Source organism: Diabrotica virgifera, chromosome 7 (genome assembly GCF_917563875.1).
Source record: "Diabrotica virgifera virgifera chromosome 7, PGI_DIABVI_V3a".
NCBI lineage: Eukaryota > Metazoa > Arthropoda > Insecta > Coleoptera > Chrysomelidae > Diabrotica > Diabrotica virgifera.
Window position 1 is genome coordinate 79,889,642 of NC_065449.1, and position 72,089 is coordinate 79,961,730.

At 33.0% G+C, this 72,089-nt stretch overlaps 1 long non-coding RNA gene across 1 annotated transcript; it reads left to right on the forward strand.

The window, feature by feature from the left end:
- Positions 1 to 31,189: 31,189 nt before the first annotated feature.
- On the forward strand, positions 31,190 to 40,010 carry LOC126888027 (uncharacterized). Its single transcript, XR_007699357.1, has 2 exons — positions 31,190 to 31,502; positions 39,667 to 40,010. It is a non-coding gene; the product is annotated as an uncharacterized LOC126888027 (long non-coding RNA).
- Positions 40,011 to 72,089: the final 32,079 nt, after the last annotated feature.

Here is a 72,089-nt window from a genome sequence, read left to right on the forward strand (position 1 = left end):
ACGTCACTATTATGTCGTATATGTCAAAAAATCATAATTTAAAAATCGATTTGTCTCGTGATTTTTCTCCAAAGTGTCCTATTCTCGAAAAAATAAATTTATTCCATAATTTAGAGCCTCTCTGTATATCGAGTAATAGTCCCGTACAAACTGCATGACGAAATTAGGTAGCGGACGAACGCATTGTAAGATAATTTTAAATGGAATCTTATTGCAATAATTTATTTAAAATCTCCTTTTCTCTCCCTTTAATGACATTTTCCCAGAGTTCTCCTTTCCAGGGTATCTCTTATTTGATTTTTCGTATTATTCCATGTGGTGAGATCTCTCCCGTCTGAAAAAATTTCTGATTCGGTTTCTTTGCATATTTCTATTCAAAAATGTCCCCTTTAAACAAAGCTGAAGGGTGTCGGGCAGAATTTTTGGGCAGACATTTTTTAAACAATTTTTTTAAACAAATACAGCAGATCGTCTTTTTTTGCTCCCAAAAATATTTTTGTAGGTTTTTTGGGTCATTCTAAAAGAAAGAAAGGTATCTTGTAATTTTTCTCAAAAATTGATAGTTTTCGAGTTATAAGCGATTGAAAATATGAAAAATTCAAAAATACGCATTTTTGAGGCTTAAAAACTCATACTTTAGTTAGCATTTTTGAGGTTGCCAAGTACTTTAATTGAAGTTTTATCATTAATTTTCAAGATTCTGAAGAGTGATCGGAGCTAACTTCAACGTAGGCCGTTGTTTTTTAATTGTTAGTTATGCGTATCCATCAATTTTTTTGCCGGTGCGGCGCGCTCTATTCCAACTATCTCCCATTTTCCTCCCAAAAACATTTTTGTAGGTTTTCTGGGTTATTCTAAATAAAAAAGGTATCTTGTTATTTTTCTCAGAAGTTAACAGTTTTCGAGATATAAGCGATTATATAAGAATATAAGAAATCTGAAAAATGCGAAAATACTCATTTTCGATGGTTGAAATCTCATATGTAAATTATTATTCTTAAAGTTAGGTACTAAGTGCCTAAATTGAAGATTAAAAATTATATTTTAATATTTTGATGAGTAATCGATATCTTATTCCAATATAGACCGTTGTTTTTAATTGTTAATTATGGTTCAAAAATATTTTCTTTAAACAAAGGTACCTAAGGGGTACCGGGGAAAATTTTTGAGCAGAAAATTTTAACAATTTTTAAAACAAATTTCAACAATCATCTTTTTCAAATTTCAAAAATAAAACATTTTTTAGGTTTTTTGGATCATTTTAAACCAAACAGGTCTTTTCATTTTTTTCAAGAGTTGATAGATTTCCAATATAGGGCAGTCAATGAGGGTATGTGGCTCCGAATTCCATCCTACTATATCGATTTACGTGATATTTTCACAGTAAGTAGGGAATAGCCCAAGAAACAAAGTCTACCCTATGCCGATGTGTGCTTTTGTCTTGGGGGCGGTTCCCACCCCTTCTCGGGGGTGAAGCATTTTTTGCTTAAATAACTACGGAAGTTGATAGAGAACCTAATACTAAGCAATAACTGTTCTATCATTTTTTTTTCCAGAACTCAATACTTTTTGAGTTATTCCTGGTTGAAAATTGGCCATTTTCATTGAAACATAATACCTTTTCAAACGGTTTTTTGCGAATACCTCAATAACTATGCATCTAACTAAAAAAACCATATAAAACATTTTTGTAGCTTATAAAATAACAGATTCTTTCCTTTACGAATCTTCTAGCTATAACAGAAAAAGAGATATGGTAAGTGAAAAAACTTGTTTTCTTGGTGCATGCTCAAATCAGTGTATTTAACTTGAAATAACAGAGAAACGGTCGATTTTAGGTGTATAATGCTACAAATAACTTTTGTTGTGCATGAAAAGACCTTTAAAATTAGCAATATTAAATGTCCATTACATTCAAACTATGCGAGATAAACTGTAAAAAATTTGATGACTAACGTATTTTAAGAAAAAAATGAGAAGTATATTTAACCCCTCATCCACAAGAATTTAAATGCATCGTTTTTCTTCTACAATACATTTTACTATAGTGTTCTTTTTATGTTCAAAAAGTTGGGCGGGTCTAAAATGAATGATTTTTGAAAAAAATAAGATCAAATTATTGAGCGCATTTTTAAATTTTCTTAAAATTCTTCCTATTTCTCCATGTAACTCGAAAATAATAAGAGATGCCAAAAAAGAAGCCATACAAAAATGTAGGCTTCTTCTAGATAAACATATTGATTTTATTTTTTATAACAGTATCTCTTACCATCTTCAAGTTACATGGAGAAAAAGGAAGATTTTTAAGAAAATTTAAATATGCGCTCTATACTTTGATGTTATTTTTTTCAAAAACCATTCATTTTAAACCCGCTCAACTTTTAAACCTAAAAATAACACTATAGTAAAATTTATTGTAGAAGGAAAACGATGCATTTGAATTCTTGTGGATGAGGGGTTAAATATACTTACCAATTTTTTTCTTAAAATTCGTTAGTCATCAATTTTTTGCAGCATCTCGCTTAGTTTGAATGTAATCGGCATTTAATATTGCTTATTTGAAAGCACTTTTTAAGCACAATAAAAGGTATTGGTAACATTATACACCTAAAATCGACCGTTTCTCTGTTATTTCAAGTTGAATACACTGATTTAAGCATGCACCAAAAAAACAAACTCTTTTTACCTACCATATCTCTTTTTGTGTTATAACTAGAACATTGAAGAAGGAACGAATCTCTTTGTTTTTTTGTGAGCTACAAAAATGTTTTATATAATTTTTTTAGTTAGATGCATTGTTTTTAAGGTATTCGCAAAAAAGCGTTTGAAAGGTGTTATATTTCAATGAAAATGGCCAATTTTCAACCACGAATAACTCAAAAAGTATTGAGTTTTCGAAAAAAAATTAAGAACAGTTTTTGCTTAGAATTAGGTTCTCTAGCAACTTTCGTAGTTGTTTAACCAAAAAATTTTCCACTCTCGAGAAGGGGTGGGAACCGCCCCGAAGACAAAAGCACACATCGGCATAGGGTAGACTTTGAATAAGGAGATATTTTCAGGCTATTCCTAAAATTTCATTAAAATCCATGCAGTAGGATAGAATTCGGAGGTAATAACCTGTTCTTGCTCTCATTGACTGCCCTAATAATTATAACCGGTTTAAAACTCATATGAGTGCCTTAATTGAAGTATAAACAATATGTTTAAAGATTTTGTAGAGTAATCGGGGCTTATTTCAATTTAGACCATTGTTTTTTAATTATTAATTAAGCGCGTCCATTCGAATTATCGTCCACCCCCGTGTGGGATGCGGGCCACTAAGTAGAATACACCCACAGGATCTCCTCCTTGTCGTAAGAAGCGACTGCAGGAGCAACTGACCGTTGTCCCTACTTAAAATTCCATCTCGTCCTTTACCTACCTATTTACCTAAAACCTATCTCAACCACACCCCGAGTGTTGGATGAGTCCTTTTGACCGTGTTTGAGTGGATGGGGTCCATTTTGCGCGGGGGGGGGTGTGGCATATACATGTCGCGCACTCTACACACAAACTGCGTAACTTGCGCCTCTCCCCATTCACACACTCCTAAATTCCTCAAACTTTGACCGGAGGGCAGCAGCGACCGCCAGTACCAAGTTAAGGCGTATAGGAAATTATCCTGAACCGGCTTATCATTGGATTATCACAAGCGGAGCTGTACCAGCAGAAAGGTTGTGATACTGCGATGCAATAGGGCAGGGTAAACCATTGCATAATCATTCCCAAGAAAGTTATGCGTGATGTCGTCGAATGAAATGCCTCGGATGTTGTCACGCAGCCCGGTTGACGACCGGCGCTACCTTGATTCGGGGTCAAGTAGTGCAAAATTGGCCACCGGCCACGCAAATGTTAATGACCAGGCATCGTGTGGAAATTCAGCTACTGGTCTCCAAAAAGAAAAACTGAAACTCAGACAGATATTGAAGGTCGGTACATGGAACGTACAAGGGCTAAAGACTATCACAGGTAAGCTAGCAATTATTGAAAACGAGCTAGCAAGATACAATATAGAAATCTCTGGACTTGCTGAAACTCATTGGTTAGGAGAGGGCCATTTCAGAACACATAATGGCAATTATATTTACTTCTCTGGTGCTGAGACTCAGAACTATACAGGTGTTGCCATTCTGATCTCACCAAGATTACAAAAGTCTGTCGTCGAATTTAAAGCTGTGAGCGATAGGATAGTTCTCCTTAAACTGGAAGTCAAACCACATAAACTTAATATCATACAAGTTTATGCGCCTACCAGCACATCAGATGACATAAAGATCGAGGAATTCTACGAAAAACTGGAAACGACAATCGCCAACATACCAAATAAAGAGCTTACTTTAATATGTGGCGACTTCAATGCAAAAGTTGGCAACACTACACAGAATGACGACATAAACAGGGTACTGGGGAAGTTCGGTATAGGCCAGAGAAACGAAAGAGGTGACCGTTTAATCGAGTTTGCTATCACAAACAATTATTCTATCATGAATACTCTATTTAAACATCATGTATGTCGACTTTATACTTGGAAAAGTCCTGGAGATAGGTCTAAAAATCAAATAAATTACATCTTTACCAATATTCGCTGGAGATCGTCAATTCAAACAGTCAGATCATATCCAGGGGCGATATGCGGATCCGATCATACTTTACTCGTAGCTAAAGTAAAGATTAAACTTAAAGCGCCCAACAAACGAAAAGAGACAAACAGGATAGAACTAAGAAAGAAGGACGACCTTCTCCAGGAAGTACATAAAATAATGCCCTCTATTCGTAACGGAACATCACAAGAAATATGGGAGACTTTTAAACATTGTGTAACAACACCAATTGATCATCCAAAGATAAATAATCCTGTGAAACGGAAACACTGGATAACAGATGAAACCTTTCAAATCATTGAGAATAGAAGAAATCTTTGTCAAAGTGGCGTGCACAGTGAAAGGGAAAAAGCTAGTTTAAGAAACCTCAATAAAGAAATAAAACGAAGATGCAAGACAGATAAAAACCAGTATTACCAGGGTATATGCAAAGAAATTGAGAGACATGATCAGAATAATCAGCCGAGAGATCTATTTCGAAAAATACGCTACTTAACAAGAGACTTTAAAGCCAGAACTTGGGCCATTGAAGACAACACTGTAACTCTGAGAACAAACAGAGAAGATAAAGCAGATACATGGAGATCGTATTGCAGGGACCTATATAAAGATGATCAACGCCAAGAACCTGTTAACCAAATCTCTGACGAGATGGAAGAAGAACCTGATATACTTAAAAATGAAGTAAGACTCGCGATCAGTAAGCTCAAATATAATAAAGCACCAGGTCCAGATATGATAACTACAGAAATGCTCAAAGCCACAGAAGAAACTGGCGTAAAATTACTTCATCTACTCTGTAACCAAATATGGCATTCAAAACAATGGCCTGAAGACTGGACAAAATCTACAATAACCACAATTCATAAAAAAGGCAGCTTCCATAAATGCGACAATTATAGAACTATTTCTCTTATTATATCACATGCCAGTAACATAATGCTACGTATAATCAACGAGAGACTAAAAATATTCCTTCAAAGAGAAATTCCACAAGAGCAAACTGGATTTACCAAAGGTAGAGGTACTAGAGAACACCTGTTAAATATAAGACAGATAATTGAAAAATCTAGGGAATTCAATATTCCACTGTACATATGCTTTATAGATTATCGTAAGGCGTTCGACAGGGTCAAGTGGAGACACTTATGGCAAATACTAAAAGAAGTGGGCGTACCCCATCACCTTATTTCGCTTATAACTGAACTATACGAACACACTACTGGATCAGTTAAAGTGCTTGACACACTTTCAAATGAATTTCATCCAGAACGGGGTGTCAGACAGGGATGTATACTATCTCCACAATTATTCAATATATATGGAGAGCATATTATGAGAAGAGCACTTGAAGGATGGGAAAAAGGCATCTCAATAAATGGTCATAAAATAAACAACCTACGTTTCGCAGATGACACAGCCCTTCTTGCAAATAGTCAAGCAGAGCTGATTGATCTTATACGACTGGTTGAAAACGAAAGTCAAATATTTGGTCTGTAATTAAACATATCAAAGACAAAGATCATGATAGTGTATAGACTACATAACAATCATCCACATATAACCACAATTGATCGTTTGAGGTTGTGAGCTCATACTTATATCTGCGATCATTAATCACAAACACAGGGTCACTACAGGAAGAAATAAAACGTAGATGTGATCTAGCAAAAGTCGCCACAGCAAAAATGACCACAATATGGAAGGATTGTCAAATTTCAAGAGCGTTAAAGATGAGGTTGATCAACTGCTTAATATTCCCAATACTGACTTACGGATGTGAATCTTGGACCCTGAGAAATTCGGAAAGAAGAAAGATAGACGCCACTGAAATGTTCTGTTGGAGACGAATGCTACAAATTCCTTGGACCGACCATAGAACAAATAATTCGATTTTAAGAGAGCTAAAAGTTAGCCAACGGCTCTCCAGTAAAGTCCATCTCCAACAATTAAAATACTTTGGACATGTTATGAGAGCCAACACAGAAAACATGGAAAGACTCAATATACAAGCAAAGGTGGAAGGCCGAAGATCACGAGAAAGATCCCCAACAAGATGGATCGATCAGATAACAGGAATATGCAAAAGACCTATGCATGAGTTAAAAGAAATGACCAGAGATAGAGATCTTTGGAGACGGACCATACACGACATCACGTCGACCACTACACTCCCTCCAGGGGGTCAGGATTGAAGAGAGAGAGAGAGGGAGGGTCTTTAAATTTTTAAATTCAGTCCAATACTTTATTTTACTTATTTAGAAAAAAAAACTATTAACTTTTGGGAAAAATGACACGAGAACTTTTTTATTTAGAATATCCCAGAAAATATAAAAAACATCTCGAAGGAAAATAGGAGATTGTTAAAATAGAGAGCGCCGCACTGGCAATAAAATCGGATGGATACGCATAATTGACAACTAAAGAACAACGGCCTACATTAAAGTAAGACCCGATTACTCTTCAGAATATTGAAAACGAATGTTTATACTTCAATTTAAGTACTTAGCAACCTCAAAAATATTAATTTATATATGAGTTTTTAAGCCTCAAAAATGCGTATTTTCGTATTTTTTATTTTTTAAATCGCCTATAACTCAAAAACTAGATATCAATTTTTGAGAAAAATTAAAAGATACCTTTCTTGTTTAGATTGACCCAAGAAATCTAAAAAAAATTTTTGGGGGCAAAACAAGATTATATTCTGTATTTGTTTCAAAAAATTGTTTAAAAAATTTCTGCCCAAAAATTCCTACCGGCACCCTTCAGATTTGTTTAAAGGGGAAATTTTTGAATAGGAATCCGCAAAGAAACCGAGTCAGAAATTTTTTCAGATGGGAGCGGTCTCACCACATGGACTGGGTATTACTGAGTATTGTCTGGTTTTACAGGGTGTCCCGAAAAGATTGGTCATAAATTATATCACACATTCTGGAGTCAAAAATAGTTTGACTGAACCTAACTTACCTTAGTACAAATGTGCTCATAAAAAAAGTTACAGGCAGCCCTTTGAAGTTACAAAATGAAAATAGGTTTTTTTCAATATATCGAAAACTATTAAAGATTTTATGGGGGTAGTATAGAAAACAAACGTTTTCAGTGTTTTATTGTTAGATTAAAGATTTTTATTGGAAATGGACATGTATCATTCTTAGGACAGGATCATCTTAAAACAAAATTATAGTGAGATTTGTCCACCCCATAAAAATTTTACGGGGGTTTTGATCCCTTAAACCCGCCAAACTTTTGTGTAAGTTCCAATTAATTTATTATTGTGGTACCATTAGTTAAACACGTTTTTAAAACTTTTTGCCTCTTAGAGTTTTTTCGATAATCGAGTTTTTATCGAGCTGCGGCTTCTTTTTTAATATATTTACATAAAAATTTTATGGGAATTTTGTTCCTTTAAACTTCTCAAATGTTTGAGTACGTTCCAATTAAACTATTATTGTGGTACCATTAGTTAAACACAGTGTTTTTAAAACTTTTTTGCCTAGTCTTTTTTGATAAGTCACTTTTTATCGAGATGTGGCTTATTTTTCAAAATATACCTAAAAATGTAAATTATAAATACATTTTCAGATTATTAACAGGTCTCTATAATAGTACTTAACCATATACAAATATGTGGTGGATTCGATAAATATTCAAAATATCTCGATACACTGGCTTATCGAAAAAGTCCTAAGAGGCAAAAATGTTTTAAAAACAGTGTTTTTAACTAATGGTGCCACACTAATAATTAAATTGGAACGTACACAAAAGTTTTGGGGGGGGGGGGGGTTAAAGGAACAAAATCTCCATAAAATTTTTATGGGTCTACGAATTTCACTTTAATTTTTATTTAAGATGCTGCTGCCATAAGAATGCCACATGTCTATTTTCAATAAAAAATCTCTAAGAGTTTTCGATATATGAAAAAAAAATTGATTTTCATTTTGTAACTTCAAAGGGCTATAACTTTTTTGTGTTCACTATTGTATAAGTGAGGTTCAATCAACCTATTTTTGACTCCAGAATCTGTGGTATAATTTATGACCAATCTTTTCGAGACACCCTGTATAATATAATGTAAAAATGCATATTATGTCCCACAACGTTTTAAAAAAAGTATGTGTACTTCATGATAATAAAATAAATGTTTTAGGTGAATTTGTTATGGTTTATTTTGAAAAGGCTTTCAAATATCCCAGGCTAATTATGGATAACTACGAGTACCATATGCATCGCCAAGAACCGAATAGAAATAGAACAAGATGGAGGTGTCGTTGGGAAAAACAATTGCAGTGCAAAGCTACCTTGTATACCTCTGGAAGCACTATATATGTTTATTATAGTCATAATCATGACACTGCCCAGGTCAATTGTGAGAGTGCTACTACACAGATGTTTCATGTAATACGGCACTAAGAAAGGAAATCCAAATGAAATAAAACTCAGAACTTTACACATGATATTAACAATAAAGTGATTTTTTAATAGCAACAATGTATAATTTCGATAGGTAGAGACAGCTACCGATGAACAAGTGTTTTTGGTTATCGAGCTAGTTAAATAGTAATTACTGAAACATATTTAAAAGTAATTAAAATAAAAAGTACTATAATATAAAAGTACTAGTGAAAGTGATTTGTATACGGAATATTTTAATTGTAAGTAGATGAAATTTATTATTTGTGTCTATTTGGATTGAATGTTTCAATAAATCACGACAATTATCTCTACATTATCCAATTCCATGAACGGGTGTCACAGCGAAAGCTGTGAGACAGCACCGGAGTTGGATTTTAAATAAATTTAAAAGATGTCATCTTCCAGTCAACCACAACAAATTGCATCATATTCAAAAGCAGTTAGCCAACCACGCAATATATTAACTCCAGACAGAGATCAAGCCATTTTATTTAACACTCTAGAGAATTGTACAATCAATGACTATCTTGAAGGATTGAGTCAGCATATAAAACCAAGAAATATAATTTTCGCATCCCGTATATCAAACAGTAGAATATGCATATATCTATCATCTAAAAACTTAGTAGACAAATTCCTAACAGAAACAAAGAAGATAAAAGTAAATGGAAATATACTAGAAGCAAGAAGATTAATAACTCCATCAGTCCGCTTAATTCTGTCCGGTGTATGTCCAAGTATACCTTCGAATTTAATTAAAGACGAATTAATAAAACTAGGTCTAAATCCTCTATCAGACATATCATACCTAAGAATAGGAGCAACCAATCCTGCTTTCAGTCACATTCTAAGCTTCCGACGACAAATTTTCATTTCACCTCTGCCAGACAACTTTGTATTACCTGAATCTTTTTTTGTCGAGTTAGAACAAACATCATACCGCATATTTATAGCCCAAAACGATACATGTTTCAAATGCAAATTAACTGGACACCAGGCAGCTAATTGTCCAAATATTTCATCTCATAGCCATCCTTACAATGATAATGCAGTGCAAACAGAGATGAAACAAACTTTACCAATAAATCATACTCAACAAGATAATCCGCAAAATACTCCCACAATTTCAAATACCATTCCCTCCACACCTACCATGTCTTTTCAAACCACATCGCAAACAGAAGCCATCCCGCATTTATCAATAAACACAACCCAACAACCACCACTACAAAATACATCCATACATTTAACCACGTCTTCAGTCAACACTACAATCGCAACACCTACATCGTCTGAGTCATCCTATAATATCCAAAAACAAAAATCAACCTCACCCGAAGCAAGTCAAAACTTACCTCTAAACAAAAATACACAGATGAATACTCACGAACCCCAGATAACTTCGGATAAAACAACAGGAAAAAGAACCTTAGAAGATGCAACATCGCCACCCGCCGAAGACGAATTCGAAAAACCTAAACTTCAATTAATGAAAAAAACCAAAACTGACGACAAAAACTTAACAGATGAGATAACAAATCTTAAAACGTTTTTAGAACCAGTTCGAGAATATCTAGAAAAAAGCGAAACACAATTGTTAAACTTTGATCAAGTAGTGGATTTATTCGAAAATATACAAGGAGCAAAATACATAATCAGCATAACAAAATTATACTCAGATGACTCTCAGGCACTTATAAAGTTTCTAACAGAATTACATCCATATTATACCGACAAAAGAATGAAAAACAAAAGCACCAGATTAAGGAAAAAACTTGGCAAATACATTGGTTTAAAAACTTCATTCTCGGGAGAAGACTCCGACTCGTCTATAAGCTCTTCTAAAGAATAATTAAATTCACTTCTCTACTTCAATGGAACTTAAATGGGTTCTATACCCATTTCGAAAAACTTAAACATATTATCTCTGAAACCCACCCATCTATTATCTGCCTACAGGAAACAAATTTCAAAAATTCAAGCCACGTATATAACTTTCGTAATTATTCATGTTTCTACAAAAACAGATTAAACCAAAATATTGCCAGTGGAGGAGTAGCAATTTACGTAGATGAAAAATTCATGAGCACACAGTTAACAGTGACTTCAAATAATATTGAATTAATAGCTATCTCAATAAATATACCTCAAAAGATTTATATATGTAATATGTATATCCCACCAAATCAATCCATATCCCAAGAAGATTTAATAGCTATTATGGAACAAATTCCTTCACCTAGAATTATCGTCGGATATCTTAACGGCCACAATCCGATGTGGGGCTCCATAAAACTCAACTCGAAAGGTCGTATTATAGAAGACATAATAACATCCCAAAATCTGAATCTACTTAACGACGGAAGACCAACCAGATTCAACATCCAAAATGGCACAACATCGGCAATTGATATTTCTCTGTGTGACCCAATTTTGTCCACCACATTAACATGGGACGTACTACCCTATTTATACGGTAGTGACCACTACCCCATTATAATTTCTTTAACACATCAGAGCACAATAAATATTGAGTCATCTATCATAAAGTGGAATATTAAAAACGCTGATTGGACTAACTTTACCAAACAAATTGAACAGGACATTAACCAAACCAACTTCACATCATCAAACGACATAGACAAATTTTTAAGTACATTTTTACAAATGATCACTAATGCCGCCATGACATATGTAGGAAAAACAAAAATATTAAAGAAACATAAGCCTCTTCCATGGTGGACACCTGAATGCAGCCAAGCTACGAGAGAGTATAAGAAAGCTTTCAATAAACTAAAGCGTCACAAAACAGACGAAAACACAACGGAATACAAAAAACGACGAGCTGAGGCAAGATACATTCTAAAAAAGAATAGAAAAGAATCCTGGAAAAAATTCATCTCATCTCTAAATACCTCTTCAACAATAAGTACAGTTTAGAGAAACTTAAGAAAAATCTCTGGTAAAAGCCAACCATATAAAATTCCTTTTCTAGCAAAAAATAACAAAATAATTAGAGATAGAAAAGAAATCGTAGATATGTTAGCAGACCAATACGAGTTAAATTCCAGTGATGAAAATTATACTGACGATTTCAAAATGCATAAAAACAACGTAGAAAAAAACATACTGGGATTTGACGAACATGAGATTCACAACCTTAACGTTCCTTTTTCCTTAATAGAACTTGCCGAAGCCTTAAACTCTTCGAAAGATGCAAGCCCGGGACCAGACGGTATTCCCCTAGCATTTCTACTACATCTTCCAGACAATGGGAACAATTTATTATTTGACCTTTATAATTCAATCTGGAGTAACCAGGTTTTCCCTTCAACCTGGTCCGAAGCAATAATACTACCTCTTCTCAAACCTGATAAATCCCGGACATCACCAGAATCATATCGACCAATATCTTTAACCAATATTATATGTAAAGTGCTAGAGAAAATGATAAATAAAAGACTGAGATGGTATTTAGAACAACAAAAACTTCTTATCCCACAGCAAAGCGGATTTAGGCAAAATCGATCCACTGTAGACAACTTAATAGACTTAGAGTCAGGCATACATGAAGCATTTGCAAATAAGCAAGATTGTATCGCAGTCTTCTTTGATATTAATAAAGCTTACGATACTGTGTGGCGATTCAATATCATAACGAAATTGCATAATTGGAATATCAGAGGAAATATGTTAAAATTTATATCAAATTTTCTTCAATCTCGCAGCTTCATAGTTCGATCAGACAACGTTAACTCAGATAAAAAAGTTCAAAAGAACGGAGTACCACAAGGATCAGTTATAAGCTCAACCCTTTTCCTAATAGCCATAAACGATATACTTCAACAATGCTCACCAATTGTCAAAGGAAGACTATACGCTGATGACTTAGTTTTATTTGCCAAAGGAAAAAACTCTACATCTATACAAAAACATTTACAACAAACAATCAATCAGTTAGAAACATGGTCTAGGTCTATCGGATTACAATTCTCACCGACAAAAACTAAATGTATTCTATTCACAAGAAAACATAACACTCGAACTCCGCATCTGAAGCTATATAACCAAACCCTTAGTTTCACAAATAATGTCCGATTTTTAGGTATGGTTTTCGATCAAAAGTTATCATGGAAAAAACATACAGAAGAACTTAAAAAATCATGCCAAGCAGGATTAAATGTTATGAAAACTATTTCCAGCAAAAACTGGGGAGCAGATCAAAATACACTATTACACGTATATAAATCTTTAGTCAGATCCAAACTCGACTATAGTACGATAGTTTATTCATCAAGCAAAATGTCAGTATTGAAAACCTTAGAAACTGTTCAAAACGCGGCTCTACGAATAGCTACAGGTGCGTTTCGAACGACACCAGTTGAAAGTTTACAATGCTTAACAGGAGAACCACCCCTAAGTTTACGATGCAAATATCTTTCTCTCTCATATGCTTCTAAAATAGCCAGTAATAAAGAACACCCTACTTATACCAATACATTCACAGATCGATTTCAAGGCACTTTCTCTGCAACAAGATTAGATCCACCATTTTACGAAAGAATTAGGAGAAACCTTCATGACCTACATCTTCAATTTCCTGAAATTATCCCAACAAATTTCCCAACTTCTCCACCCTGGTTAATACCAATTCCCAAAATTAATACTAACCTTAGTATATACAAAAAAAGTGAGACCATAACAGACCTAATCAAACAATCATTCTTAAAAGAAATGGAAACCTTTAAAAATCACTACAAGATATACACTGACGCATCCAAATCATCAGACGGTGTTGGTGCAGCCATCCTCACACCCAATACATCATTAAAATTTAAATTCAAGCCTATTACGTCGTCATTCACTGCAGAGTTGTATGCAATATTACAAGCACTGATCCACATAAAAGAGTCGAAACAATCCCCGTCTCTCATAATAACCGATTCACTCAGCTCACTTAACATTATCAAACGTCTTTACACCAATAATCCAATTGCCTTACATATCCAATCAGAAATAGCGATCCTAAATAAAAATAAGATCACTGTCGACTTTATGTTTGTCCCATCACACTCAGGTATACAAGGAAATGAGGAAGTAGATCTACTAGCCCGTTCAGCATCCCTCAGCCAGGACTCCATCCTTATTAACGAGGTTTCTTCCGATGACCTGAAGTCAGAAATAAAATATAAAGTGTTTAGTGCGTGGCAAAATAAATGGAGTGCGTCTCAAAATAAACTCAAGGAAATCAAACAATCAGTGAAACCGTGGCCGCAAATAATAGCGAACAGACCCGACCAAGTGAAAATAACACGTTTACGGCTGGGACACAGCAACCTAACACACAAACATCTCTTTACGCGAACTGTGCCGCCTATGTGTGAAAACTGTGAAACAACACTCTCCGTGAAACATATATTAACTGAGTGCAAAACATATGAAACAATAAGAAAGAAGTATACCATCCCAATGAATATAAAGGAAGCCTTAGGAGTAAACATGAATGTTAAAAACACAATAAATTATCTTAAAGACTCTGGACTGTATCACCTATTGTAATTTTTATTAACTTTACTTTTATTATATTTTTTAGATCGCTAATAACCCCTGTGGTTACAGCGTAAATAAATAAAAAAAAAAATGTATAATTTCACTATACAGTATGGTGCAAATGAAAGGAATAAATTCATTATTTCATAAACCGACGACTTGCGAAAAAATCCCCAAACTGTTTGATGTTAATTTTTAAATTGTCATTTTTGCCATTTTGCAAAATGCCATAAATTTCAAAAACAGAAGAAAAAGAAGAATAAAAAATAAACCTACGCATTATTACACCCTTCCACGAGACACTTACGAGTGGAAAGTTATGTTGCAAAATTTTTCATCAAGTTATTACAAAAAAGGATAAAATGTTAAACAGTAAAACATTTTTATTTGAGAAATAATCATTATTAATCAATAATCATCAAAATGTATTTTGAATTAAATAAATTACCATAAATTTTTCTTTTTGTGTCAATTAATCTAGTTCAAAACTTTTTTTAACACACTGTATAAATACGTTTATGTTATATTACTGAATAGAAAATTGAATGACCTTGCAGATGAGCTGGCATACGACCCCTATTCTCAAAAAAATCATCGATTACGTAATCGCGCTGAGGTGGATGACAAAAAATCATAATTAACCAATAAAAATCGTCCTGTTTCACATTTTTTTCCTAAAGTCGTCGGTTTACTAAATAACGAATTTATTCCTTTTATTTACACCATACTGTATATTACATATAAACTTATATTTTTATTATAATACGTATTTTTCGTTATAAGATATAGTTATAATAAAATAAGATCTTATTTCAATCAGCTTACGGATCCTTTTTGATTATTTTTGATTAAAAAGTCTTTCAGTGCGGTTTATTTTCGAACTTTTATAAAACCTGGTCGATACGACACTGGTCCTGCGAGTACGCAGGACCAGTGTGGTATCTCGAACTTATTGGTGATCAAACCAGATTATAATAGAAAGTGTTCAACGTCTTATAGAAAGTGTTCAACGTCGCGCTACCCGCTTACCCTTCGGTCGTGTAAAACTACGAGGAAAGACTTGCTTTGAGCAACATACCGAAGTATTGTGATCGTAGACTGAAAGGTGGCTTAATAGTGACTTATAGAGTGTTAATCAATTAGTTTGAGGTGGACTTATCTCATCTATTTATTCTTAACGCAGATGAAAGACTAAGGCAGGCCACACATCAAAGAAACATGAAACGTAAATCACGTTTCATGGAAATAAAATACTGCTAAATAAATAAACGTCCGGCCATTTATGAAACTTTCCGAATATAAAAATGTTTTATAAGCATGAATCACACTCGTTTCATTGGTAGGCGGACTTCAAGATTTGTTTAGCCGTGTTTAATTTTCATGAAACGTGTTTTACGTTTCATGTTTCATGTTTCGTTGGTGTGCGGCTTGCCTAAGAGAACATATATGTTCTAGTTGCGCAGAGGAGATTTAATAGGCTGGTTAAGAACTATCCTTCCGTACATTTAGTTTTTGTGGTCTTTGAATATAATTTGCACGTATCCAGTGTGAATTTACCTCACTTCAATACCTTAATCCGCGTCCTAGCTGGAAAATTTTTACGTGCGTATTGAACTAATGGTTCGTCGCAATAATTTGCATCGCAGATTTAACTGCTCGACCACCGAAAATTTGTTCATCGTTCGTTGTGCCCCTCTGCTCAGGTTGTGTGGAGTAAATAACGCAACGGTCACACTGCAAACCATATGCGACGCAAATCTTTTGATCTTTGTTCAATAACCGACAACCGATGGAGCGTATGCGTTTTATTCGTCGAAAATTATTGCGTCCGATTTATGCGACGAATACGTCCACATTAGCACAATTTACCTCGAGCCCGCAAATATTTGCGACCAACAGCTGGTTTGTCACAAATTTTTACCAGTCAGGACGCGGCTTAACATACAATGTTTTTCAACGCAAAAATAATATGTAGGTACTCAATAATAATAAAATAAATATTTTAGGAGAATTTGTTACTGTTTATTTTGAAAAAGCTTTAAAATATCCCAGGCTAATTATGGATAACTACGAGTATCATATACATCGCCAAGAACCGAATAGAACAAGATGGAGATGTCGTTGGCACAAGAAATTGCAATGCAGAGCTACCTTGTACACCTCTGGAAGCACTATATCGGTTTATTATAGTCATAATCATGACACTGTCCAGGTCAACTGTGATAGTGCCACTACACAGAAGTTTCAAGTAATTCGGCACTAAGAAAGGAAATCTAAATGAAATAAAACTCAGAACTTTACAGACGATATTAACATTAAAGTGATGTTTTAAGAGCAACAATGTATAATTTTATTATATAGTGATGAGCTCACTATTATAACAACCGGCAAAATAACGCAAAAGATTGACAACATAATGCGTTGTGAAATAAAAAGAGATAAAAATAGTAGAGGTGGGAAATTATCGGTATTATCCTATAAAACACTAACACTTACGATCGTTTCACATCTTTAGACGTTAGGTAAGAGCTAGTTGACTTTAGTCATACGCATGACGTTAACGTGACGTTAACATTTTTTTAAAAATCGCGTGCGTTCACAAAAAGCATACTTCACGAACTGTTTCATAAATAACTATTATTTGAAACTAGTTTAAAAAATAAACAGACACAGTTTTTCTATTCCATTAGGCAAAAAATATTCAGCTACGACCTTGTCATATTCTGACATTTATTTGTGTCAGTGGAAAGAAAAAAAACTAACGTCTAAAGGTAGGAAACTATTTTAAGTGGTCAGTGGTCATGTTTTATAGGTTTATGCCGATAATTTCCCAGCTCTACTAGTTTCATCTCTTTTTATTTTCAAACGCATTATGTTGTCCATCTTTTGCGTTATTTTCCTGGTTATTAGCGTGCTTATCATTGTATATTACACTTATCTATAAACATATTTTTATTGGAATACTTAATTTTTATTTATAAGAAATAGTTAATAATAAAAAATATAATTTTACTCAATTTACCAATACGAATCACATTTTTAATTTAACTTTCTCTTCATGGACGACAATCATTCATGGGAAGTTACATGGCACTAATTTTGAACTAAATATTACTCTGAAAATATAGTCCTATATTAATGTGAAATTATTGTCGATAACGAATCATGTAATCTGTTAACCCAGAAAAATATTAAATATTAGTAAAATATTCCAACAATGCATCTCAGATTACCCATCTGAATCGTTATCATTAGACTTAGGCAACTATGCAAATTGCATATTTTGCATATAATGCATAAAAAATGCAAAAATGTCAAATTTTGCATATTTTTATAAAAGTGTGCATAAAGTGCATATAATTTGAAAATTTGATGTTAACTATATATTTTTATATTCAAACTTACAGATAGCATGAAAATGACAATATTTAATTTTGTTTTATAATCACTTGTATTCAAATTCTTGGTATAGTAACTAAGAAAAGACAGCGGCTTATAGTTTTGTCCTGGAATTAGGGTTTGTGTGTGCCAGCTTATGTCTCTAGGTAAAAATTATTATTTTGACGGTCAGTTTCATTTGGTTTCACTTTTGTTGTAAAATTGGAGGCGTAAACAACGTGTATTTCTAATTGTGAATAATTATTGTGCTTTGAAAATGCCGAAAATAAGCAACGTTTCAACTTAAATAAAACCTTACAAAGAGCTATCTATGGATATGGATAAAGTTTATTGCTAATGTTGTGGCAAAACCGTAAGTACATACGTATTATTTTTTATTTTATTTTAAAAATTTACACGGTGCGCGGTGGTACAAACAAAGATTTTAAAATTGGAGATTATGTTTAAGAAAAGTACCGACACAAGGCTAGTTCGCAATAAATCGATGTATTTTTTCTTTTTTCAAGCATTTTTTAAACTCCTTGCGATAGAAAATAGGATACCTATTTAAAATTCAAATCATTCAATAGTCTACTGAAAGGCCGCTAACATTTTTTTTCTAACAATATCATAGTTTGCTTTAATTTTGCTAAAAACAAAAACATAATATCATATATTGGACTTAATTAATTAAGTGCTTTTAATTTATGCTCACAGTATTTTTTCTTTAAATGTAAACAGAAAAGACCAAGAGCCTCTTGTAAATATTTAGAGGTTCTTCTTTCTTGCACAGTCATTTCTTGACATTTTCAAGATTACTTACTACACCGATTTTTATTTGATTTAATTTAAATATTTTAATTGTTATGCAAAAACGGTTCATTTTTAGTTTATTTCTACAATCTTAGATTTTAAAAATGGGTACCACTATAGGATATTTATATTCTTTTTTAGATTTCATCTGAAAAAAATTTCAAAGAGATCAGCATGTCAGAAGCACGAAAAATTTAGCTAAAAAAGTAAAAACCACATCCGGTGAAAAATATCAACCTTCAGTGTCCAAGTGCTTTCAGTCAAGTTCCAAAAAACAAACCGAACAAGAAACTTTTAACGAAGACTTGTGTCGTGCATTAGTATCTTCTAATATACCGCTTTCAAAATTATCTAATGAAAACTTAGTTCTTTTTTAAAAAAATATTGCAAACAAAACATCCCCAGTGAACGAACTCTAAAGAGAAATAATGTCAATTTGTTATACTCCTCAAGTAATCCACAACATAAAAGCCGAAATAGGTAATAATTACTTTTACATATGTGTGGACGAGACCACTTACTCGTCAGGAAGATACATTGTGCACTTATTGATTGGTGTACTTAGCCATGAAACCTTTCCAAAATTTTATTTAATTGCCTGTAAGCAAGTGGAAAAAACCCACGCTCTAACAATATCACGGTTTCTACAAGAAGCATTAGCAAACTTTTTTCTTCCTGCTGCTGTGCCTAATGATAAATAATTATTGCTTATTTTCTCTGATGCCGCACCATATATGGTGAAGGCAGGACAAAATTTAAAAATATTTTGTCCAAACTTAATACATGTCACTTGTTTTTACGCATGAAATAAACAGAGTTGCGGAGGAAGTAAAAAAAAAATTTCCACTAGTTAACAGTTTAATAGCGAGCGTCAAAAAGGTATTCCTGAAATCACCTGTAAGAATACAATGTTACAGAGATATGCTTCCTGCTGTTCCAGTACCACCGCAACGCATTTTAACACGTTGGGGAATATGGTTGAAAGCAGCTAATTTCTATGCTGATCATTTTGTTGATTTAAAAAATAATAATTAACCTTTTAACGGATGATAGTTGCCAATCTTTATTGAAAGCCAAGCAAGCCATTCAAAATAACACCCTCCAACAGCAACTGTCATTTATAAACTCAAATTATAGTTTTGTCTAGAAAACTATAACTCAGTTAGCATCCTCCAAATTATCATTGTTAGAGAGTACAGTTTTAATAAAAGAATTTGAGTCATTGTGTCAAAACGTTAAAGGCACTATTGGAAAGGAAATTTTTCAAAAATTTAAAGTAACCATGGAAAAAAATAGTGGTTACCAGGTTCTTTCTGAAGTGGTTTAAGTACTAGCTGGGACATTTTCCGAACCACTTAATTTAGAACCATCTATTATAGTAAATTTGAAAAATACCCCAGTTAAATCAGTTGATGTCGATAAAAGTTTTTCTATTTACAAATATATGTATTCAGATAGAAGCCATAAGTTTTTATAAGAAAATTTTGAACATCATTTTTTGATAATCTATTGTTACCACAATTCAAAATAATATTTATATGTTAAAATAATTGTATATGATATGTATTTATAATATTGTAAGTATTTTTGTAAATAAAAAAATGTAAATATTTTTTATTCATGCATATTTTGCATAAAATACAGCAGCATATATTTGCATAAAATACTGCATATTTATGCGCATATTTCATACTTTTTTATTTGCATATTTGCCTAAGTCTAGTTATCATGTTTGTACTTCAATACAGAGTATGGTATAAAACAAAATGAAAATAAATGATTTAGTTTTGATTCAAATCGGGTCTATTGCCTTCCCCAACACGTGTTTCTAGGTTTGACCGTTATCAAGGAGGCTTTGCAAGAAGACCGATCAGAATAAAAACACACGTCTGCTTGATATAAATAATGAAATATTTATATCTAACCATACTCCGCTATAAATATTTCATTATCTATACCGAGCAGACGGGCGTTTTGATTCAGATCGATCTTCTTGCAAAGCCTTCTTGATAAAGGGTTAACCTAAAAACACGTGTCGGGGAGGGCAAGGAACCCGATTGAATCAAAACAGGACCGTTTATTTTTATTTTGTTTTATACCATACTCTGTATTAGAGTACCAAAATGATAACGATTTAGATGGGTAATCTGAGATGCACTGTTGGAATACTTTCATAAGCGTCGTCTGTTAGTATCTTCATACATAGGTTAACAGATTACTTGATTCGTTGTCGACATTCATTTCATCGTTGTCAACGCTAATTTCACTCATTTTATCGTTCCCCGTTCGAGGTCGTTCTAACCATACTTCTGTATAAATATTTCATTATTTATATCGAGCAGACGGGCGCGGGTGCTTTGATTCTGATCGGTTTTCTTACAAAGCCTCATTGATAACGGGTAAATCTAGAAACACGTATCGGGGGATGGCAAGGGACCCGATTTGAATCAAAACGAAACCGTTTATTTTCATTTGGCTATATAAATGTTTGTTAATATATGAAATCGTTTGAAAAGGCTCAGCATGCTTCATTGTTGCAGGAGTAGGTTGGACTTCTGTACTTAATTGAAACACCAATCCCCAAATATATAGTTTTATTCCGATCTAGATCCGGGGTGAGCCAGTACAATGTAATTTATAGAGAATTTACTTTCTCTAACAATAATTTTATTAAAATAAAAATGAATACCATTTTTATTCAGTTGCAATGCAAAGCCAAAACCGTCTTAATTTTTACTTAGATTAGAGAGTCACGTCAGTTGCAATGGGGGACTAATATTTCGAAAAATTTTTACCTGGACTAGAGAAAGCATCCTATGCATTCTCTGAAGAGCCTCTAACAAGAGGTGAAATCGTCGATAAGAGTGCTGCCTGCACTATCTAATCTAAGTAAAAATTAAGACGGTTTTGGGTTCGCACTGCAACTAAATAAAAATGGTATACATATTTATTTTATATTAGTATTACTCCTATAGAGTAACTAGGTCCATTTTCCGTTGGAACTTTACCAAGCTGCAGACGGGGGTTGTGAATTGCATAGTGTAGAATTCCTTCCCTTTTGTCTTCACTGCAGCATCCATCTGGCTTGCATATTGTAGGAGCCTTGGAGGTGTCACCAGGAAAATGGGCCAATAAGTTTTTCAATTAAAAATCTTTTCTAATATAATTTCTAAATAGAAGATGGTCCGACAACTTGCTCAAGAGTTCAATAATATTTTCGTTGAACTGGTAACGATGCCCTAGAAATTAGAATGACACATTTGACAAGACCAACTTACACAACTTGAAAAACACGATTTTCGGTTATAAGAGTTGTACCAGTTTTTTTTTTTGACGCGAAGTGTACAAAAGAACAATGTATATGATCCTTTGATCGACGATAATAATGCAATTATACAATCAATTACAATTTTTGGTACAGCGTACGAAATAGTTATTTTCCTAACTAGTGCGGAAAGTGATACTTTCACGCACGAGACTGCCGTTAACCCGAACGACGCGATAGCGGAGTTCGGGCAAGCAGTCGAGTGCGGGGAAGACACTTTCCGCATGAGTTAGGAACAATATTTTTTTCTAGGGCCATACGTTTGGAAAAAAGCCACAAAAAATAGAGTTATATCAATTTTTATTTAGGAGTGAAAATACACAAATTAATTCTTTGACAAGGTTGTCAAAACCAAACTTTCAATATAATTGGTTACCATGACAACGATATTGGTTCCCATGACGACGATTCAAAACCATTGATATTGTCTACTGATGTGACTTTTTAATATTAGGTCAAAACAAGTCTATTTCAACGAATTATCACTAGTAATACCACTAGAGGTCCAATTATTTCCGGAAATTTTTTTGAGATCATGAATATTTTAAAAATTTCCCGAGTCGCAGACGAGGGAAATTTTCTAAAAATATTCATGATCAAAAAAAAATTCCGGATATTAATTTGACTTCGCGTGGTATTCGGTAAGAAAATTCCACACCAAATTTGCATTTGAAAATCCAAAGCTGCATGAACAGATTAATAGCGCGCCATAGCTTTGTCAGCAATTATTTAGGCTTTCAAATTCGTAATTTCTACTCATTGTAGTTGCATGGGAATACCATTTCAAGATAGAAAATAGTATATTCTTCAATTTTACATAAGTTTTGAGTAACTACAAGTGATAGAAAATGAATCAAAACTAAATTATGTAAACAAATAAAAACCAGTCTGTCAAAAATGTTCTGTTAGTGTAAGCGTCAAAAAATTTCCACTATAATTCGCTGTTGGGTACCCCACGAGAAAAAAATTTCCGATAAAATATCTCCGTTGCCATGGTGATCTGTCAAAATAACGTATTTTGATTGGTTCAAAATTACAGGTGTGGAATTTTCACTTTAATTTTATTAAACCATCAACAAAATAAGATAAATTTGAAATAAATTAGTAAATAATATCTAACTATTAGTTCATTGCACGTATTATAATATATTATAATGCCATATTACAAGGTATTCTACTTTCCCGCACGCCGTGCGGAAAAGTGCAACTTTCGGAAACGAAATGCGTGCGTGCGTGCGTCTGTTTTAGCACGGCCGTAGAAAATAGTTATTTTCCTAACTAAGTAATGTGGAAAGTGATACTTTCACGCACGAGACTGCCGTTGACCCGAACGACGCGATAGCGGAGTTCGGGCAAGCAGTCGAGTGCGGGGAAGATACTTTCCGCATGAGTAAGGAACAATATTTTTCTAGAGCCGTACGTTTGGAAAAAGCCACAAAAAATAGGGTTATATCAATTTTTATTTAGAAGTGAAAATACACAATAGTTATTTTCCTAACTAGTGCGGAAAGTGATACTTTCACGCACGAGACTGCCGTTGACCCGAACGACGCGATAGCGGAGTTCGGGCAAGCAGTCGAGTGCGGGGAAGACACTTTCCGCATGAGTTAGGAACAATATTTTTTCTAGGGTCATACGTTTGGAAAAAAGCCACAAAAAATAGAGTTATATCAATTTTTATTTACGAGTGAAAATACACATATTAATTCTTTGACAAGGTTGTCAAAACCAAACTTTAAATATAATGGCGACGACGACGATATTGGTTTTCATGACGACGATTCAAAACCATTGTAACTTTCTACTGATCTGACTTTTAAATATTATGTCAAAATAATTTTATTTCATCGAATTATCTGTTAAACACCAAAATTTTATTGTAATTTATTTATGTAAGTACAAATTAGTACAATTAAACACAAAGTTGTTATAAATATTTTACGGTTGAAAGTCATCACTTTTATAATTTTTAAAACATTAATTGTCATTAATGTCACTGATAGTTCAGAGAAATAAGGAAAAAAAATAGCCTGTTGGTGACACAACCCCCTCCAGGCCGAAACCAAATTTTTTGAGTAGTGTGGACATCTATAATAATCACCTATATGTTTCCTGCAGCCGATGTTGATGATATACATAGTTATAAACAATTGAAGATCAAAAAACGCTAAATTTTCGCTTTTTTCGTTTATTGCCAAATGGCTAAGCATTTTAAACAAATTTGGAAGTAAGAAAATCATAAACCATATAAAAAACTTTAATATGGCTCCCGCTGAATATGTCTATCGTTATTGGTTGCTTAGAAAATTGCAAAATAATTCATAAATTGTGAGTTTTTATAAATATTCATAACTTATGTAAAAATGAACTTAGAATCTTCTTATTACACGGAATGCTGATACTTCTGGTGCTTAAATTATACACTAAATTTGATAACAATTGGTCAAATAGTTTAAAAGTTATTTAATTTGTTTATCCCAAATTAATTTTTTTTTGTAACACTATAAGTCAGAAAATTATGAAGTTACAGTAATACTTTGGATAGTTTATGAAAGAAGAAGATTTATACTAATAACTTAATTAAAAAGAATGACAAAAAATAATTCTAAGTATCGCAAAATTATTTTGCAAGAACATGTAGTATGGTATAGTTAGACCCAAACCCAGACATCCAAAGGGAAAGTTATCCTCCAACACCAAATTGTTTTATATGGTCCATATAATGTTCAGAAAAAAGTCACACCAATTTGAGCGTCGGGTTTGGGGGGAGAGGGGGGAGAAATCTGTAAATTCGTAGTTTTTTACGTTTTTCGTCAATATTTCTAAAACTATGCGGTTTAGAATGAACAACCCTCTATACAAAATTGTATTACATTAAATTTTAAATAAAAAAGGCCCTATGCATAACCCTTCAAAAATGAACGGTTCCAAAGTTACGGACGTAGTATATTATAATTGGTCCAAAAAAGGCCTAACCCAGACATCCAAAGTAAAAGTTTTCCTTTAACATCAAATTGTTCTATATGGTCCACATATTGTTTAGTAAAAAGTTACACCATTTTGAGCGTCTGGTTTGGGGGGGAGATGGGGGAGAAATCGGTAAATTAGTAGTTTTTTTAAGTTTTTCGTTAATATTTCTAAAACTATGCTTTAGCGTAAGGAATGATCTATAGAAAAATGTTCTACATAAAATTTAAAACAAAAAAGCTTCTATACATAATTGTTATAAAATCAACGGTTCCAGAGTTACGGAGGGTGAAATGTGGAGGTTTTCGATACTTTTTATATTAACCGATTTCTCCCCCCTCTCCCCCCAAACCCGACTCTCAAAATGGTGTGACTTTCTTCTGAACATTATGTGGACCATATAGAACAATTTGGTGTTGGAGGATAACTTTCACTTTGAATGTCTGGGTTTTTGGTATAATTATACCATACATTACCCAAAAAATATAAAAAGTATCGAAAACCTCGACATTTCACCCTCCGTAATTCTGAAACCGTTGATGTTATAACAATTATGTATACAATATTTTTTGTTTTAAATTTTATGTAGAACATTTTTGTATATAACATTGTTTACGATAAAGCATAGTTTTAGAAATATTGACGAAAAATGTAAAGAAACTACTAATTTACCGATTTCTCCCCCATCTGCCCCCCAAACCGGACGCTCAAAATGGTGTAACTTTTTACTGAACAATATGTGGACCATACAGAACAATTTGGTGTTGGAGGAAAACTTTTACTTTGGATGTTTGGGTTAGGCCTTTTTTTGGACCAGTTATACTATAATACCTCTCTAACTTTGGAACCATGAATTTTAGAAAGATTATGCATAGGGCCTTTTTATTTCAAATTTAATGTAGAACAGTTTTGTATAGAAGGTTGTTCATGCTAAACGGCATAGTTTTAGAAATATAGACCAAAAACTTAAAAAACTACGAATTTACCGATTTCTCCCCCCTCTCCCCCCAAACCCGACGCTCAAAATGGTGTGACTTTTTTCTAGACATTGTGTGGACCATATAGAACAATTTGATGTTGAAGGATAACTTTCACTTTGGATGTCTGGGTTATGCCATCTTTTGGATCAACTATACTATACTAATGTCGATTTTTTGCTTATAAACAATTAGAATAACTTTTTAACCGTTACCCGTAGAAAAATTATTTTTTCACATTTAGAAAGAGTGAATTTTTATACAAATTTAAAAAAAGAAAAAATTGTCCTAGGACCATTAGGGACGAAGTTGCCGCCCCCCATTTTTTAATTCACAGCAGCTTTCTTTATAACAATTACGAAATCAAATCAGTCACATTGGAAATAACATACTTCAGAGTTTTAGTGTACCAAATATAAAAAATATATACTTTTCCACAAAGCTTCAAAATGTGACCCTTAAAATCGGCCGGCCTCGAAACTTGGGAGATCGATGAGAAGGGGGAAGGAAATGTTAGCTGTATCTCTTGTTCTCGCATATGAATTTCGACGTTTATTTTTTTAATTTGTATGTACTTTTTGCGTACAGTACGAGTATGCATTATTTAAATAAATTAATTGTTATATACACCATCAAATTTGTTTAAACAATTTTTTTTTCAATTTTTTTTAAAAAAATTTGAAGTAATTTTAATCACAAAACATACATATTTATGAATAATATAATAATACATAGTTTTTATTAAACTTAATAATAATTTAAAGTATGAAAAAACAAATTATCCCATTCGATGGTTTCTAAATTGGTAAATGGAAATCAGAAAATCTCAAATAAACTAGGTTTTATTTTTTTAGTAAACATGCTATTAGATGAATGAAAAACTGAAGTTACAGAACCACCAAAAAAGAGATAAACGTAATTGATTGGGGTTGGAAATTAAGCTAAGAACCGTTAGTGCCGATCCGATCAACAGATTTTCTTTATATCAGATATTTTATTAAAATAAACTATCTGATCTTGCAAAACTGGTTGCACCGAGTACTTGTTAGTACAGAGATATAAATAGTTTATGGACTTCGATTATCAAAACTTAAATCTTTCTCTATTATCTATTTTGGAGTTTCTTTTTTTAATCTGTATATACTCTTTGCGTACGTTACGGATATGTTTTTTGTTAATAAAGTGGTTATTTAATTAACTATGTAAATTGTGTAAACAATTTTTGGAAATTCTTTTACGATATTTTTAGGATGACTTTGTTGGCAATTATAGGAGTGGATCATATGCACTTGACTTTACAAAAACTTATAATAAATGGGTAACTGATAATTGTTACGTTTTTCATAAAAATACAAGTATTCCTAGATAAACCTCCTTTAATTTTATTTTAATAGTCTTGCTATCATAACAAAATGTATGAAATATCTTAATTTTTGTTTTTTTGCAATCTTAAAATTATAACTTTCAATGTTGTAAGATACAATTATTACAATATTGTAGAAAATTTCTGAAAATAATTTTGTTCTTTTTATCCTCTCTCTAATTTTGTTACATTTCATTTTTCGTTTATCTAGTAGCATGTTTATCAAGAAATAAATCCTAGTTTATTTGAGATTTTTTATTTTCAATTTAATATTATAAGCCAATTTTAGATTTAGGAATAATTGAATAGGATTAGTAATATAATAATTACAGGGTGTAACAAAAATACAGGTCATAAATTTAATCGCATATTCTGGCACCAAAAATAGTTCGATTGAACCTAACTTACCTTAATATAAATATGCACATACAAAAAATTACAGCCCTTTGAATTTACAAAATGAAAATCGATTTTGTCCAATATATAGAAGAGATTTTTTATTGAAAATAGACATGTGGTATTTTTATGGCAGGAGCATCTTACAAAAAAATTATAGTAAAATTTTGACACCCCATAAAAATTTTATGGGGGTTTTGTTCCTTTAAACTCCCCCAAACTTTTGTGTTCGTTCCAATTAAATTATTAATGTGGTACTATTAGTTAAACAGAATGTTTTTAAAATTTTTTGCCTCTTAGTACTTTTTTGAAAAGTCAGTTTTTATTGAGATATTTTAAATATTCGTCAAATCCACCACATATTTGGATAATATGGTTAAGTACGATTATGAAGACTTGGTAATCGTATGAAAATTTATTATTTATAATTTACATTTTTAGGCATATTTAGAACCATATTAAAAAAGAAGCCACATCTTGATAAAAGGGTGCCTTATCGAAAAAATACTAAGAGACAAAAAAGTTTTAGAAACATTGTGTTTAACTAATGGTACCGCAGTAATAGTTCAATTGGAACGTACACAAACATTTGAGGGGTGTAAAGGAACAAACCCCCATAAAATTTTTATGTAAACATATTAAAAAAGAAGCAGCAACTCGATAAAAACTGCCTTATCGAAAAAATGATAAGAGGCAAAAAAGTTTTAAACACAGTGAGTTTAACTAATGGTACCACAATAATAATTTAATTGGGTTGTACACAAAAGTTTGGGGGGTTTAAGGGAACAAAACCCCCATTAAATTTTTATGGGATGCAAAAATTTCACTATAATTTTTCTTTTTAAGATGTTCCTGTCATAAGAATGATACATGTCCATTTTAAATAAAAAATCTCTAATAGTTTTCGATATATTGGAAAAAATCGATTTTCATTTTGTAACTTCAAAGGGCTATAACTTTTTTTATGTGCACACTTGTATTAAGGTAAGTTAGGACCAATCGATCTATTTTTGGTCCCAGAATATGTGATTTAATTTATGACCTGTATTTTTGTTACGCCCTGTATAACTAATATGTACGTTTTACAATAAAAGTTACATCAAATATTATTAAAAAAATTGAAAATAAATTGTTTAAACAAATTTGATGTTGTATATAACAATTAGTTTATTTAAATAACGCATATTCGTAATGTACGTAATAAAAAGTACATACAAATTAAAAAAAGAAACAACGAAATAAATAATCGAGGACCAGAGATACAGTTAACAGCTCCTTCCCCCCTCTCATCGCTATCCCAAGTTTCAACGCCGGCCGATTTTAAGGGCCACATTTTTAAGCTTTGTGGACGATTTCCTTGAAAGGAAATCTTTTGTATACTTGGTACGTTAAAACTTTGAAGTATGTTCTTTCAAATGCGGCTAATTTTATTTCTTAATTGTTATAAAAAAAGCTGCCGTGAATTAAAAAAAAGAAGGGGGCTAACTTTGTCCCTAATTGTCGTAGGACAATTGTTTTTTTTTCTAAATGTGTATAAAAATTTAGTCTTTCTAAATATGGAAAAATAATTTTTCTACGGGTAATGGTTAAAAAGTTATTCTAATTGTTTATAAGCATAAATCGACATGTTCTTGCAAAATAATTTTACACTATTTATAACTATTTTTTGTCATAACAAATTAAATAACTTTTAAACTATTTGACCAATTGCTTTGAAATTTAGAATATAATTTAAGCACCAGAAGTCTCAGCATTTCGTGTAACAAGAAAGTTCTAACTTAATTTTTACATAAGTTATGAACATTTATAAAATCTCAAAAGTTATGATTTATTTTGCAATTTTCTAAGCAACGAATAAGGATAGACATGTGCAGTGAACGCCATATTGAAGTTTTTTATATGGTTTATCAGTTTCTTACTCTCAAATTTGTTTAAAAATGCTTTACTTTTTAGTAATAGATGAAAAAAAGCGAAAATTTAGCGTTTTTTGATCTTCATTTGTTTATAGCTATGTATATCATCAAAATCGGCTGCAGGAAACATATAGATTATTAATATAGATGTCCATACTACTCAAAAAATTTGGTTTTGGCCTGGAGGGGGATGTGTCACGAGAAAAATCTTATTTCTCTGGACTATGAATGTATTTTTTCATAGCAACGAAGGGCATCTGACGTAATATTCTTGACGACGGGAAATTATCAAAAATTATCAATTTAATTTAGATTTCTGTATCTTTCTATTGGTCAGAATCCCCTATGAATGAATTAATCGCGCTAATTTCATTAAAACATGAACACAATAAGATAAATTTGAAATAAATTAGTAAATAATATGTAAATATTAGTTTATTGCATGTATTATAATATATTATAATCCCATATTACAAAGTATTTTACTTTCATGCACGCCGTGCTGGAAAATTTACTTTCACACACGCCGTGCGGGAAAGTGCAACTTTCGGAAACGAAATGCGTACGTGAAAGTGGCTCTTTTAGCACGGTCGTAGAAAAATTCATTTTTTGACAAGTTCGTCAAAACCAAATTTTCAATATAATGGGTTAGCACGACGACGATATTGGTTTCCATGACGACGATTCAAAACCATTGTAATTGTCTACTGATCTGACTTTTAAATATTATGTCAAAATAATTTTATTTCTCGCTAATTAATTATTATCTCGCTAATTTCATTAAAACATGAACACAATAAGATAAATTTTCGATAAATTAGTAAATATTATCTAAATAATAGTTTATTGCATGTCTTATAATATATTATAATGCCATATTACAAGGTATTTTACTTTCTCGCACGCCGTGCGGGAAAATTTACTTTCACGCACTCCGTGCAATTTCGGAAACGAAATGCGTGCGTGAAAGTGGCTCTTTTAGCACGGGCGGCAGTAGAAAAACAATATTTCGTTGATTAGGGCGTTAATTTCCCTGTTTAATATTCGGATATGCAGTATGAATATTTGAGATTAAACATCGCTCATTTTTTTATTATTATTATTTTTTTCTCTGATTCTGGCCTTGGTTTAGAACTAGAACCTTTAGCAATCATTTTTTTATAATTTAATGAAATTTTTGATACAGCTCTTTGAAGTCACTCTAAATCTAGTGGCATAGTTATTTAAGAAAAAAATCGCTAATAAATATTCTTTATTTTTGACTAACATAAGGTATCGTAATGTGTCCCTAAATTTAGTTAACATTTTAAGTTAAATACCGAAATAGACTTTTTATTACATGGCATTTAAAAAAGACAAAATTCATAATATACAAGTTTAATTTTCTACGTATAGATTATCTGTTTCATATATTATGTACTAAATTTTTCCTAAGTAGTTTTATTTTCAGCTATCGTTTATTTAACCAAAGCACATAAACACCCAAAGTTGATTCTTAACGGTCACGGTTATCACATAGCTTTACGCCAATCAACCAGGTCAAGATGGAGGTGTAAAAAGCATAGAAGTAATAGATGTCTTGCTTTCTTATATACCACCACCAACGAGGGAAAAAATACCATTTATGTGTATAATGATCATAATCACCAACCCGATGAATACCCGGATCCAGAAGTATTACAGTCCCAGAATGTGTTTGTTGTTAGAGCTGTAAAGGGAGATATACCTCCACTGTAAAAAGTGTTTTAGAAGTTCTTAAAAATAAAGGTATATTTATACAGAGAGAGTCTGTAATTTGGAATAAATTCAATATCTCAAATACCAATTGTTTTTTTGAAAAATGCTCAGATCTTTCGATTAGTATTTCAAATTGTCCTTTTTGACATACAATAATAATGTATACAGGGTGTCCCAATTGAGAGATATGACGTCATCGTTGATTTTCTTAACTGGCAACACTGTCATTTTGATAGCTATTTTGATAGGGTGTGTAAAGTTATACACAACTGCAAAATATCAAATTTTTATTCTCTACCATTTACAAGATAATAATAGAAAATAACAAAGTTATGTCTGTAATTTGGAATAAATTCAATACTTAAAATACTAATTGTTTTTTTTTGAGAAATGCCCAGATCCGTCGATTATTATTTCAAATTGTCATTTTTGACGTACAATAATAATAATACAGGGTGTCCTAAATTAGAGATATGACATCATCGTTGATTTTCTTAAAAGGCAACACTATCATTTTGATAGCTATTTTGATAGGGTGTGTAAAGTTATACACAACTGCAAAATTTCAAATTTTTATTCCCTACCATTTACAAGATAATACAAAATAACAAAGTTATGAAAAACAAGTAATCAAATAATAATTGAATTTAATTATTTCAATTAAGCAAATGCTCATAACGTTGCCCATTGACAATTTGACAATAATTTAGGGCAACATTATGAGTATTTGCTTAATTGAAATAATTAAATTCAATTATTTTTATTTGATTACTTGTTTTTCATAACTTTGTTATTTTTTATTATCTTGTAAATGGTAGAGAATAGAAATTTGAAATTTTGAATTTGTGTATAACTTTACACACCCTATCAAAATAGCAATCAAAATGACAGTGTTGCCATTTAAAAAAAATCAACGATGACGTCATATCTCTAAATTGTGACACCCTGTATACATTATTATTGTATGTTAAAAATGACAATTTGAAATACTGATCGACGGGTATGAGCATTCTTCAAAAAAACCATTAGTGGTTTAATTATTGACTTTAATCCAAATTACAGACATACCTTGGTTACTTTCTATTATCTTGTGAATAGTAGAGAATAAAAATTTGATATTTTGCAGTTATGTATAACTTTACACACCCTATCAAAATAGCTATCAGAAGGACAGTATTGCCATTTAAGAAAATCAACGTTGACGTCATATCTCTCAATTGGGACACCCTGTATACATTATTATTGTATTTCAAAAAGGACAATTTGAAATACTAATCGAAGGGTATGAGCATTTTTCAAAAAAACAATTAGTATTTGAGATATTGAATTTATTCCAAATTACAGACTCTCTCTGTATATTGGAAAATATTATATATAGCTTCATCAATTAATACGTGACAAGACAGTTCGTAACGCGACAGTGCGTAACCACACAAATGGTAACGCATAATTTGCAACGCCCTCAATTCATAACGGCGACATGCGACACTTATTCGTAACACTAAGGCTACGGCTCCACGGGCTGGAAATTGACGCTAGCAGTAGCCGCAAAACGACCTCAAGGTTCCACGAAACGGAATAGGAATAGCCGAACTGAACCGACTACGCACAAGTCCTGTAGTCGGTACAGTTCGGCTATTCCTATTCCGTTCTGCGGAACCTTAAGTTAGTTTTGCGGCTACTGCTAGCGTCAATTTCCAGCCCGTGGAGCCGTAGCCTAATTCGTAACATCGACAGTTCGTACCGTCGGGCATTCAACTAAAACATCTGTCTTCCATTCAATTAAAATCACAGTGTCTGAAAAGAACACAATAAAAAATAAAACACAGAGATATTCTGCAACCTATTTATTTTTATTATTTTCTTTGGTAACGTATATACCTATTGCTTTGTTGTAACTTTTTTAAATACCACAATTTTAACACTCTTCCTTAAACTACCATCTGCACCTGCAGTCTATCATTTCTGCATACCTGCCCATCTGGATCAGGCCCATGGGCTTCATTATGGTATATATTTTCATTATGATACAGATTTTTATTCTGTATCATAATGAATAAGTGAACGAATAATGAACTATTAGTCACGGGTAAAGTAATGGGTGCTACTTCTCGTATTAAAAAATAGTGAATAGTGAGCATGTTATTAAACGGTCGTAGAAAATAGTTCATTATTCAGGGGTCATTACTCACGAGCTGAAGTTAGGTTCAAGTGGTGCATGTCACTTTTAATATTAGTCGTATATAAATACGTCCACCGATAATAGCCATTTTCTATTTATTGCAATGTCAGTATGTACACTGCTTATAATTTTTCGGAACCGAATTTAACTTGAGAGACTATTTCTGGTTGTATTTTTTACAATACATAAAGCAGTATTTGCTAATAGTAGCAACAAGTTACCTAATCAGGCGTGTACTATTGGTAAACAAAATTTATTTTTGTAAATTATAATTTTAATCTCAAGTAGCTGATAATTATATTTTTTTACTAATAAAAATAAAAAACGGTTGTAGAAAAAGTATAGTATTCTACTCGCATGTAATGGCTATTACTTACTCTGATGAATTACGACACTCGCCTACGGCTCGTGTCGCAAACTTCATCATCGTGAGCAATAACCATCATTACATGCTCGTTGAATAATATACTAATTTTAATAACATACTAAATTCGGTCCTTTTCCTAGACGGAGAGAAGGTAAATGCGTGGCCAAAGTGTCCTCTATTTGCTTTCTCCTATTTTCGTCATCTCTTGTGGTTATATATTGTAAAAGCCAGAGATACAGGATGCAGCCAGAGAGCAGTTTATTAACGAAAAGTCTTGGATTTAAAATATTGTTTATTATATTTTTATTTCAATTATTCTAATTGTTTAAAAAGTAGTAAACTTTGTATCTAGGGCTTTTCGTTGTTTTCCTCGTTTTGCGAGAGATGTCGCTAGATTGCGTCTCAAAAGGTGGAACCATTGTATCCCGATGGTTTCCCTTACATAGGCAGGGTTGGTGTTATTCGCTTCAGAGTTGTGATTGCATAGCTTCACTGAAGATGTATGGGATGCTGAAATAGCTATATGGAGATGGTGGTCCAACTCTGGGTCGAATAAAAACAAAAACTGCCTTTATTATTTTTCATCTTTACTCAGACTTGAGTATTTAGAAACTGTCTTTCGGTCCTTTTCCTGGACGGAAAGAAGGTAAATGCGTGGCCAAAGTGTCCTCTATTTGCTTTCTCCTATTTTCGTCGGCTCTTGTGCTTATATATTGTAAAAGCCAGAGATACAGGAGGCAGCCAGAAAGTAGTTTATTAACGAAAAGTCTTGGATTTAAAATATTGTTTATTATATTTTTATTTCAAATATTCTAATTGTTTAAAAAGTAGTAAACTTTGTATCTAGGGCTTTTCGTTATTTTCCTCGTTTTGCGAGAGATGTCGCTAAATTGCGTCTCAAAAGGTGGAATCATTGTATCGCGATGGTTTCCCTTAAGTAGGCAGTGTTGTTGATATTCGCTTCAGAGTTGTGACTGCATAGCTTCACTGAAGCTGCATAGGATGCTGAAATAGCTATATGGAGATGGTGGTCCAACTCTGAGTCGAATAAAAACAAAAACTGCCTTTATTATTATTATACTAATTTTACTTTTCCTATCTCATATACATACATAGGTACATTGCTATATGGGTAAATGATATGATTGCAAACTGTTATAAAAGCAAAATGTCGACATATTTGCTATACAGGGTGTAACGAAAATACAGGTCATAAATTTAATCACATATTCTGGGACCAAAAATAGTTTGATTGAACCTAACTTACCTTAGTACAAATGTGCATATAAAAAAATTTACAACCCTTTGAAGTTACAAAATGAAAATCGATTTTTTTCAATATATCGAAAACTATTAAAGATTTTTTATTGAAAATGGACATATGGCATTCTTATGACAGTAGCATCTTAAGAAAAAATTATAGTGAAAATTGAACACCCTATAAAAATTTTATGGGGGTTTAGTTCCTTTAAATCCCCCCAAACTTTTGTGTACGTTCCAATTAAATTATTATTGTAGTACCATTAGTTAAACACAATATTTCTAAAACTTTTTTGGCTCCTAGTACTTTTTCGAAAAGTCAGTTTTTATCGAGATATTTTGAATATTTTGTCAAATGCACCACATATTTGTATATGGTTAAGTACGATTATGGAGACTTGGTAATAATATGAAAATTTATGTATGATTTACATTTTTAGATATATTTTGAACCGTAGTAAAAAAGAAGCCATATCTCGATAAAAGGTGCCTTCTCGAAAAAATACAAAGAGGCAAAAAAGTTTTAAAAACATTTTGTTTAATGGTATCGCAGTGATAGTTTAATTGGAGCGTACACAAACATTTGGGGGGTTTAAAGGAACAAAACCCCCATAAAATTTTTATGTAAACATATTAAAAAAGAAGCCGCAACTAGATAAAAACTGCCTTATCGAAAAAATACTAAGAGCCAAAAAAGTTTTAAAAATATTGAATTGAACTAATGGTATTACAATTATAATTTAATTGGAACGTACAGAAAAGTTTGGGGGGATTTAAGGGAACAAAACCCCCATAAAATTTTTATGGGGAGCACAAATTTCACTATATTTTTTCTTTAAGATGCACCTATCATAAGAATGCCACATATCCCATTTCAATAAAAAATCTCTAATAGTTTTCGATATACTCGAAAAAATTGATTTTCATTTTGTAATTTCAAAGGGCTATAACTTTTTTTCTGTGCATATTTGTACTAAGGTAAGTTAGGTTCATTCGAAATATTTTTGGTCCCAGAATATGTGATTTAATTTATGACCTGTATTTTTGTTACACCCTGTATAATATGACGATAAACAAACAAATTGAATTGTGGAATGGACATGTGGAAAACTGAAAAATTATTGCATTTTGCAAAAAATTTAAAGACTATCATATTATCATATTATACTAGGGACAATTTACAGAAATAGTTTTGAATGATTTGAATTTAGATTTGACCATACTCGCAGGGAATTGGTAATAATACTAAATATTGTTTTTATTTGATTTCAAATCGATCACTTGATGGCGATTTTACAACCCACTACTTTTAATGTGAGAAAGTACTGGTTAGCACGTTGACGGACAGAACGTCTATAGACGTCTAATTTCCATTGATGTAATGTGACACAACGTCTATAGACGTCATTTTTTGAAATAACGAGTTATGACAAAAATCGGTAGATTTTGTGTCACATTACATCTACAGATAGGTACATATATACAGGGTGTCCAGAAACTCTACCGACAAACGAAGACAGGAGATTCCTCAGATAATTTAAGACAATTTAACCCAATTCACATAGTCCGAAAATGCTTCTTAAGGGAGCTAGAGCTCTTTGAAGATGGCGCCATGAAATTAGTTTTTCTTAAATACCTCCAGAACACTTCTATTTAGAAAAACGAAAATTGGTATGCGTATTTACTTTTCAGAGATGAATCGATTCCATCTATTGCAAATTTCTAGTAGTGGTCATAAGCGTCCGTTTTGAGTAGAGCAACGGGTATTTTATCGCATAACTTTTTTGTCCTTAACTATTATGCATTTTTGACACCAGATTATTAAATTGTGAGGTATTCTGGTACTAAAAAGTACTCTTGCTTTAAGTCGGTAGGACACACCGTTTTCTAGAAAAATCGATTTGAAAGTTTTTCGTTTTTGGAATTTGAAAAAAAATTGAAAGAACTTTTCAACAAATAAACGAAGTATTTTACTAACATAAAGTAAGAGTAACATTTAGTACTCGAATACCTCATAATTTAATAATCTAGTGTCAAAAATGCTCAAAAATTCAAGACAAAAAAGTTATGCTATAAAATAACTGTTGACCTACCCAAAACGGACGCCTATGACCAGTACTAGAAATTCGCAATTAATGAAATTGATTTAGCTCTGGAATATAAATAAATGTGCCAGTTTTCGTCTTTCTAAACAGTTTTTTTTTTGAAATTTTTTTTTATTTAAAAAGCGAAAAATTTTCAAATCGATTTGTCTAGAAAACGGTGTGTCCTACCAATTTCAAACAAGAATACCTTTTAGTACTAGAATACTTGACAATTTCATAATCCAGTGTCAGAAATGCATAAAAGTTAAAGATAAAAAAGTTATGCGATAAAATAACCGTTGCCCTACCCGAAACGGACGCCTATGATCGGTACTAGAAATTTGAAATGGATGGATTAGATTTATATCTTGTAGATAAATATGCGTACCAATTTTTGTTTTTCTAAATAGAAGCGCTCTGGAGGTATTTAAGAAAAACTAATTACAAGACGCATCTTCAAAGAGCTCTAGCTCCCTTAGGAAGCATTTTCGGACTAAGTGAATTGGGTTAGATTATCTTAAAATTATCTGAAGAATCTCCTGTCTTCGTTTGTCGGTAGAGTTTCTGGACACCCTGTATAAAGTGTGACACAACATCCATGGTCGTCATCGACATATTTACAAAAAATGTTAAAAAACTTTGTTTCCATAAACTGTAAGCGCCAAAAGAAATCATATAGTGTCACGACACTTGCTTATAAATTTGACGCACTGTCCGTTAACGTGTTAAGTTAACCCATTAACGCCCAAGTTTTTTTTTATTTAAAAATCTTTACTTTTGGGGTTAATTTGATGAAAGTGTTAATAATTTAATCCAAAAAACAAGTTTTTCGGTTTGTTGTCTTTTTTTTTAAATTATATGGTGTTACCATATGGTAACGCTGGGCGCTTAAGGATCTTTTAGGATCGTTGAAACCAAAATTTTTATTTTTTTTTAAATGTTTATTTCACAGAATATTTTCATCGTCTGGTGTGGTATCCTATAAAACAATTAATACACAAACCAACGTTGCATTTTTTACACATTGTTCGTCCAGATGTTGTACATCTGTCTCCAGCACATCGCCTTCTACTGCTTGATGTAACAAATGGTCGAAGCAATCAAAACGAAGATCTGGCAAGTTCTGTCTATGTAGACTAAGTCTTCCTGTATATAAGGGACGACTTCCATATCTTGCGAGAAGAACTTGGGTCAATTCTCTCCTAAACGATAGCAAGAATATATTTTTTTTATATAAATGCCATGAATTATGGACTGCAACATCCAACAACCATGTTACAATTTGCCAGTACCATTTTTTACTGCAAATTGCTACTCGGTAGGTTGAAACACCTTGATCCATCCAGTCAGTACCCACCATATTTTGTTGTATTCAGCAATATAGTGAGGCCGACTTACTTGAATGTGGCCTTTTTCTTCATGATAAAATCTTTTTACCGTGCCCAATGCTGAATCACCACAACTCGTAGATGTTATTGTAACAACAGAGTTATCTTTCTATCGCACCAGTAACACTATCGCTTTTGCTAACAAAAATCCACGACTGAAAAAAAATAAGATTATGACTCCGTAAGCGCCCACCGCAACCATATGGTAACGGCGTACCTTGACTATTCCTACCGAATTCGCTACATTTAATTGTTGATAAAATACAACAATTTATAATAAGTTGGGGTATAATAAACTTAGTTTTTTTTTTAAATATGCAAATATAGTTACTAGAAGACTATCAAAAATTGCTTACGCAAAACGGACGTCCATCTTTTTCTATAAATTTAAACCACACTGTCATATGATTATCTCTCGGCTGTTGAGAAAAGGCTAAAATACGAATCCGTTATGTTTTATAGGTACCCGAAGTATTCCTAGAAACGATAGTTCTCAAAATATGTGGCTGACTAATTCATGTTACCGCAGAATTTTTAAAAATCATGTGTTTTACGTTACCATATGGTAACGCTGGGCGCTAATGGGTTAAGCGAATCTGTGTAGTTTGTTGTGAAAATTGTGAGATCCCAACAGTTTAATTTTAGAACGATTGTTAGCTAAACTGTTGAAAATTAGAATGCATTATAGCGTCTTTTTCTTCTTCTTCGTGATTTATTCTACGAAAATCGCGTATTTAAACGTCATTCTTCATCCATCTGTATCAATGATTGTCGCTCCATTTTTTTGGGGTCGGCTTCTACTAGGTCCTGTTGACTATTTATGTCGAGCAATTCTCGCCATTCTTCTTTCTTCTATTCGCCTAAAAACATAAAGCGTAAATAAATTAACGTTGATTAAAATTGGTGTTTTTAGGTATGTGTTTTCCAAAATCTAAGATTCCTGATCCAGCACATCAAGAAGAAGGTATAATTTATATAAGACAAGGATTAAAATATCCGAAGCTTATTGTCGATTTTTATGAATATACAATTCATCGAAAAACTCCAGAAAAAACCAGATGGACGTGTGTGAATTACAGACGAAGCAAATGTAAATCTGTCCTTTATACATATGGAAAAACTGTTATGATTCGACACGAACACAACCATGCTTCAGACATTACAACCATTGAACACACGCTTTCACCTCAAAAAGTTATTATATATAGAGAGTAAACATGTCACAAATTCTAGAAAAGAGAATAAATTTGTATATTACTTAGTGTGTTATTAATAACTCTTTAAAAAACAACTAAAAATTATTGTCCCGTGGGCCTTGATTTTTGACCCTTCGCTTCGTTATAGAACGTATACGCTTCGTATCTGTTTAGTATACGAAGCGAATACGTTCGATAACGAAGCGAAGGGTCAAAAATCGAGGCCCTAATATGCTTTAAGCCGTCTACACACGCTCTGACAAAAGCACCGGACTGTCGGGCTGACAACGTTGGTTCTTACTGTTGGAGCGTGTGTACTGTGTAAGCTTGTCGCACGCCAACAATGAGTAATCCCGACAGTAATGCTGACTGATTTTGTCGGGTGGTCTTACTATTCCAACATCCTGACAAATTTATCGTATCAGGACGTGTGTAGCGTTGTTGGCCTGATTTATGACTCAGTAATATTGCTAATAATCTATACGGATTGCTTTTGTAAAGCGGTAGACACAAATCACGTGTTAACTATGCAAATATCTATAGCTCAAGAAACAAAGTCTACCCTATGCCGATGTGTGCTTTTGTCTTGGGGGGTGGTTCCCACACCTTGGGGGTGGAAAATTTTTTGGTTAAAATATCCACGGAATTGGGTAGAGAAACTTATTCTACACAAAAACTGTTCTATAATTTTTTTTATCTACTCTATGTCATATTATGTATAAGTTTTTAGTTTGTGAAAACTGTCATTATAGATAGCAGTGCGTGAAGGATTTAAAGTGTGCGTAAAGTAACAATGTATTTTAAATGGGATTTACTTTTTCGAACTGTTTTAACCTGCGCGTTGTCATGGTGACAATCCTTAACTTTCGCGTTGTCATGGTGATGACAATATGAGCAATGAATTACAACAAAAGTTTTGACAGTTTTGTGGTTTGAAAGTAGTTAGAATTTTTAAATGTCAAAGTTCTAAAAATTGTAGAATAGAAATGAATTCCAGTGACGAAGAGTTACAGCTTTTTATATTTGTTTATCGTAGATAAAATATTGTATAAAACTGTGCTTGAAGTACTTTTTGCGAACTTACGCGATTTATAGCACTCGCTCCGTTGTCGCTCGTGCTCTAAAATTCGCGTGCGTTCGAAAAATCATACTTCACGAACTGTTTCATAAATAACTATTATCTACTCTACGTCATATTATGTATAAGTTTTTAGTTTGTGAAAACTGTCATTATAGGTAGCAGTGCGTGATGTGTTTAAAGTATGCGTGAATTAACAATGCATTTTAAATGAAACTTACTTTTTCGCACTGTTTTTGACACACTTTCATATAATCAAATATCCTTAACTTTCGCGTTGTCATGGTGATGACATAATGAGCAATAAATTACGACAAAAGTTTTGACAGTTTTGTGGTTTGAAAGAAGTTGGAATTTTTAAATGTCATAGTTCTAAAAATTGTAGAATAGAAATGAATTCCAGTGACGAAGAGTTACAGTTTTTTTATTTGTTCATCATAGATAAAATATTGTATGAAACTGTGCGTGAAGTACTTTTTGCGAACTTACGCTATGTATAGCACTCGCCCCGTTGTCACTCGTGCTCTAAACATCGCGTGTGTTCGCAAGAAGCATACTTCACGAACTGTTCCATAAATAACTATTTTCGAAAACTCAATACTTTGTGAGTTATTCTTGGTTGAAAATTTGCAATTGTTATTGAAAAATGACACGGACGGTTTTTGCGATTACGTTAACAACTATGGATCTAACGAAAAAAACTGTATAAAATATTTTTGTAGCTTATAAAAAAATAAAGATGTTGCTTTTATAAATCTTCAAGTTATAATACAAAAGGAGATATGGTAGGTGAGAAGATCTTGTTTTTTGGTGCATGCTCATATCGGTGTATTCAACTTGAAATAACAACAAAGAAACGGTCGATTTTAGGTGTATAATGCTACCAATATCTTTTGTAGTGCTTGAAGAGAACTTCAAAAGGAGCACTATTAAATGTCGATTATATTTAAACTAAGCGAGATATGCTGTAAAAAAACATTGATGACTAGTGTATTTTAAGAAAAAATGAGAATTTTATTTAGCCCCTCATCCACAAGAATTTAAATGCATCGTTTTCCTTTTACAATACTTTTTATTATAGTGCTATTTATATGTTCAAAAAGTTGGAGGTGTTTAAAATGAATGGTTTTTGAAAAAAGTAAGATCCAATTATAGAGCGAATCTTTAAATTTTCTTAAAAATCTTCCTTTTTCTTCATGTAACTCGAAAATGATAAGAGATACGAAAAAAAGATACCGTAGAAAAATGTAGGGTTTTTTAGATACAAGTTTTATCCACAGAGAACGGTAGTTCTCACCAGTGGCGCACAACACCTCTACATGCGACACTATATACACACGAAATTTTCGATTTTCTAAACCTGACTGAATTGAAAATTAGGCCAAATCCCATCTTAAAGTTTAGGAAAAGACTCGTCCATCCATATGTTACTTCTCCATTTTGGTCCAAGAGTGTGGATTTTACGGCCCTTCCCATTTAAAGCCTGTTTTTCGTTCTCGTCCCCAAAACTCCCAAAAATTTCAAAAATTTAAGCCCGACCTTTGCGGCTTCTGATAGCACAGATCATTGCCTTTCCAACGCATGTTTAATTTTGAAAATCGGTTATCTTTCTTTCTTTCTCCCCTTCCTTATACCCTTTCAGGTGTCGGATTTGGGTTTAATTTAGCTACATATTCACCCATCTCTTCCATTCTTTTCGGTCCTGTGCTATTAGTTTCATTTCTTCTAGCGTTTTCTGTTTGATTTTTCCTGCTTCTACTATTTGCTGTATCCATTTTTTCTTCGGCCTGCCTTTTTTCTTTTTTGTAATATTCCTTGTTTCGTGAATTTTCCTTGCTAGTCTACTAGGTTTCATTCTCATCAGATGTCCATACCAGTTTAATTGCCTCTTTATTATTTTATTCATTATTGGTTCCTGTTTAGTTATCCCTCTTATTGTCTCATTTCTTATTCTATCCCATTTGGTCTTTCCGGCTATAGCACGTAAATGTCTCATCTCAATTGCATTTATCCTACTATTATGCTTTTTCTGTAAAGTCCAATTTTCGCTTGTATACAGTATCGTCGGTATCACAATCGTATTATATATTTTAATTTTTGTTTCGTGGGACAATTCTTTTTTCCTCAGAATTGGCGCTAGTGCGTAGTACAGTTTATTTGATTTTTTAGTTCTGTTTGTTATTTCGAGGTCTATTTTCCCATCATTGGTAATAATACTTCCAAGATAATCATATGCTGTAACTATTTCCAGTTGAGTATTTTTGCATTTTATAATTACTTCATTTTCTTCCTTTTCGCCGATGACCATTATTTTACTTTTCTCGATGTTTATTTCCATTTTTAATTTCTCTATTTCTTCTGTCCATATATTTATAAGTTTTTGCATTTTTGTCACAGAATCTGCTATAAGGACTATGTCATCCGCATACAATAGGGCTTCTATTTTTATTGGCTGTAATCTTTGGTATCCTATTGTTGTCTGTATTTGGTTCGTTCTTTCTCCAGCATTTCTAGTCAATTCATTCATGACTATTATGAATAGTAGCGGACTAAGACTGTCTCCTTGCTTGATACCTCTTTCCCAATTGCATTCTTCAGATCTTTCTCCTGCTATCTGTACACGTCCTTTTACTACTCCGTATATATTTTCAATTATTTTTATCAGTGTACTTGGTACTTTCATGTTCTGCAAGCATTTCCATATAATTTGTCTTTCTATAGAGTCGAATGCTGCCCTTAGATCTATGAATGCTAGAATGAGCTTTCCCCCCGAGTCAATACTTCTTTCTATTATATTTCTAATGATGTAAATGTTATCGTTTGTCTGTCTTGCTGGTCTAAACGCTGCTTGTTCTTCTCCCAGTTCTTTTTCTACCTCTTGTCTTAGCCTCTTCTCTACTATTTTCGTGTATATTTTAAAACATACCGATGATAAACATATTGCTCTATAATTTTCGCAGTTGACGTGTTCTCCCTTTTTGTATATTGGCACTATAAGGTTACTTTGCCAGTCTTTTGGGATTTGCTGCTTTTCCCATGCCTCTTTGTATATTTTCAACAACCAGTTTATCCCTTCTTCTCCCATGTACTTGACCATTTCCGGGTCTATGTCATCATCCCCTCCAGCTTTACCTATTTTTACGTTTGATACTTCCAATATTACTTCTTCTCTATTTATTTGCTCTAATTCTTTGTTCTCGTTATCTTGATATGTTTCATTTCTATCATCTATTATTGCATTTCTAAATTTGTTTTCATAGTATTCTTTCCATACTTTAGCTATTTGTTCTGGAGTTGTTTGGATTTGGTTTGTTGTATCCCTTACGGCTGTTATTTCTTTATGTTTTCCTTTCTTCATATGTCTGATTGTTGTCCAGAAGCTTCTATTATTTGTTACATAGTTTTGTTGTAATTCTTCTCCAAACTCTTCCCACGTTTTTGTTTTTACTTGTTTTATGGTGTTTTTCGCTAATCGTCTCAGCCTTTTGTATTCTTCTTTATCTTCTTCCAGTTCGGTCTCAATGTATTTTTTCCATGCTATTTTCTTTTTCTTCACTGCTGTTTTAACTTCATTGTTCCACCATCTCGTTCTTTTATGGAGTTTGTTATGTTTTCTGATTCCACATATTTCTGTTGCTGTAGACTTTATGACTACTTTGAAGGCGTTCCATCTTTCTTCCAGTGTCCATGCCTCTTTTTGGTTTTCTAGTTGTCTTAATCTTCTATTTGTTTCTTTTTTGTAATGTTCTCGCACCTGTTCTAATTTGAGCTTATTTACTTTTACTCTTTGGTAATCTTTTCTTTCCACCTCCTTTATTTTTTCATCCTCGAGTTTTGCAGTAACCATCCTGTGCTCTGTAGCTAGTTCCGGTTCCTTTTCAGTTAAGACGTTATGTATTTTATCTTCTAGGTTTATCTTATAAACTATGTAATCTATCAAACTTTTCGCTCTTCTCTCTTCCGCCACGAACGTATATTTGTCTTCGATGTTTTGGTTTGTAAATTTGTTTCCTATTAGTAGGTCATTTGCTTGGCAGAAATCTAGCATTTTGACACCATTCCTGTTCAAACATTCCTCTCCGTATTTTCCAATGCATCCTAATCCTTTGTTGACATCCTTGCCCACTCTTGAATTCCAATCTCCTAAAATTATGATTTTCTCTCTCGATTCTCTTAATTTGTCTAGTGCTCTTTGGAGTTCATTGTAGAATTCTGTCATCGTTTCTTCATCTCTGCCTTCAGTTGGTCCATATAATTGTATGAATCCTATTTTGTCTTTTAGGTCCATTTGGATTGTTATAATTCTAGATGATAATGTTTCATAGTGTGTTATTCTTGGTTCTAGTCTCTTATTTACTATTATACCAACTCCTTCCTTTGCTCTTTGTCCTTGCGGTACTCCTGAATAATAAAGACTATATTCCTCATTTAGATTTATGTGCCCTCCTCCTACCTTTTTTGTTTCACTTATTCCCATTATTTGGATACCCATTTTTTCCATTTCTTCAGTTATTTCTATTTCCTTTCCATTTAGAGAGGTCACGTTCCATGTTGCTATTCCTATTTGTTCTGATTCTTCATTTACAAAACTAGTATTTGATTTTCCATTATTGTTATTACTACTACTACTACTATTTATACTACCTATACTACCAATATTTCCACCACCCATCCTATTTCTATTATTATGTTTAACATTTGAACTCCTAAACCTAATCTTATCACTAATCGAGTCTATACTTTTATTTTCATTGTCCAGTGTATTCGTAATTTCCTTGTTTTCTGATCCTTGTCTGGCATCTACTTCGTCTCTTCTCTGTCGCTCTGCTAGTTTTTTGGACTCGCTACCTCCACTACCTTTTCCTCATTGTAGTTCCATCTCCATTCCTTACCATCCACTGTAATTTTGTTGTACCCAATTTTCACTGTTTTTCCTTTATCTCTCATTTCCCTTGCTTTGTCTCTTAGAGATTTCATTTTTTCTCTCTCTTTTTTTGTAAGGTCCTCTGTTATCCATATTTTCTTGGGTTCAACATTCTTTAGTTTGTTCCTATTTCGTAGAATGGCTGTTTTTTCTGTTTCGTTTCCTAGTTCTATTAAGCATGTTCTTATTCCAATCTTACATGCTCTTTTAATATTAATATTTACACCTAAATGTTTTCCAATCATATTTGTTGCTCTTTCTTTCAGTGTTGCTGAATCGTCAGTATCAATTTCTAACCCACTAATAATTAAATTATTTTTCCTTTTGTCTTTGTCCATTATTTCTATTGTTCGTTGGAGTTCTTTTATATCTTCTGTTATCTTTTTATTTTCTTTTTTAAACAATTCATTTTCTTCTATCAAATCTTACACCTTGAATATTAGTTCGGGTATATGCTTAGAGACTATGAGATACAAAAAAATATGTAACAAAAATTTGGAAAAATGGATTTATCCGCATTATGAACAATACGATGAACATACATACCGAATTAAAAATATGAACACTTATTTATTGGATACGTACTCAGAGGTCATAATAAATTATTATACAATGTAAAAATAAAATATTTCATTCTTTTCTAATATCAGACGACGCCTTCGCTCCGAAATTAATTACAATTGAGCAATTGTCTAGTTTTTGAGAATAGCAACCTTTCATAAAATAATCTTCTTGTGTTGTGTGTATAACAATATCGCATTGAAACTTTTAAAGAAGTATGTCGCCTATAAGGTGATAAAAATATAATACGAATACCATATTCACTGTTACGAACAACCACTCAATTGTTTTTCCTTATCCATATCGTAAAGACTAAACATCCTACTTTTTGCAGGGTGTGCAATTAGATATTAGATCAATCGGCCCAACAAAATTTTTTGCTGAAAAAGCACTAGATAAGATAATGCCTGGCTACCATGTATAGTCCATTCGCGCACGGTAAAATGATAAAAAACCTTCAAATTTCAAAAAAGAGATATTTATTATTATATAAAAAGAGATATTGGCCAATGTGTGATTTTGCCATTGTTTTTTTTTATTGTTAATGAAGAACTTATGAGAGGATGGGTGATCGGGCTGCATTAAAAACTAAAAAACAATGTTTTTTAAAATGAAATAAACAAATTACTTATCGACAACTGATAAATAAAGTTTAAACTTCAGTTTAGGCACTTCGAGATTTCGAAGATAATATTTTTTTCCACCTACCTCTACCGAAAGTATACTTTTCCGGACCTGATTGTAGGGAGCAAAGTTGTACTTTTCCTCCCTAGGGAGGAAAAGTAAAAGTAACGTCATATGTCATTCATGAAATATAACTTATTGACGCCCTGTATAATATCTATTCTCTATTACGTAAGTAACTATACATTTTAGCATTTATTTATAAAACACTCTGTATTTTGCAGAATGGTAAAAAACAGTAAATTGTTATTTTGATTTAACAATGTTTACATTAATAATTTGACTTATTTGACAGTTGACAGTTATATTGTACCTACTTGTTCGATTAAGTTCTAATAAATTTTGTTGGTTAGTTACATAAAATAAATTAAGTAAAAATGAAAAAATGACTTGTTATTTGAGGAAGGTGGAAAAACCATATGTATAACATGGGAGTAAAGTGCCTTTTCCACCCTTGAATGATTACTGCCCTCCGCTACGCATCGGGCAGTAAACTTCATTCTCGGGAGCAAAAGTAGCACTTTCCTCCCTTGTTATACAAATAGCTATTACTTGTGATTTTGAGCCTTGAACATCGTCATTTTTCGATTTGTTTCAGTTTTAAATTGTTTATAACTCGGAAACGAATAACTTTAGACAAAAACTACAAAAGACCTTTTTTTGTTCCATATAATTCAAAGAACCTAAAATAAGTCTGCGAGGGCTGAAACAATTGATTTTTATAATTTGTTTAATTTTTTTTTTAAATAAATATAGAAATAACATATATATAAATTACGGCATTTCGGTATATAGGAAATATTACATGAAAATTAATTAGTAGTTATTATTGTTCAAAATGCAAAAATATACAGGGTGTTCTATTCGAAATACTAAAGTTCATTATATTTTCAAAAAAACGCAAGATCTGGTAACAATCTGTAATTACCACTATAATATCGGCCGCATTAGAAGACCTTTATTCACCAAATTCTATAAAAATCGTTCAAGTCGTTTCCGAGATATTTGAGGCGTTCCATACATAAATCTCACTCTGTATAAATGTTATATAATTAAACTGCGTGTATTACTTTGTATTAATTCTTGTTAAAAAAAAGTCAATCTTAAAATTTTCAACTAATAGCAAACAAAAATTTTCAACTAATAATAGTGTCAAAGCTATTGCGTACTGTGCTGTAATTTAATTTGTATTTTTTTTATTTTTTATTTGAATAAATGGCAAATTGTAGAACTCTTTTATTCCATTTCATTTCATATACCTAATGTGAGAGTCCATCAATCCCTTTCTAGACAGATAATGTTCTTTAAAATACAGTCTAGATAAGTTTACGTCATTTGTTTGATTTTTTGTGTTTTCATCATGTTTTAGCACATGTCAGGTTATTAAATGCAAACGTTTATTAAGAAAGAGACTGACTCCCGTGGGACACGGTAGATAGCCCAGTTAGTTAGAGTATAGGCAGGGATAGTTTAGATCGTGGGTTCAAACCCACCTAATGTGATTTGTTTATTAATAAATAGCAATATGCTAGTGGGTAACTGCGAGACTTGCAAGACTCTTGCTGCAAGACCAAGACCAAGACCAAGACTGGGAGTGCAATACCAAGACCAAGACCAAGACCAGGTGTACTGGTGCAAGACCAAGACAAGACTGTCCAAGTCTCGTCTTGGTCTTGCATTTGGGCAACACTACATGGCACTAATTTTGAACTAAATATTACTCTGAAAATATAGTCCTATATTAATGTGAAATTAGTGTCGATAACGAATCATGTAATCTGTTAACCCAGTAAAATATTAAATATTAGTAAAATATTCCAACAATGCATCTCAGATTACCCATCTGAATCGATATCATGTTTGTACTTCAATACAGAGTATGGTATAAAACAAAATGAAAATAAATGATTTCGTTTTGATTCAAATCGGGTCTATTGCCTTCCCCAACACGTGTTTCTAGGTTTGACCGTTATCAAGGAGGCTTTGCAAGAAGACCGATCAGAATAAAAACGCACGTCTGCTTGATATAAATAATGAAATATTTATATCTAACCATACTCCGGTATAAATATTTCATTATCTATACTGTTTAGGCAATACGTAAAGTATCCTTAACAATAGTAACCTATACTTATTGTACGGTTATAGAGTATATTCCCATAGGTAAGCTGGTTAAGAGTAGATAACGATTTTTCATATGTAATTTAAAGTATTATCTGCATAAATGGCACAAAGAATATTTGCTACGAGAGGTATATGGTTCAAAATGCATACAGTATCACGACTAATAAGTTATGTTCACATACATGTAGAGTACTTACAGTTTTATTCCTTGATGACGTGTCACATCAGAGCTCTGATTGAATTCCATAATCCATTTGGTTCATTTGTAAGGCACTCACTAATACGCTAAATAAATCATCGTCGATAATACTGAGCAGATTGAATTATCTGAGCGGTATAAAACGATAGCAAAAAAAGCCGGTAAAATGCGGCCTTTTTACGAATAGCGGGAGCGTCGATAGATTAGAGATGATTCTCGTTAGGAAGCTTTTGACGATCTGCCCCGGCGAGGGGTTCAAATGCGAGTCTCAACAATAACCTGGAGTTTCCAGAAAGGTTACATAAATACTACTTGAATTTTAAGTAATCAGTAGTACAGGGGCGTAACTAATTATTTTAGTGAGCCGTGTATAATATATTTATTGTACATATTGCCGGGGGCGACAGGCGAGAGAGATGGCCTATATCACCTCGAAGAGAGGGGATTGGCAAAGATGTGCACAACGATAAGAAATGTTTGAAGAAATTAGAGTTTATATACACAAGGGGTAACAACGATAAAATGGAGGAAAACGATAAGTTTTCCCCCTAGGGATAGATTTTAATCTTCCAGGGGAATCACAGCGATTTTCGTAATACCACGAAGAAAATCACCGTGAGTAGTGTGAATCTTGACAGTACGAACTAGACCATCCTTACCAGGCAATACATCTATTACCCTGGCAGTTGGCCATAAGAGTGGAGGAGTACCATCCTCCTTCAACAGAACCAAATCCCCGATCTTGACAGGGTCAGTAGGGTCGGTCCATTTATTTCTTTGCTGCAGGAGGCAAAGATAGTCTTTTTTCCACAATTTCCAAAATTGCTGTTGAATTTTACTAATACGCTGAAAAAGATTCAACCTATTTTCAGGTATCTCTGAAACACTTGGTTCAGGGGGCGCGGTTAAACTTCTTTGAACTAAGAAGTGAGCTGGAGATAGGAAAGCGAAGTCATTGGCGTCAGACGACATCCTAGTGATGGGTCTCGAATTTAGAATAGCCTCGATTTGGCATAATACTGTGTTAAACACTTCAAAGGTGAAGTGGGAATTTCCTATAATTCGATAGAGGTGATACTTCACACTCTTTATTCCTACCTCATGGAGGCCGAATTGATGGGGGTTGCGGGGAACACCCATCTTGAAAGTTATGGAGTTTTGAGTACAGAATTCCTTAATCTGTTCCGAATTATTTTGATTTAAGAAAAAATCATAGAATTCGCGCATTTCATTTTTTGCCCCATGGAAATTTGTGGCATTGTCGCTCCAAATAATACTGGGCGTGGATCTTCTGGCAATAAACCTTTTCAGAGTAAGAATATAGGCTTCTGCGCTTAATCCTGTGACGAGTTCGATATGAACACATTTAGTGCTCATGCAAATGAAATAGGCTACGTATGCTTTGTAAAGCGGTGCCTTCCTCAAATGTGAGGACTTAATTAAGAAGAACCCCCCATAGTCCACTGAGACGACTTGGAAGGGTCTAGTGGGGAGTACACGATCGGGATGCATATCTGCCATCTGTTGAACAGAATTGGGTGTCATGAATCGGAAACAGTTTACACACTTACGAATTAAGCGTTTAATCTGTCTTAATCCGTCAATTGGCCAGTACTTCATTTTGACATACGAAAGTACTGTTTGCGCGCCTGAATGTAATAACTTATGATGAGCTTGAGTCAAGATTAGTTCTACAACTCGACATTTAGAAGGAAGTAGAATGGGGTGTTTTTGATTATACGATATGGGGGCGTGTCGGAGACGTCCTCCCACACGAATCAGCCCATCATTATGTTGTAGGAAGGGGTTGAGTTTACGAATGGCTTTATTGGTCACGAGTTTAGCATTTTTCAATTCAAGAATCTCTTTTTTAAAGTAGATACTTTGGATATACCTGATGATCGCGTGATCAGCGATCTCCATTTCGGGTGGCGTCAATATATCCGTATCTCGTGGAGAGTTATTTATTTTCTTTTTAATATTACTGATGAATCTAAAAAGATAAGCGACAATTCTTTGAATTTTACGAAAAGAAGAAGATTTAGCGAATAGATTTTCAAAGGTGTCGTTGAGTTCGTGATTTGTTGCTATGTTTGAGACAACTAACTTCCTTAATTCAGGAAGATCATCCTGAAAATGAGGAATTTGATGAAGAGAAAAATCGATGGGATTGTCTCTAATAAAGCTAGGTCCGCATAACCAGTCTTCGGTGGTCTGGGGATTATCAAAGACATTTATCCCTCTGGAAGCGGGGTCAGCGATGTTTTCGTGACTTCTGACGAAATGGAAATCACAAGGAAAAGTTTCCAACAAGGAATTGACCTTTTGAATTCTGTTTTGTACAAAAATGTTCCAAATGTGTTTTTTAGAAAGTATCCAAGACAAGGCAATTGTAGAGTCAGCAAAGAGATGAGATGAAGATATACTCAAATTTTTCTTGAAGATGTGAAAAAGTCTATGAGCCAGAGTGACTCCCAACACTATTCCACAAAGTTCCAATTTGGGGATGGTGAGTTTATTTTTTAGCGGAGAAATTTTGTTTTTAGAAGCGATAAGCCGCGACGATACAGAAAAGTCTGAGTATGTCGCTTTGAGATACACACAAGTGCTGTATATTTTTTCCGATGCGTCGGTGAAAATAATTAATTGAACATCAACAACTTTCTTTTGTAAAAGTAAGCATCGAGGTACCTTGACCTCTTCTATAGTTTTGAATGTCGATAAGAGGTTTTGCCAATTTTTCATAATGATGGGTGAGTCAATGGGTTGATCCCAGTCCAATTTCTGGGACCATATTTCCTGTATCAAGAGCTTAGCGTTCACAAGGACAGGGGATAACCATCCTAGCGGGTCATACAAAGTAGCAATGTAGGAGAGAATAGTACGTTTAGTAACAACATTAGCCAATTTGAAGATAGGAGTTTTAAACGAAAAGTGGTCGCGTTCTGAATCCCAGAATATGCCTAAGACTTTATCAGATCCCGTGAAGTTAAGACTGACTTCAGAGACGGGATTTAAATTGTGTTGAGACAGAAATTCTGAAGAACTGCAGTTCCACTTGTGGAGGAGGAAACCATGGGTTTCTAGCAAAGAAGTTAATTGTTCGAAAAGACAACTTAATTCATGAAGACTGTCAGCACCGCTGATCAGGTCATCCATATAGATAGATTCTTGCAGAACACTAGTAGCAAGTTCGTGGGTATGTTTGTTGTTGTCAGCGATGTGCTTGATAACTCTTTGAGCGATAAATGGGCTACTTGGGAGCCCGAAGGGTAATCTTTGAAATTGATAGCACCGTAAAGGCTGCTGAATATTGTCCCTAAAGAGAAAATTTAACAGAAATGTTTCAGTGGGACAAATGGCGATTTGTAGGAACATAGCCTTGATGTCGCCTACTAGTGCGAATTTAAACTGACGAAACTTAGCGAGAATGTCAAAAAGTTCATGTTGGACGACATAACCTTTGTCTATGACGTCACTGAGGGAGATTCCCGTAGACGATTTATTGTTTGGATCGAAAACTATACGAGTGGAAGTAGTAGAGTTGGATTTGAAAACGGGAAAGTGAGGGAGAAAGTAATTAGGTTTACCTGAGTCATTTAGCATTTTTAACGGCACTTGAATTATTTGTCCGTTATTGAGATATTCCGATATAATGTCCTGATATTTTTCCAATAAATCAGGGTTGAGTTGAAAACGTTTCTCGAGACTGAGAAAACGTCTTTTTGCCGAGAGAAACGAATTTCCCATGTCTATATCTTCGATAGGGAGTTTGAGATTGAGTGTGGACTCATATCGTCCATTGGGGAGAACATTAACATGTTTTACAAAATTAATTTCAGCGGGGTGATCATTAATGAGATCGGTGTTCTGAGGAGCGGCTTCTTCCAGCTCCCAGAATTTTTGTAAATGATCGGATAGTTCCTCGTTGGACACTACCGGCTCATTTACGGCGGAAGGAGTGTTATGAGAACAACAAGTAACGAGAGAGTTTGAATAAAATTCCAAAGCCTTTTTAGTATTTTTCGACTTAAGAGCAAAGTCTGGAACTGACCCTGATATCGTGTACCCGAGTAGAGTGCGTTGAAGAACGGGAAGACCTTTTCCCAAACGAATTATTTCAGGTTGAATGATATCGTTATACAGGTCTGCACCGAGCAGGATACCAATTGGGGATGTTACATGGAACATCGGATCACCTAATGGTATCTCTGAGGGTATGTTTAGTTTGCTCGCCGAAATAGAAATTTGAGGAAGCGGATTTGTTATCTTTGGGAGTACAGAGCACGAGATGTCAAAAGGAACGTCGTTAGCGACAGCGAAAATTGTTGTATCTACAATAGATTGAGACGAGGATGAGGTGGAGTTAATTCCATTGATCCGTAATTTTCCATCTCTAGTGGTGAGTGACAGTTCCTTTACGAGGTCAGCACTAATAAATGAAACCTGTGAGGCCGAGTCTAAAAGTGCCTTTGCGAAGACCCTCTTGCCGCTAGGAGCGACAAGATAGACCTGGAGTGTGCTTAATAACACCAAATGATTATCAAGCGAGGCTGCAGATAGAGCCATTGAATGTGGAGTCGAATTTTGAAGATTAACTTCCGTTTCAGGAGCTCTAACATGTGAGGGCCCCTGTTGTGAATTACCCTGTGTATGGGAGTTATTTGAGATAGCGGTTTTATTATGATTATTTGAGTTGTGTTGGCCAACAGCCGCGGAAGGGTTACTATGACCCGTTTTGTCGAAATGGAGCAACGTGTGATGACGAGATTTACAAACTATGCAAGAGAATTTGGATTTACACTGATCGAGCATGTGAGACCCAAGACAATTAATACAAAATTTATTTTGTTTGACAAAACTAAAACGTTCTTTAGAATTCAACTGCTTGAACTGAGGACAAGAGTAGATCGAGTGAGAGTCGTTGCAATAGGAACATTTCTTAGGACCTAAGCGAGGCGAAAGGTTACTGGTAGAAGTGTCTGAGGCTAGGTGTAAAGAGTGTCTGGAAGTAGTAGTCGATTTTGGTTTTGATTGAGATTGAATATTCTCAAGATGAACAACGCGTGTCTCGATTTCCCCTAGAAAATGGACAAAATCAGGGGTAGCTTGGCTACCACCGGATTGGAACTCAAGAGCCCTAATGGTAGGTGCGTCGAGTTTCTGAGTAGCGATATGTATGAGAAGTAAATGCAAGAGATCTGAAGGGGGCCTATTCAAGTTCAATAGGGCCTTGAAATTATTTGACATGACCGTATGAAAATTTCTTAATTGTGAGTGATTTGCGTTTCCAGAAATAGGAGGCGCATCAAGAATTTGAGAGATGAGAGTTTTGATAAGCGATTTAGAGTTGGCGTACCTTTGTGTCAGGTTATCCCGGGCTATTTTGTAATTGTCACCTGTGAGTGGGATATGCTCGAGAAGCGTCAAAGGCTCGGAAGTTAGAAAACTTTTGAGGTAAATGAGTTTTTCCAGATCACTTAATGTAGTATCAGATCCTATTATTGTATCAAAGGTCTCAATGAATGAATTGTATTCAGTAACTAAGCCACTAAATGGTTTTAACTGAATACGAGGGAGGTTTACTGTTCGTTGCCTAGCCATAGACTGTGAGGTTAGAGAAGAATTAGGGTCAAATTGGAGGGAGGGGGTAGCAGTCACATTAGAACTTTCAATGACCTCTAACCTTTCTTCCAATAGAGAAATTGTATCCAAATATTTATCAAAAACCACAGAGGAATCAGTAGAGGGGGTAGGTTCCTCGGGGATCGTCTCCAGCACATTTTGAGCATCGCGGAAAAGTCCGTAAGAATGTTTGAGTTGTGAAATTATTTCACGAATTTTATATTTGTTTAGAGAATTAAGAGTTGTGGGAACCGAATCAGCCAACTTGGTTATATCAAGTTTTGCGGTGAGCCTCTGTCGGTTATATTTTGATCGGTCAGCCATGTTGCGAGAATGTGAGATTAGATAGATTATTTGCAAATGTCTAAACCTATAAATCGATGCGAAAATGAGAGAATATGTACAACATATTATATATTACACGTTTAATAGTGTGAGATTGGCTTAATAGTATCACCCTGTATGAGCGCAGATTAGTATATGAAATGCAAAACTATAAAATTTCAAAATATATGCAATTTTCCAAAATGGGTATTTTTCAGCAAGTGTGAGACACCCTTAACAAGTATTTAAATTAATTAAATTGAAGGAAAAAACAATTATTTATTTTCTATAGTTTTCTAGAAGTGTAAAATGAGCTTAAGCGAAGCTAAATGTAGCAAAAACTTACAATTTATGCAAGAAAACAAAATTATTTTTAATAATTTTTGTAACCTGTGAACCAGGCTTAATCGGATTCAAAATTATAAATTTAATTTAAATCAAAAGGTTGAACAAACAATGTTAAAATTATAACACCCGTACTATCAGCCAAGAAATGAGTACACTTTTTGTATACTATAAACAGAAAAATATATTTACGAAAATAAAATAATGTAATATATGCAAATATTTTTTCATACAAACAAAACGACTCCTTTATTTGAACAAAGCAAGTAGTTTCTGAAATTGCACGTGTAGACCGGGCTTAACAACCTACCAGCTATTGTAGAGACGTGCTGGGTTAAATACTGAGAATTTGAGTGCAGAAAGAGAGGAATATTTTATTTTTGTGCCGGGGCGGCGTGGCTTGGAAATTTCCAAATGCAACAGAAAGACACTATAAATGAAAAACCGTTATTCTCAGAATAGAGATTATCAAAATATGCAAATACGAAGGACCTTGAGGATTTAATTAATAAATAATTAATATGATCCGGCTCGAAGGACCAGAAATGTTTAGGCAATACGTAAAGTATCCTTAACAATAGTAACCTATACTTATTGTACGGTTATAGAGTATATTCCCATAGGTAAGCTGGTTAAGAGTAGATAACGATTTTTCATATGTAATTTAAAGTATTATCTGCATAAATGGCACAAAGAATATTTGCTACGAGAGGTATATGGTTCAAAATGCATACAGTATCACGACTAATAAGTTATGTTCACATACATGTAGAGTACTTACAGTTTTATTCCTTGATGACGTGTCACATCAGAGCTCTGATTGAATTCCATAATCCATTTGGTTCATTTGTAAGGCACTCACTAATACGCTAAATAAATCATCGTCGATAATACTGAGCAGATTGAATTATCTGAGCGGTATAAAACGATAGCAAAAAAAGCCGGTAAAATGCGGCCTTTTTACGAATAGCGGGAGCGTCGATAGATTAGAGATGATTCTCGTTAGGAAGCTTTTGACGATCTGCCCCGGCGAGGGGTTCAAATGCGAGTCTCAACAATAACCTGGAGTTTCCAGAAAGGTTACATAAATACTACTTGAATTTTAAGTAATCAGTAGTACAGGGGCGTAACTAATTATTTTAGTGAGCCGTGTATAATATATTTATTGTACATATACCAAGCAGACGGGCGTTTTGATTCAGATCGATCTTCCTGCAAAGCCTTCTTGATAAAGGGTTAACCTAGAAACACGTGTCGGGGAGGGCAAGGGACCCGATTGAATCAAAACAGAACCGTTTATTTTTATTTTGTTTTATACCATACTCTGTATTAGAGTACAAAAATGATAACGATTTAGATGGGTAATCTGAGATGCACTGTTGGAATACTTTCCTAAGCGTCGTCTGTTAGTATCTTCATACATAGGTTAACAGATTACTTGATTCGTTGTCGACATTCATTTCATCGTTGTCAACGCTAATTTCACTCATTTCATCGTTCCCCGTTCGAGGTCATTCTAACCATACTTCTGTATAAATATTTCATTATTTATATCGAGCAGACCGGCGCGGGTGCTTTGATTCAGATCGGTCTTCTTACAAAGCCTCATTAATAACGGGTAAATATAGAAACACGTATCGGGGGATGGCAAGGGACCCGATTTGAATCGAAACGAAACCGTTTATTTTCATTTTGCTATATAAATGTTTGTTTATATCATATGAAATCGTTTGAAAAGGCTCAGCATGCTTTATTGTTGCAGGAGTAGGTTGGACTTCTGTACTTAATTGAAACACCAACCCTCAAATATATAGTTTTATTCCGATCTAGATCCGGGTGAGCCAGTACAATGTACCTAATTTATAGAGAATTTACTCTCTCTAACAATAATATAATAATAATAATAATGTTTATTTTGGAACAACAATAAAGATTTACAAAACAAAATAAAAGGCATAATGAGTACTACCTAAATAAACATAAATAACTCACTGAAGTTGAGCTACCTTGTATATATATTACTAATATACATACAAAAGTAGCACCCCTTGTGCGTGAGACTTAAAAATATAATATACTAATTTACAAATATAAACAAAACACAAAAAATATTTAACAAATGTATAAATGTATACAGTTATAGGGAAATTTATAAAAATACTAAAAACTCTAACATTAATCAAGAAAAAATAAAAATATACTAATTTTAATATAATTTGTGATACAAATGTGGCCATCAATAATTCAAGAAATGTTGCAGTTGATAATAAAAATCTATTTAGAAACAATTTTTATTTTCGATACAATTTTTTATTTCTTATTTAAGTTTATTTATTACAATTGTCCATTAATAAATTCTTCGCAGAATTTTGTTGATTTGTTGCCAATCCATTGTTTAATTTCATATTTATACCTATGTTTTTTATAATTTTTAAATTGTTTTAAATTATCCGGTAGCAAATTGTACAATTTGGGCCCTATATAACCAACATACCTTTGGAGGATGGATTTATTACATTTTGGTAGAACTGTATTATGTTTTACATATCTAGTTTGGTGGGCATGACTGTTAAAATTTAATATTATCTTTTTTTCATGTATATTTATAAGGGCTTTATGACAGAATAATTTACGTACATTTAAAAATTTACTTTCGTTATAACAGCTCACTAGAATATCTTAAATTTTTCCCGTATATAATTCTAATTAGCCATTTTTGAATAATATTTATGCAGTGCGTCCATAAAGTAATGCATAAATTCATTATTTCGTAAACCGGCGACATTAAGGAAAAATCCCGGAACAGGTCGATTTTTATTTTAAAATTCCGATTTTTTAGCATATATATCATACTAGTGACGTCATCCATCTGGGCGTGATGACGTAATCGATGATTTTTTTTAAATGAGAATAGGGGTCATCTGATAGCTCATTTGAAAGGGCATTCAATTCTTTATTCACTAATATAAACATTAACATATTTATTTATACAAAGTGTTCAAAAAACATTTTTTTTTAATTAAAATAATTGAGACAAAAAGAAGAATGTATGTAATTTATTTAATTTAAAATACGTTTTACTGTTGTCAGAAAACAGGAAAAAAATATTTATTTGACAAATAAATATTGTTAAATATGCTTAAATTCAATGTTAAAGCTGCCACCCACCTGTCTCTGGGAAGTTTGAACATTTCGTTTAAACGAAAATCAATGTTTATTTGTCAAATAAAGTTTTTTTCTGTTTACTGACAGTAGTAAAATGTATTTTGAATTAAATAAATTACATATAAAATTCTTCTTTTTGTCTCACTTATTTTAATTTAAAAAATGTTTTTTGAACACCCTGTATAAATCATTATGTTAATGTTTATATTATTGGATAGATAATTGAATATCCTTTCAAATGAGCTATCACATGACCCCTATTCCCATTTAAAAAAATCATCGATTACGTCATCACTCCCAGATGGATGACGTCACTAGTATGATGTATATGCCAAAAAATCGTAATTTAAAAATAAAAATCGACCTGTTTCTAGATTTTTCCTTAAAGTCGCCGGTTTATGAAATAACGAATTTATGCCTTACTCTATGGACGCACTGTAGAATGTAAGTAATTATTGCGTATTCCACCCCATCCTAAAAGGCCATATGTAAGTTGAGATTGTATAAGTGCATAATAAAGAATTCGCAAATGAGTTATTCCTAAAAATTGTTTTAAAAATTTAAATCTTAATAAGAGTCCTCTTAATTTATTTACTATATTCATTAAAAAATGTTCATTATACAATTTTTTGATAAAATTAATAATTTTCGATTTATTAGTTATCGAAGCTGTTAGTTTTATATCGAAAAGATTACCAGATAACGGCAGTTCTCGCCAGTGACGCAGAAATACACCTCCCTACACGCGACACTATTATATACACGAAATTTTCAATTTTCTAAATCTGACTGAATTGAAAATTGTGCCAACACCCATCTTCAAGTTCAGAAAAAGACTCACCCATTAATATGTCAACCATCCATTTTGGTCCAAGGGTGTCTATTTTACGGCCCTTCCTATTTAGGGTCTGTTTTTCGTTCTGGTCCCCAAAACTCCCAAAAACTTCGAAAAATTTAAGTCCGACCTTTGCGGCTTCTAACAGTACTAATCATTACCTTTTCAACGCATGTCTAGTTTTGAACATTACCAGAGAACGGCAGTTCTCGCCAGTGGCGCACACCCACACCCCCCTACACGCGACACTATATATACACAAAATTTTCGATTTTCTAAATCTGAGTGAATTGAAAATTGGGCCAACTCCCATCTTAAAGTTCAGAAAAAGGCTCACCCATTTATATGTCCACCATCGATTTTGGTCCAAGGGTGTAGATTTTACGGCCCTTCCTATTTAGGGTCTGTTTTCCGTTCTCGTCCCCAAAACTCCTAAAAAGTTTAAAAATTTAAGTCCAACCTTTGCGGCTTCTAATAGAACTGACCAGTACCTTTCCAACGCATGTCTAATTTTGAAAATCGGTTATACCATTCAAAAGTTATAGAGATTAGAAATGTGACTCAATTTTTATTTAAAAAGGGAAAATGTTTGTGGATATGTATGTATGTGTGTTTGAAAGTTAAACCGATTTGATATTTTTTCTCTGTGTTTAAAGAGGGGGTCAGGGCAAATTTAGAACCGGTGTAGTTTGTGATTTTTGACCAACCATAAGCCAGCTATAGGACTTGGTAGGTACAAAACGGCATGTTTTTTGGGAGTATATATATTCGGATCAAGAAGAGGCAGGAGAACCGCAAATACATCAAATCAATAGTGTTGACGTAAGCTTTCATTTGGTGTTTAAGCGGTTAGGATCAGACATACACACGGCTCAGTATAGCCGAAAAACTGAAAAACTAAACTTTGAAAATTTTGGTTTTTCGACAATTACTCAACATTTCAACCTACGAATTGCGCCAATAACTTAGCGGTTGTAGAAGGACTCAAGACGAATCTAACGGTGTATACCTCATATCCGGAAAAAATTGAATGTTTAGGTTATATGCTTCATAAATATGATAAAATCTATTTCCTGTGGGAAAAACGGTTTCTCAAGCTCAATAATTCCTGTAATAGCTTTAGTTATCATACTTGACCTTAGATCCATCAGATACTAAGTACTGGTCAATACGTTTCAAACTCATGTTTACTGATCAAAATTGGTTAAGCCGTTTAGAAGTTATTAAGCTACAAAATTATAATCCAATTAACGATTATTCCCCAAATGGTTTATGTAGTTGTAGTGTTTAAGACGCTAAATTTGATCTGGCAACGGGCAATCCGACTTCATTTACCGGCCATCTCAATATTTTTTTTCAATCTATTTCGAATAGAGAAAAAATCTAGTGTACATTCGATGGACACTAGATAATTTGGGAGATAATGCAACAAAGGTGACCATTTATAAAGCTTGACGTGTAATAGAGGAACATTGCATTCAACTTCATACATTTAATTTATAAATAACTTTGAAAAACTCCTGATACAAGAATAAAAAACCGCTAAACGCCGTAAAAATGAGTGGCGCATAAAATATTCCAGCTACAAAAGATCTGATATGAATGTTACGTGGCGCGAAAATGGATTTTCATTTGATGCAAAACAAAATTCTAGTTTTATTTTAAAATATTTTTCCATAACATTTGCTAAATTTGAAGTAAACGCGCCACAAAAGAGTTTCAAAATTCAAACTGTATCAAAGTTACTCTTTTGTGGCGCGTTTACTTCAAATTTAGCAAATATTATGGAAAAATCTTTTAAAATAAAACTAGAATTTTGTTTTGCATCAAATGAAAATCCATTTTCGCGCCACGTAACATTCATATCAGATCTTTTGTAGCTGGAATATTTTATGCGCCACTCATTTTTACGGCGCCGGCGTTTAGCGGTTTTTTATTCTTGTTTTTATTATTCATTACTATATCTTTTATCATTTTCAAGTTACATGGAGAAAAAGGAAGATTTTTAAGAAAATTTCAAAATGCACTCTATAATTTGATCTTATATTTTTTAACAAGAGTGCATTTTAAACCTGTCCAACTTTTTGAACATAGAAATAACAATAAAAATGTATACCATTTTTATATAGTATTACTCCTATAGAGTAACTAGGTCCATTTTCCGTTGGAACTTACCACGCTGCAGACGGGGGTTGTGAATTGCATAGTGTATAATTCCTTCCCTTTTGTCTTCACTGCAGCATCCATTTGGCTTGCATATTGTAGAAGCCTTGGAGGTGTCACCAGGAAGATGGGCCAATAAGTTTTTCAATTAAAAATCTTTTAAAAATATTTACTTTACAAATATTTTCATTAGGTTGAAAAACTAGTCTTTTATAGAAATAACACTTTAACAAAAGGTATTGTAAAAAGAAAACGATGCATTTAAATTTTGGTGGATGAGGGGTTAAATAATACTTATACTTGTCACTTTTTCTTAAAATACATAAGTCATCAATATATTTTGCAGCATATCTCGCTTAGTTTAAATGTAATCTACCTTTATTATTGCTCATTTTAAAGGTCCTTTCAAGCACTATAAAAGAGGTTGGTGGCATTATATACTAAAAATCCACCGTTTCGCTGATATTTCAAGTTGAACACACCGATTTGAGAATGCATCAAAAAATCAAACTCGTTTCGCCTATCATATCTCTGTTTGTGTTATAGCTAGAAGATCTTGAAAGATAGAATCTCTTCCTTTTTTTATAAGCTACAATAATGTTTTATTATAGTTTTTTAGTTAGATCCATAGTTTTTAAGGTATTTCTTATTTATACATATTTATACATAATACCTTATTAAGGTATTGAAAAACTCCTGATACAAGAATAAAAAACCGCTAAACGCCGTAAAAATAAGTGGCGCATACAATATTCCAGCTACAAAAGATCTGATATGAATATTACGTGGTGCGAAAATTTATTTTCATTTTGATGCAAAACAAAATAATAGTTTTATTTTAAAAGATTTTTTCATAATATTTGCTAAATTTGAAGTAAACGCGCCACAAAAGAGTTTCAAAATTCAAACTGTATAAAAGTTACTCTTTTGTAGCGGGTTTTACTTCAAATTGGGCAAATATTATGAAAAAATCTTTTAAAATAAAACTAGAATTTTGTTTTGCATCAAAATGAAAATACATTTTCGCACCACGTAATATTCATATACTATTTACTAGTCCTGTCGCCAGGGGGGTACAACGGCCTCCTTAATTCAGATGGACTTACCCAAGTTTTTTTTATGTATTTTGACCCGTAGAACACGAATTGTTATAAGCTATAAACAAAGAACTTGAGGAATTACATAACAGCGATCTTTCGCAAAACAAAACATTTTTTTGTATTTTTCGGGTGATTCTCAGCAAAAAATGGTCTTATAAGTTTTATCGTAGGATACATAGTTTTCGAGATAAACGCGGTTGAACTTTCATTGCTAAAAATTAAGTTTTTATTTGTTAAAAAAAGCCATAAACACATAGTGTTTCCCGTGCGCCTGTATGCGCGCCTATTCGTTCAATTTCAAATGAGAAATGCATTGAAAACATCATTCAATCATTATGTGTTTATAGCTTTGTTTAACAATAAAAAAAAAATGTGTTTGTACTTTGTACGCACGTAAGAAGTTATACTTCTATATTATGATTTCAACAAAATCAGTATATCTACTTTAAACAGTTTTTTTGTATTATATTTAAATATTAAATTAATTTTAGAAAGAACTAAAAGAATACCAAAAAAAATATGCATTGTCTGGGATTCGAACGTGGGACCTTCCGATCTCTAGGCGAATGCTCTATCGACGAGCTACCGAGGTTACTCTTACGTACGATTATTTGCCGGTCATAATAATGACAATCGCGGTGACACATAGATAATTGAATAAACATTTTCAATAATATTTATTACCGTACTCCCAAAGATATAAAAATTATAATAAATATATTTACTAAAAACACTAATATATTCTTTTCACGCACACTTTAGTTGCGCTACATAAGTTTAAAGATTTAGCGACTAACACCATACTGTCGTTGTGCGCATGCGTCGAGAATGTAATTTCACCCTCAATCGCGCTTAAAGAAGTATAACTTTAATAATTAATTTTTAGCAATGAAAGTAATCAAAACCGATATAATTTGACTTGAACTTTTAAATGCGGTAAGCAAAATTGCTATTTTATTTTTCAATCAAAAGTTATTCGGGTTCAAAAATTGGAATTTTTCGATTTTTTGAAAGTTCAACCGCGTTTATGTCGAAAACTATGCATCCTACGAAAAATCTTGTAAAAACATTTTTTGCTTAGAATGACCCGAAAAATTCAAAAAAATGTTTTGCGAAAAATCGCTGTTATGTGATTCCTCAAGTTCTTTGTTTATAACAATCTTATTGACATCCGGATCGACTGTTACCCAAAAAATTCGTGTTCTACGGGTCAAAATACATAAAAAAACTTGGGTAAGTCCATCTGAATTAAGGAGGCCGTTATACCCCCACTGGCGACAGGACTATACCATAAATTCGTAATAGGTTGTTTATTTCGTTCTTTCCGTATTCGTTAATGATCTCTCTATACACAAATGACGTGTTATCTATGAGAATTGACTTTGGAGCTGTATATTTTAAAACGTTGCACTTTTTGTACTCCCAATTATGACGTTAGAAATTAAAAATAGGGTATCCACATTATTTTTAGAGAAAAGTTAAGTAAAATAATAATTTTACGTTTTGTCAGGACGTGTGTAGAGCCGACCCCGACAAAAATAGATGGGGAATTAATTTTGTCGCGTCAGGAGACCTAACTTTGTCAGCCCTAACTTTGTTAGAGCGTGTGTAGACGGTTTTAGTCTTTAAAAAACAACAAAAAATTATTGTCCCCTAATATGATTTAAACCGTCTGCATACGCTCTGACAAAAGCACCGGACTGTCGGGGCTAACAACGTTGGCTCTGACTGTTGGAGAGTGTGTAGGCTTATCGCACGACAAAAATGAGTAATCCTGAGAGACAGTCAGGCTGGCCAATTTTGTCGGGTAGACTTGCTGTTCCCAAATTTGTCTTGTTAGAACGTATATTAGATTAGACTAGAGATTTTTTCCCGTAGCCATGCGACGGGGAATACAATTAATTGCCTTTTTCAGTCACTGCACTCAATTTTTTGTAACATCCTACTATTTTATAGTATCTCCTATCTCCTTCCAATTATTTCTGACACCCTCCCTTTTTTCTGATTCCATCTATTTTTTGTGACACCATCCAATTTCTTCTGATAGTCTCCATTTTTGTCTGGCTCTTATTTTTTATAATATATTTTATTATGAGGCCAATCAAGTTAGGGTTTTACTTGACATAACTGAAAGGACGGGGTTTGGCAGTTAAAATGTGTAATATGAGATATTACAAAAAGACTACCATCTGGGATTCACCAATTTTTTGGTGGATCAATTTTTAAATTTGACGTCCGCATTGTTATTAACAATATTCAAAAACAGCGATTTTGTCGTCCGTTTTGCAATAACTTTTTTGTTTATTAACCGATTTTCATTTAGTGTATCTCAGATGTATCTTTTTTTTTTCTGAAAAAGTTATCTGTGGACGTCAAATCTCTAAATAGACAAGTTTTTAAATTATGAGCAAAACACTAAGTTTGACATTTTGATCGTTTATTTAAAAATTGATCCACTAAAAAATTGATGAATCCCAAGATGGTAGTCTTTTTGTAATATCTCATACTACACATTTCAGCTGTCAAACCCCGTCCTTTCAGTTATGTTGAAAAAAAGCTAATTTTTTACTAACTTGATTGATCTATATTTTGTAACTCGAGAAGGACTGGATTGATTTGGTTACTTTTGATATTGAAATATTTGTTGAAGTCTAGGATCTAGGAACAAGATCTTTACAATATCCCATCAGATATCAAATTTTATTACTTGTATAGGAGTTTGTAAAAAATTATGCTCCTTGGTCAACAATATCTCCATTTTGATAATCTCCAAAATTAATATACAGAAAATATGTTTATAATTAAAAATAATTTTAAAACATTGTTAACTTACAATAATAAAAACTATTTTTCAACATTTTCTCTGCGATAAAGTTGAAAATTCAAGTTTGTGCATTAATGCAATACATTTTAATAATTATAAAGGACCCCGCAGAAACCTTATGGGAAATCGCTCTCTGTCAAATGCTCTGAAACTTTGAGTTCTGGTAGTCCTTGATGTGTAGAACAAAAGACTCAATGGGCGCATAGCTCCAATAAATCATGGTTTTAAGATATAAGCCTCTGAAGTTATAGGTACAGTGAGGACGTTTGAGTTTGAATAAATTCATTTTCTCGAGAATGGGCGACTCTGGAGATAAAATACAAATCAGGTCGATTTTTATTTTTAAATTATAATTTTTTTGCATATATATCAAACTAGTGACGTCATCCGTCTGGGCGTGATGGCGCAATCGATGATTTTTAAATAAGAATAGTAGTCGTGTGATAGCTCATGTGAAAGGTTATTCAATTCTATATTCAATAATATAAACATTAACATAATTATTTATACAGGGTGCCCAAAATTTTTTTTTTAATTAAATTAATTAAAAGAAAAAGAAGAATGTATATAATTTATTTCATTCGAAATACATTTTACTGTTGTCCGAAAACAGAAAAAAATGTTTATTTCATAAATAAATAATGTTTTTCGCTTAAATTCAATATTAAAGCTGCCACCCACCTTCCTCTTAGCAGTTTGAACATTTAATTTAAGCGAAAAGTAATGTTTATTTTTCAAATTACCATTTGCTTTATGACAGCAGTAAAATGAATTTTGAATTAAATAAATTATATACATTTTTCTTTCTGTCTCAATTAATTTAATTAAAAAAATTTCGGGCTCCCTGTATAAATAATTATGTTAATGTTTATATTAGTGAATAGAGAATTAAATAACCTTTCAAATGAGCTATCACACGACCCCTTTTGCTTAAATTAAATGTTCAAACTGCTAAGACGCAGGTGGGTGGCAGCTTTAATATTGAATTTAAGCGAAAAACAATATTTATTTATCAAATAAACATTTTTTCCTGGTTTCGGACAACAGTAAAATGTATTTCGAATTAAAAAATTACATACATTCTTCTTTTTGTCTCAATTAATTTAATTAAAAAAAAATTTCGGCACCCTGTATAAATAAAATTGGTAATGTTTATATTATTGAATAGAGATTTAATAACCTTTCAAATGAAATATCATACGACCCCTATTCATATTTAAAAAATCATCGATTGTGTCATCACGCCCAGATGAATGACGTCACTAGTATACTATATATGCCAAAAAATTATAATTTAAAAATAAAAATCGACCTGATTTGTAATTTATCTCCAGAGTCGCCCATTCTCGAGGAAATGAATTTATTCCAACTCAAACGTCCTCACTGTACCTATAACTTCAGAGGCTTATATCTTAAAACCATGATTTGTTGGAGCGAGGCGCCCATTGAGTCTTTTGTTCTACACATCAAGGACTACCAGAACCCAAAGTTTCAGAGCATTTGACAGAGAGCAATTTCCCATAAGGTTTCTGCGGGGTCCTTTAATGAAATAATTAGAAATACCATATTTAGATCATCCAAAGTGCCAAAAGCACGTATTTCACGGGAAACGAAAAAACTAAATAGACAGGAAGTTAGGCGCAGTGTTAGTGATGTAAATCTAAAGGAATATTAATATAACTGTGTGTATTGTTCGTCCGCTATAACTTTTCCCATGCGTCACGATTCATTTTCAATCAAATTAAGTCAAAACATAACGTGAAACGTACGCCGATGTGTGTAGTATATAGTATACAGTATACAAAATGTATATACACATCGACGTTCGTTTCACTTTATGTTTTGACTTAATTTGTTTGAAAATGAATCGTGACGCATGGGAAAAGTTATAGCGGACGAACTATATATGACAATAATGTTGTTGTTTTTGGTATTTTCTTTACAATTTAATCACCTTTTCTCACCTTCCTTGCACATCTACAATAGTAATTTACATAACAAGTTCCGAAAGTGATATTTTACGAGACGAGTAGGAAGTTTCCAGACGGAGAGAGCCGTAGGCGAGTCCTGGAATCCTGCGCGTCTCGTATAATCACTTTTGGATCGCGTTACGTACAATATTTTTTCTGCAGCCGTTTTGTATGTTAAAAAGAAAATATTATGGATAAACTTTACTTATGAACTTTTATTAAACACTTTAAAGTTAATCTCGTGAATTAAACATTAGAATAATCTACTTATGAATATTAATAACACAGTTATAACAATTATTTACATCGATACTTAGTTTCCCTAATCTCATCTGGAATCATTTCGGCTTCACTTTCACTGCTGATTTCCATTTCTTGGAATTGAAAAACGAAAAACTTACCGAAAACCAGCGAAAAGACACACGAATTTTAAATCACAAGCGTTGTCATAATAAAATACAAAGTTGATGTTATTGTCAAAGCCGTTACCTAGCTACCCAAAATCGTCCCGAAAGTAATAAAAGCGTCCCGGAAGTGAAAAAATTAGTCCCGAAAGTAGTTACTTTCGGCACGAGTTATGTAAAATGGTACTTTCGATTTAATAAATCATACCGAAAGTTTTATTTTTGGGACGGCTGCAGAATAATGTTTTTAAATCGAAAGTAGCTAATTCGATTTAGTCATTCTGGAGCTGTTATAAAAAAGATACAACCAAAATAAAATGACGCTTATTAAATATTGAGAACATGACGTTTATTGGTGTCATTAAATGTTTACATATCGAAACCGTACCGGACGGACTGCGTGACTTGTCGCATTAGGATTTTATCAGATTAGATATGTTTTTGTAGGACTGATGATGGTAATAAGAAGTAAAAAAAATATGAATTAATGCTTTATTATGATGATTAAAATTGGTGGTTTTCAGGTACAATATGTTTGCCAAAATCCAATATGTCCTCTCAAGAAGAAGGTATAATTTATATAAAAAAGGGAATAAAATATCCAAAGCTTATTGTGGATTTTTACGAATATAAAATACAACGAAAACTTCCCGATAAAACTAGGTGGACCTGCGTAAACTACCGACGAAGCAAATGTAAATCGGTTATATATACATATGGAAAAACTGTTATGATTCGGTATGATCACAATCATACTCCAGAAATTACGAAGGATTACGTTGAGGAAACCTGTACACGCCAAAAGGTTTTTATAATTAGAGAAATAGAGTAAAGTTCCTGATTTTGAATAATATAGTTGAAACAATAAAGAATGTAAAATTTTAATTATTCTTATATTATTTAATCCCCTTATTGATTATCATTATAATTATGTAATAAGAGTGGCTACTATAAGGTCTTAACAAGATCGTATACAGCGATTGGAGTAGATTTGTATATAAAAGTAAAACTTTAAAAAGGCGGTAAACCCTGTAGTTAGCTGTATACCTTCGATATAACAACGTGGAATGAGGTAAACACTTCTGTTGTCTGTAGGCATATAGATTTATTCAAATTCTTAAAATTTATCCACAAGGGAGTGGAAGTACAAAACGTTTTCGGTCAAACTGACCATCATCAGTTTAAACCTGGAAATAAGTGAACCACTAAGATTAAAAAGCAAAAGGGTGAAATTTTGACAGTTGAAAAAAAATTTAAGAAAATGTGGTTACTTACGTCCAGTGTACAAGTAATTGTAACTAGCCATTCAATAGGTGTAAAAACCTCTAAGTTACATTATTGTTACATTCTATATTAAAAAGTAGTCGGCAGTAAGTCGATGTCTTAAGATTTTAAAGATCACATGTGAATGTATTTCATCCTTGCTCGAAAATTGCTCAAGGTACTTGTGTTTTAGTGAGAGGTTATCGACCAACTTGTTATTTGACAGTTTGGTGCCAGAAAGGTATGACGAGATGTCAAAGGAAGGTAGGTGGATTTATCATCTGTCATCCGAAAAATTTTTTTTAACAAAGAGAATCATTATTGGTATATTGAAGTATGCGGATAATCCTAAATCCTAAATCGCTTAGAGACACCACTATTAAAAAACTTAAAGCATTTGAGATATGCTTTATAGAAGAATGCTGAGAATATCATGGACAGCAAGGATCATAAACAAGGAAATTCTAAGAAGAATGAAGAAGGAACCGGAGATTGTGTTTACCATCAAACGCATAAAATTGCAGTGTCTGAGACACGTTATGAGAAATCAGCACCGTTACTCCTTGCTGCAGCCCATATTGCAAGGTAGTCAATTAAAGTCAAAGGTAAGCGCGGACCCGGTAGAAGGAGAATATCATGGCTACGGAATTTGAGAACATGGTTTAACAAAACCTCAACGGAATTGTTTCGAGCCGCAGCAGGCAATATGATTTCCAATATCCGAAACGGATAGGAACCAGAAGAAGAAAAAGAAGAAATCGCTGCACGGTTTGGTTTTGACCCAATACGTTAAAGCCAGACTGGCCGCCAGACGCTATCTAGTGACCAATTGAGTTGTCTGCCCGATTTGTTCTAGGTCTGTGAAACCTGGACAACAGAAATAAAAAATCTTAACAAATTGGAAGTTACCGTCGCGTCACATGCTCAGAATCCCGTGGATTATCATCATAAAAATGAGAATAGTTCAATACTTCGGTCATATAATGAGATGACCTACCTATCGCTTACTCCGGTTGATCATTCAGAGCAAAATCAAAGGAAAACGCTGAGTTGCAAGAAAACAACTGTCTTAGCTGCTTAACATTAGACCATGGACAGGTCAAACAGTCGAGGAATTGTTTTGATTTAGCTGCCGACCGAAAAACCGTTTATCAGTTGTTTCTTAATACAACGATAGCCAACGCTTAAAAACAAGCACCATTGGCCCAATTTATATGGCTAGTTTCAACTACCGATGTACAGGGATATTCACTATATTTTGACCCCCCTGTAAACTGCTTTATTTACAGAATTAGAAAAAAAATGTAAAATACAGTAGTTATTCAATTTTTAACTTATGATTTTTTGACATATATCATCATTAGGGAGCGGATTTATATGCGATCAATTTTGATGAAATATGCGCATATATATGCAGTAAAAAATTACGAAATATGCGCAAGATATGCACAAAAATTCAAAAAATGCGCATTTCGAGAAACCACAAATTTTCTGTTCTATTCCATTCTAGGTGATTCTTTTAAATGGGGGGCGGTAATCTTATTTATTATCTTTCAAATAAAACCACTATTTTTTATATATGCAATTTATTCACATTTTTTACAAAAACTGATACCAATAGTTACCTATTTAAAATAAAACAACAATATCTCTATTATATCTTCGATTATAATTCACTACAATATATTTTTCCAAATTTTTTACGAAGAAACATTTTCTTTGATCAGATAAAATATTTTTATAACTTGAACAACTACTTTCAACATCAACAGAAGTAATTGGGGCGTATTTAGAATAACTTGTTAAAGCCGAAAATTCTGCACCAAAATCAATTTCAAAATTGCCATTAAAAATTTCGCATATTATGTGCTCCAAAGTTTTAAAGCCCTTTAAAGACGGGATCTGATCTAAAGCACGAATATTTCAATTTCCGTTAAAAAATCGTAAAACTATGGTTAAAGGTGTAAATTCTGTTAACAATAGGGGATTTAAGAATCACCAGAATTATAGGTACCTACTAAATTGGGATACAAATTGTACTAAATATAATAAAAGTAAATAAAATTCGGATTCTCCGGTAAACCATCCTTCATCATCTTAACATCCTACAATCATTTTATAACGGCGTACTATAAGCACTATAAGTACTTTGCGTAAAGATCGGGTATTTTCTAAGAAAAAATGAAAAGGCAGTGAATGAGCCGTCTCCCTTCAGGTAGTTCTCGAATTAATAGAACAGCCTGTGCGGGGAAATATTATTGTGTGTCGAATTAAAAAATAAAATTTTTTTTTGACTTAAATGTTTTTAAATAGGCACAAAATATGCATGTTTCTTTAAAAATATGCAAAATTTAGTAAAGTTCTCAAATATGCGAAATATGCATGCAATATGCATTTAGCATAAAATCCGCTCCCTAATCATCATACTAGTGATGTCATCCATCTGGGCGTGATGACGTAATCGACTATTTTTTTAAATGAGAATTGGGGTCGTGTGCTAGCTCATTTGAAAGGTTATTCAATTCTCTATTCAGTAATATAAACATTAAGAG